The 58613-nt window shown below is 34.9% G+C and overlaps 4 protein-coding genes, 2 long non-coding RNA genes and 1 other non-coding gene across 8 annotated transcripts; 5 read left to right on the forward strand and 2 right to left on the reverse strand.

Annotated features, from left to right (window-relative positions):
• The first annotated feature begins 1493 nt into the window (after window positions 1-1493).
• LOC110429472 (pectin acetylesterase 9-like) lies at window positions 1494-8139 on the forward strand. 2 transcript variants are annotated; one of them, XM_021445541.2, is made up of 13 exons: window positions 1494-1759; window positions 1875-1957; window positions 3003-3132; window positions 4883-4962; window positions 5232-5318; window positions 5516-5640; window positions 5718-5778; window positions 6325-6381; window positions 6465-6542; window positions 6657-6762; window positions 6939-7087; window positions 7380-7490; window positions 7578-8139. In XM_021445541.2, exons 1-13 carry the CDS (start codon window positions 1618-1620, stop codon window positions 7587-7589), a joined length of 1221 nt encoding a protein of 406 aa, XP_021301216.1. In that variant the 5' UTR covers window positions 1494-1617; the 3' UTR covers window positions 7590-8139. The 2 variants fall into 2 exon arrangements, with proteins under 2 accessions (XP_021301216.1, XP_021301207.1); XM_021445532.2 differs by having other exon boundaries at window positions 7650-8139.
• Window positions 8140-9505: 1366 nt separating this feature from the next.
• On the forward strand, window positions 9506-23508 carry TPP2 (tripeptidyl peptidase ii). Its single transcript, XM_021445520.2, has 34 exons — window positions 9506-9995; window positions 10120-10198; window positions 10299-10372; window positions 10848-10957; window positions 11076-11156; window positions 11819-11905; window positions 11988-12130; window positions 12438-12588; window positions 12679-12801; window positions 13123-13206; window positions 13316-13503; window positions 13595-13769; window positions 13880-14001; window positions 14087-14166; window positions 14554-14612; window positions 14940-15094; window positions 15332-15510; window positions 15641-15753; window positions 15822-15992; window positions 16442-16570; window positions 16720-16820; window positions 16923-17040; window positions 17302-17381; window positions 17736-17808; window positions 18141-18226; window positions 18335-18386; window positions 18465-18599; window positions 18776-18847; window positions 19985-20077; window positions 20707-20802; window positions 21626-21724; window positions 22006-22098; window positions 22400-22600; window positions 23185-23508. Exons 1-34 carry the CDS (start codon window positions 9593-9595, stop codon window positions 23341-23343), a joined length of 4164 nt encoding a protein of 1387 aa, XP_021301195.1. The 5' UTR covers window positions 9506-9592; the 3' UTR covers window positions 23344-23508.
• A 2043-nt stretch (window positions 23509-25551) lies between these two features.
• Window positions 25552-28713, reverse strand: CYP715A1 (cytochrome P450, family 715, subfamily A, polypeptide 1). The gene is made up of 4 exons (XM_021445553.2): window positions 28375-28713; window positions 28007-28236; window positions 26738-27349; window positions 25552-26089 (listed from the first exon to the last, which is right to left on the reverse strand). Exons 2-4 carry the CDS (start codon window positions 28163-28165, stop codon window positions 25661-25663), a joined length of 1200 nt encoding a protein of 399 aa, XP_021301228.1. The 5' UTR covers window positions 28166-28236; window positions 28375-28713; the 3' UTR covers window positions 25552-25660.
• Window positions 28714-38806: 10093 nt separating this feature from the next.
• LOC110423772 (uncharacterized) lies at window positions 38807-41404 on the forward strand. Its single transcript, XR_002445854.1, has 3 exons — window positions 38807-38918; window positions 40220-40265; window positions 40685-41404. It is a non-coding gene; the product is annotated as an uncharacterized LOC110423772 (long non-coding RNA).
• Window positions 41405-41624: 220 nt separating this feature from the next.
• On the reverse strand, window positions 41625-47331 carry LOC110414303 (RNA polymerase III subunit RPC82 family protein). Its single transcript, XM_021425416.2, has 14 exons — window positions 47128-47331; window positions 46855-47002; window positions 46484-46602; window positions 46299-46386; window positions 45988-46139; window positions 45319-45471; window positions 45138-45245; window positions 44151-44262; window positions 43496-43639; window positions 43369-43406; window positions 43183-43275; window positions 42961-43044; window positions 42172-42321; window positions 41625-41973 (listed from the first exon to the last, which is right to left on the reverse strand). The coding sequence occupies exons 1-14, from the start codon at window positions 47194-47196 to the stop codon at window positions 41860-41862; spliced, it is 1572 nt and encodes a 523-aa protein (XP_021281091.1). The 5' UTR covers window positions 47197-47331; the 3' UTR covers window positions 41625-41859.
• A 7-nt stretch (window positions 47332-47338) lies between these two features.
• TRNAC-GCA (transfer RNA cysteine (anticodon GCA)) lies at window positions 47339-47410 on the forward strand. The gene has a single exon. It is a non-coding gene; the product is annotated as a tRNA-Cys (tRNA).
• A 4779-nt stretch (window positions 47411-52189) lies between these two features.
• LOC110418807 (uncharacterized) lies at window positions 52190-53954 on the forward strand. The gene is made up of 2 exons (XR_002445427.2): window positions 52190-52578; window positions 53670-53954. It is a non-coding gene; the product is annotated as an uncharacterized LOC110418807 (long non-coding RNA).
• The last annotated feature ends 4659 nt before the right edge of the window (window positions 53955-58613 follow it).

Here is a 58613-nt window from a genome sequence, read left to right on the forward strand (position 1 = left end):
ATCTTCAACAGCTCCAACTCAATCAAAATTAATGCATGTGGGAGAGGAAACTAGTTATATTTTGCTCCTCCAGAAAACTGATGCATGTGAAGTTCATGCGCCTAAAATGAACCAGATCTGGCAATTAAAACTTGCCCTAATGCTGATCTGTGAGCCTCTCCCTCTAACAATGCATAGAAGGAAAGTGATGCTTCCGTACTGCCGTTTATTGCCTTGTGAACACCATTTTGAACAATATGCACTGAATCGTCAATAAATGAATTTAGATGCCCTTTTGTGACCAATAACAACTACTCTTCCAACCCGGTATCTTAAAATTTCTTTCTCTTAAAGCAAAGTTGACAACTTCAATTTCCTGGCTTCTTACGTTTCTACTCTGCTCATTTATTGAACTGCTTTCATGCATTTATTTTATTTTTTGTTACTATTCTTGTTTTACTCTTTTAATGTCAATAAATCTTGACACGTATCCGAGTTCCAAGTTATTTGTTCGTATTTTCTGCTTGATTCGAATAAGGGCAATTTATAAAGAGCAAAACACTTGCGGATTTGACGTAAAATGTAAATCATGATTGCATGGAGATGCTGAAACTTTAACTCGTTGGTTTCCTGTCAAATAAAAATTTCTAAATTACTAGAAAAGGAGAACTCAAATACTCTGATCTCAATCTTGAAATACCAAATCGTCACGGAAATTGAAGCCATGGTCGTCGTACTATCATCTCAACTACATTGAATGTTCCACAAAACATTTTTAGAGAGTAGAAAGCGCTGGTCGCGGGCGAATTGCTCGAGGATTTTCAATGGAAAGATTAACCATAAGGGAACCCCTGGAATATTAGTAGCCAAGAACCTAACTAACTAAAAGGCAAAAGCTTAGCTTGGACTTTTAACGTTCAAAGAGGAAGAGGATCAATCCATAGCTCAGCAGTGGATCAGGATTGCTCACTAACCAATCCTCATAAGTCAGCAAAGTAGGTCCCATCAACAAACCAAAGCAAACCAAATGTAAGCCCATCAACATTCGCGTATCGACCCTCCTCTCCTCTCTTTCTCTCTCCAAATTCGGCAAGCAACAAAACGAAATTCATTGCCAAATCTACTCTCACTTTTCTCCTTCACTTTTCCCTCTTCTCTTCCTTTCTTTTGTTTTTTTCAGGCCAAGGAAAAAAGAGAATATTGATTGCTTTTTTGTCAATGGAGGGAAAAATAGAAAAAGTATTCGTTTTATGAAAAGAAACGTGATTATGCTGGAGTTTCCTTCCTCCTTACATTTCCGGGCGTATTGCCGCTATTGGTTTGTTTTTTATTTTTTGTCTGATGGAGACATCGGTGTTCTTTTTCTCTGATTTGGCCCAAAAGAATACAGAGCACATTTAATGAACGTGACAATAATTGTAAATACATTTATCTCTACGTACGTGAACGGCCTCTTTTGCTGTCTCGCTATTTATATAATCTCTCCTCTTATCTTACCCCTGCAGGCTCTAGTAACAGATTCCGTTTCTTCGCTTGGGAATTTTTTTTTCTCTCCGTTACCAACAATAAAGTGCGAGAACGAGAATTTTCAGTTTTTTGTCTCTTTATTAGTTCGATGAGAACCACAGCTCTTCGAAAATGAACGTGAAGATGATGATGAATATAGAGACAATACTGGGTTTACTGCTTTTTCTTGCTTTCTCGCCATGGTGCACTTTCTCGCTGGACCAACTCCTGGTTGGTATGACTCTGGTTCGAGACGCCACTGCTTACGGCGCCGGTAAGCTTTTCAATTCTCATTTAAGCTTGCACTTGGAGGGGTTTTTTTTTTTTTTTGAAGTTTTTTTGTTTTGTAATAGTAAATGTTTTGGTTTTTGAATTTTCAATTTTGGCAGTTTGTCTGGATGGAAGTTTGCCCGCGTATCATCTGCACAGAGGATTCGGCGCTGGAGCAAACAACTGGATTTTACAGTTTGAGGTAATTACTGATTTTATTAGAATTTATTTTTTGTTTTTTAAAATAAGATCATAGGACTAATAATATGATTTACCCGTGGTTAACTTAAAATCCAAAAACCAAAATGTTTTGGTGGGAAATGGTGTGATGATTGGATGCATTGGAAATCAAAACGACATCGGTTGACGCTTTTTCTGAAATCTGGGGTATCGTGCATTGCACTTCTTTTTTTTTGAACGTAGACCATGGACCACCTGCGTGAACTGGTGACGTGGTAGTCAATTATAGGTCAAATTTGTCAGTTAAATCATTCCATTGGTCACTTTCGAAACAAGCTAAAAAAGGGCTGCAGCCGGGCTACTACTAGTAATATTTTCACTGCGCTTACGATCTGCATGGTGTAATTCAGAAAGTGTATTAATTGCATGCAATGGGTAAAGTTTTACAAATAAAAAAATGATTACTACTTTGCATGTCAGACTACTCGGCAGTCATATATTATAACTAAAAAAAATGCTGGTCAAATGTTATTATCTTAATTTTAAGTTCTTGATTCTTTACTGCTTAAATTTCATGAACAGCATAATATTCATGTCATAATGGTCATAATTATGAAATTATAACGATAAGATGGGATCTTGTCATTTCACATGCTAACGTGATCGAACCTTTTATGTTCATGATGATTTGAATATTTCATATTTGAAATACTGGAGTAAGTGAAGTCTGCATCTAACAGTAAAATCAAGTCTTTCATGTTGTAATTTCAAGCAATTTCTAGATAAACCAGTGAAAAAAATAAAAGGAAAAGAAAGAAGCATGGTAAAATAGCTGTTTTATGAGTCCCATAAACGAATTAAAGTTACATACAAAAGAACAAAGAGTCTATTCAAACGGCCCAAACGTCGAAACCAAGGAAGATCCTCATTGGCCTTTGTAAATGATCACAAGATGAATGGGATGGTCACTCGGTCAGTGTCGTTATATCAGTGGGGTCCAATATTCTTGAGGTTGTTAATTATGATTCTTAAATTTTCATTCCATTTATATGATCATCTTTTAACAGGGTGGTGGGTGGTGTAATGATATACCATCATGCCTGGAGAGAGCAAATACGCGCCGTGGATCAACTCGTTACATGAACAAGTTCGAAGTCTTCTCTGGCATCTTAAGCAACAACGCCTCCCTCAATCCAGGTTCATTTCACATCTTACTCCATTTTACTGCCCAGATTGGTTAAATCTGGGTCTATTTAAGCTCCAAACATTACATTGCACAGTTACTGTATCGGGGGAAAAATTTTAAACTCTGCTAGATTTAAATTTACAAGAGTTCGGTCAGAGTCCGAAATAAATGTGAAATGGATGGTTTTGGAATATCACCACCCCTAAGCTCGATGGAAATTAACGAGAAAATTATGATTGATTAATGGGATTTTAACTTTATGTTCTTGGTATTCTGTCCTACTCGTGTAGATGTATCAAAGAAAAACAGACAAAAAGTAAAGGCACATTATTAGTTGGTTCTGTTGGTATTCCACGGGTCAATATCCAGGCAGCAAACAACTTCATCATTAATGTCGCCGGACATTATTTTACTCGACCAACCACTATTGTTTAGTACCGGAAATCTAGTAAGTATAAATCCTTTTGTTTGAAAAGGGGCAATCCTGTAGACATGTCCATGTTCCTCGCTATCGTTGTGGTCGCCTTCACGTGGTTAATAGGTCAGGGCTAAGCAGCAGCTGATGCTTCCTGCCTTTTCTAAGTTCTGGATCCCGGCACCATTAGCTTCTCTGCCAGGCTTTATTTCATTCGTTTCTAAGCTTGTTGTCCTGGGGCGTTGCAAATTACATATATAACCTTGCTTGTTTGCCCCATTCGAGGACTATTTCTTGTCCTAACTTGTGACCAAGTATCAATTCGATGGATACAAAGAAGGCAGACTGATTTCTCTTGGTTTGGTTACGTTTTGGAATCTTGCTTCTTTTTCATGATCTTTTTGACATCATACTATCACCTCATATGTTTGTAAAATGTCATTCCAACTGTTAGATTATTGTGAAAAATGGGAAAAGCAGCGGCTGTTCCTTACCTGAAGTAGACATGTCCTTAGCTGGAGTTGGTAAGCAAAGGAGGCAAGTCACATGCATCCCCTTGCTCTTTGTCGCCAGAAAGAATAACTTTCCTAGTTGACTAGTTCCCTTGAAAAGGAATGTAGGGGTTCTACAAGAATAAGCTGCATCAACATAAAACATGATTTGAAGCCAAACCGAATTTCTAAATAGTATTATGAGGTTATAAATTTGTGCACATGTTCACAGGAGGCAAAAATTTATGTGGATTAAATGGTTACTCTCTTTGATAATTTAGAGTCGTGTTTGTGTATCTTTAAAGAACATAATAATGGGGTAAAACCTCTACTATTTAAAGATAGGATTGGAGTAACTATTAAGGGAAGGTGAGATCTTAAGAACTTTCGACTGAACCAAATCTTCCTATTTATGCTTTTGACACCCCGAGAATAAACTTGTAATTAATTAGGGGAATTGCTTTCTACTTTCTTTCTCTAATTTGGACAGTCGAGTTTAGTTTCCTTGATTGATGAAGGGTTAGAGAATTCAATGATGGTCTGAATAAGGAGGTGGAATTGTTACTTGACCACAAAAATTTGTTTTGCAAATTAAGCAATTGTCAACGCCCTGTTCTTTTTCTTATCATAAATATGGTCTGCTCTCTTTTGGGTGAGCATTTTATTTCGAGGATTTTCAAAAATCATGGATTGAAGAATGCTTTTGGTGGGTTGATCGAATGAATCGTTGAAGAAAGAATTTATTTCGTATCACTATGATGAGGAAATATGTATTTAGAGATTCCTTCTCCTTACAAGATAATGTCATTTCTTTTCTTTATCATTGAGTAATCATGAAATTCTCATTACAATCAGATTTTTACAACTGGAACCGTGTGAAGCTGAGATATTGTGATGGAGCCTCATTTTCAGGGGATAGCAAGTTTGACAATGGGGTAACTTCTTATCTTTGCCTTTTGCCATGCAGTGTACTTTCTCTTTTTAATTCATATTTTTCACTATATGCTCTGAAACTCAAAATGCCATTTAAGATGCACTAATGGTGAAGTACTTGTATCAACTATGGCACTGAAAGTTACAATCTGGAAGGACGACTCCTTCACATTAAGGGGGTTGTTATAACTTATAAGTTGTATACTGGGAAAGCCCTTGAACTGGCTCTTTTACTGATTTCTTTCCATGTGTATGCTTCTGAAATGAACAGACGTCGTTGCTTTATTTCAGAGGGCAGAAAATTTGGGAAGCGATTATCCGTGACCTTTTACCTAAAGGGTTGGCAAGTGCACACAAGGTATGTTCACATTTAGTAGAAATTTGCATGTTTCACTTCCTATGATAAGTTGTGTATTTTGTCATCGTCATATACACGTGTGTATTACTTGTAAGAAGACGATCTTCTCATTGAGATGTGATCTGCATTCGTCAGTTGTAATATTTTTTTGTGAACTTGAGCAATACTTCATATCATTGGCTCTTTCTTTGCTCTAGGCATTGCTTTCAGGTTGCTCCGCCGGGGGTCTAGCAACCTTTCTGCACTGTGACAACTTCACAAAGATTTTACCAAGCAATGCCAGTGTGAAATGTTTAAGTGATGCTGGATTTTTTCTGGATGAGTAAGTTTCATTGTCCTCTGCAGTCACAATCTTCTATTTTCTAATGTTGCATCCTTAATTTCATGTTCATTTTGCAGACAAGACATAAGTTTGAATTACACTATGAGGTCCTTCTACCATGATCTAGTTGCTCTACAGGTACTTATTTTATCCATGACTTAAATTGTGATTGTCCAATGTACTAAAATGATTTAAACTTTTCGTTATTTCCTTGTATCTTAATCTCTGGCGATTTGTAAACTAGGAAACTGTACATGTAATGCTGTATATTCTGCATTGGACAAACAAGAGAATTTATAAGTACACCTTAAAATTGACATTATTCATTGTATTAAGGTTAATGTATTGCAATAATATCAATTCAATAATCTTCAAATCAAATTGATTAAAAAGGGAGAACGGAAAAAGGGTAACATGCAAGTTGGCAAGAACTATCCCACTCTGCAGCCCCAAATTTCAAATTGTCAATTTGAATTCAATTGCCTCAGCATTGAATGGCTCCACATTTTCTGCATATATAACATTAATTATAAACTTACTGATGCATGATCTAGCTGTAACTTAAGAGAAGTACTTCAGAAATTGTGAATGATTAAAGTGAATATTTATCTAAGAATGTAAAAAGTAGTCATAGTGTTGTTTGAATATAAAGCTTTATTGACATAATGGAAATATAAATGACAGGGGATAGAGGAAAATCTAAATCCAAATTGCACAAGGTCGATCAACAACCCAAAGCTGGTATGATCTCTGCCATGCTCCTATCGACACAAGAATGACTTCCTTTTGCTTACAGCTATGGTATGTAACTTCTTTTTCTGCAGTGTTTCTTTCCCCAGTATGCTTTGAAATATATCACAACGCCGTATTTTATCTTGAACTCAGCTTATGATGTATTCCAGGTAGATTTCCTTGCTTTAATTGTTTATAAATTCAATATTATTCACTCTGTAGTTCAAGTGAATGTTCTGGCATAGTATGACCATAATTTTAATTATTTTGTTTCTCCCCAACAGTTTCATCATAGTCTGGTTCCACCTTCTTCTGATTTGCATGGACGATGGAATCGTTGCAAGCTTAATCCAGCAGCATGCAATGCAAGTCAGATCAATGTATTGCAAGGTTGGTCTTTGGTGTCCTCATATCTGTTGATTAATTGGTTCTTTTTTAGATTATTTTCGTGTGGTCAGTTCCCATATATGCTAAAGATTTTTTTGTAACGAATGCGTTTTGGGTGGAGGAATGTGAGCTATGATTTCTCATAATCAATTGATGTTAGAATCCAAATCTTTTTCCAGGTTTGAGACAGGATATGCTTACAGCTCTTTACTCATTCTACAAAAGTTCAAGTAGAGGGGGGATGTTTATAAATTCATGCTTTGCTCATTGCCAAAGTGAGTCACAGGACACATGGTTTGCTGTTGATTCTCCAAGAATACACAATAAGGTAACTACCTAAGCCAGTCCTCTCAGCCACTCTAAAATCCAGGTTTTTGAGCTGGCTTTCATTCCTATGCTGCTTTAGTAACAAGAACCCTTTTCTGGGTGAACACCAGAACTAACTATTGAACTTGCTAGTAAATCATACTTTATTCTAATTACAGTCTGAGCATTGCATAAGTTCTGAGGTGTAAAATATGAACTAGTTTTGGTAAAAGAGATGTTTAGAAACTTGAAACTTGATTATATATATATTTACCTCTTTTCGTTCATGAGAAAACTTGAAAATGTTATTGCAGACTATTGCAGAAGCAGTTGGTGATTGGTACTTCAGCAGAAGAGTAACCAAAGAGATTGACTGCCCGTATCCTTGTGATACCACTTGCCACAACCTGATACCGTCACCTCAGGTAACGTCCTTAATTATGGCTGCCAGTATTTCTGCCAGAGCCATTTGATTTAAAAACATTCTTGTTGCTATTGAAATGTGTTTGCAGGGTTTAAGATAGATGATTCTTTTGTTATGACAAATTCTTCTTGTTCGCCAACACGTTGAAGCTGGTCTGCAGGTAACCTTTTATCAAGAGAGGGGATGCTGAAAGGAAGTATAGATGGTCATAGGTTAAAGATATTTTAAAACGCCATTACACCAGAATCAATTATAGATGATTTTTCCCGATTCATCAAAGGAATCAATAAGAAGTCCAATTGATTTCCATTCATTTTTTAACAAATTTATAGAGAAAATATTAGCCTTTTGATCAGGATGCTGAGAAGAAGTAGCAGGATAGCAGAACCGTTGAAAGCTCCACGTTTTTTGGAAAGTTTTGAATAGAGGTCGTAATTTGTAAATCAAATACTGTATTCACAATAAATATATATATATATATATATATTTGCATTATCCTTTGTCTAAAACTAAATAGATGTTACAGCAGGACACATTTCATTTATTACAATTTTAGTTTTTTTTTTTAAATTTTAAAATATAAATAGTTTTGTATATTTTAGGACAATTTTATTTTTAGAATAAAATCAATTTTCTATCTTTTTTTTTTACTCCTCTCTTCTTCACCCTGTTATTCCAGTGTCAACCAAGGGCATGGGGCAACGGGATAGGACCTAATCTAGCGCTCCCAACTTCGCGGTGGAGTTTGGAGCTAGGTTAGCTCCGGCCTCCGCCAGTCTAGTGAGGGGGCCAGATCGGGTCCTACGATCTCTTTGTCTTTCTCTCCACCGCATCCTCGGCTTTCCCTACCTTATCTCCTTGCCAGGTCAGTTCCGACCAAAGGACTGGTCCAACGCCGTCGGCCTGAAACCCCCCTCTCTCCCCGGTTCTCTCTATATCCTTAAAAAAATTTGAAACACCACAAATGTCCGCCAAAATGGACAGGAGAAAACCTCAACGTACGACGCCCTTTAATTTTAAAAAATCCATTAGGATCAATCCAGGAAATGATCATAATGTTCTTGATAAATTTAAAAACACACTCCGTATTTTTTTTGACGTGTCAGAGCCAGCATGTAGCTCATTTTATATTCTTAATATATATATATATATATATACATGAAACAAGACAGGAGGACATATTCGTTGTATTACATATCGGTAAGATTTCTGAACTGTCTTGGTCAGTTAAAAACTTAAAATAATTGGGAATATTAAGCTTTTAAACAACTCCTAAATGGAGATTCCACGCAATAGCAAAGCTAACACAGGTAATGCCGTATTGGAAACTCACACCTTCACCTTAACAAAGGTGGCGAAATTTTCCTTCAAGCCCAGAATCCAAATGGGCCCATGCGCCATCTTCTCTGCCCGGAATAGATTCAATTTTATGATGTTTCTGATGGAAGATTTGCTGTGTTCAAACTGGTTTCAATCTGGTAGTTATTTATCCTGTTTTTTTTTTTTTTTCAATAATATGGAAGGGAGAAGCATTGAGTTTGGAACATTTTCTTTCAACGACAGGAAGTTTAAGTCAAAAACAGCCAGCTGAATATGACTGGATGCCTCACCCTGTCTCGGTTCTTTATGGTCTTTTTTCCTTAATAAATTTCACTGTCTTTTTCTTCAAATTAATTTCTCATTTACGCGTGAAATGACTGCTAAAAATTTTTAAATTTATGCAAATGATCTACCTGTAATCATTTCGATTGATACCGAACAATGATTACTCCAAAAGGTACGGAAAAAATTGCTTTAACAAGATGAAATTTAACGCTCACTTGAAAAAGGAACTCATAAGGAACCATAAAAATATCCATTTCGATATGCACTGGAGTTAGATGTCATTCCGTTACAACATAAGGATAAAACCGGAAATTTAAATACGGCCGAGGCCCCGCGCCACCCAAACCACATCCAATCAAAACCCACCCACAAACTACGCTCTCCGCATAAACAGGTGGCGCTGTTCCATGTAATGGATTTCCTTCACCGCCTCAGCTAATAGAATTCCCAAAACACCCCTGAATTAACCCCCATCCCCAGTAAAAATTGAAAAGGAGCATGCAAAACCCGTTATTTAAAGGGCTGACCTGGGCAGATCCCTCACTGACAGTAGTATCTCCGCCACTTTACACTCTACCTTCTCTGCTAATCATTGGACCCAAAAGAAAGCTCAAGAAGAATAATTTTAGGAAAAGAAGCAAAAAGGAGTGGAGTCATCATCGAAGCGGAAGAGGAACTCGCAGTGGTACATATAGGGCGATGCCTTGCTCTTTAATAGAGACTAGCAATATTTCTTGTGGTGGTGGTGGCGGAGGTGAACAGAATGACCGTCTTCGTAATTTCAAACTGAACGAGTCCACCTTCCTAGCATCTTTGATGCCGAAGAAGGAGATTGCTGCCGATCGCTTCGTTGAAGCTCATCCTCACTACGACGGCCGTGGCGCCCTCATCGCAATCTTTGGTACCACTTTTGACTTTTTATTGATTAAAAAAGAAAAAACTCTCTGGAAATGAAAAGAAAAGGAGACAAGATTTTGATTCTTGATTTTTTTTTGGTCATTCGATTAAAATTCCTGTTTTTTCAGATTCTGGTGTTGACCCGGCTGCTGCTGGCTTGCAGCTGACTTCAGATGGAAAGCCAAAGATCTTAGATGTTATTGACTGGTACTGACTACTTCGCTTGTTGTACTATCTGCCTGCTATATCGGTTCTTTTCTTTTTTATTATTATTTTTAACTTACTTGAGAGTTTATTTATCTTTTAGCACTGGGAGTGGAGATGTTGATACCTCAAAGGTGGTGAAGGCTGATGGAGAAGGTCGAATTCGTGGAGCCTCAGGTTGTATTACTGTGAAATATTTGATTGACCTATGATCATGGAAGTGTGCATGGCATTTCTTGTTTTAAATGGTAGAAACAGTTAAGGTTTTTTCGTGTTCCTTAAGGCTCCTTCAAATTCTAGATTGTAGTCATAGCTAAAACTTTACCTGTAGTGAATGTTGAGTAATAAGTTATTCCTGCATTCTGTCTTTCAACTGATTAACTGAGACCATTTTAATGTAGTTCTTGGACGTTTCCATTCTCTCTATAACTTTTGTTCTGTTTAGAAAATGTGTGAATCTTTAAATGCATAGAGCATTGTAGATTAGCCGCTAGCAGTTATGTGGGAGTATCTAGCTTCTTGATAGTGTTCTGTGTTGTTCTCTTTTTGTATATACCCCATGTAGCTGGATCATCATCATCTATTTTAATTCCGAGTTGACTTCTATTTTTCTAATCCCATGTTCTGAATTTTGTTAAAAAACGGAATGTAGGGGCTTCATTGGTTGTCAATTCTTCATGGAAAAATCCTTCTGGCGAGTGGCATGTGGGCTATAAATTGATTTATGAGCTCTTTACAGACACATTGACTTCACGTCTAAAGGTAAGAATTGTTTTTCTGTTTAATTCATCAGGATTTTTTACTCTTGATATATTAACCCATGATAAGTTAATTGATGACCACTATTTTCTCATCATTGCCTTCATTATTCATGCTGCAGAAAGAAAGAAAGAAAATATGGGATGAAAAAAATCAGGAGGAGATTGCAAAGGCTGTAATGCATCTTGATGAATTTGATCAGGTTGTTGAAAATTGTACTTGGTAACCTCTTGTTATCTGCTTGCTGATTATAGACATAGATTTTCATATGTCAAATCCATTTTTCTTTGAAGTTTTAATGAATATAATAAAATTGCATGCAGATTGTCAAATTATATTTTGTACATATTTTTGCATCCATTGTGTGAAAGTTCAACTAGTTCTTCAATTTTTTTTATGCATCTCTTGTGGTGCAACAGTGCTGTGTAGCTAATGCCTAAATGATATCTTACTCATTTGGCAAGATTAATCTTCTTTCTAATTTTCACATGCTAAGAAGGGTATTATTTGATTGAAATATATTCGGCATGTTGAGATGCATAGACTCTTTCTTTAGCTAGCAACAAAAAGATTACGTAGTTGCTTCATATACTCTTATCATTCTTTTTGGTGATAAGTGGCATTTATTATATGTTTCTTTAATATCCTTTGTTCATCAATTATGCATATGCTTCAAAATATAATGTTGTTTCCTTCCGTGATAAAAATGATTCTCTATGATAAATGGAAAAGTCTGTGCATCTGATGGTTTCTGTGTTGCTGATAGTGTTTTACTGGTTGGCTATCTCATATCCTCATACTTGTGCAGCATGCATTTTTATTACTATTACTCTGTATAATATGTTATTATATCCATGAATATAGAAACATATGAAGGCGGAGGATCCAAAATTGAAAAGGGCTCGTGAAGACCTCCAGAACAGAATTGACATATTACGAAAGCAGGCTGAAGTAAGTGCCAAGGACTTTATTAAATTAATTTTCTTTACCTAAATTTATATTGCTCTGAGCATTTCTTGTATTCATGTGTCAGAGCTATGAGGACAAAGGACCTGTTATAGATGCTGTTGTATGGCTTGATGGAGAAGCATGGAGGGTTGCTCTGGACACTCAGAGTCTTGAGGATGATCCTAATTGTGGGAAACTGGCTGACTTTGTGCCCTTAACTAATTACAGGTTTGCATCTTTGTGATTTATCTTATCACCTGGTTGGATAAATCTTTCTTTGGTCGACGTTTATACAGAGGGAACGAAATAACTTTTCATTGACGGAAGAATGTTAATACTAGTGTAGCACCAAGTAAAACTTGGATTTGAGTGCTTGGCTTGTGGCACTATATTTGTATATTCTGTCATATTGTTATGCATTTTTTTAAAAAATTTAAGTGTCCCTCTTTGATTTTCTGCTCTGGAACATGCTCTGGAGTTTCTAAAATGAACTTAATATAATTGCTAGCAAACTCTGTTGAAACCATCCTTGCAGGATTGAACGGAAATATGGCGTGTTTAGCGAATTAGATGCTTGTACATTTGTTGTTAACGTGTATGATGAGGGAAATATCTTAAGTATTGTTACAGATAGCTCTCCTCATGGTACCCATGTTGCTGGTATTGCTACTGCTTTTCATCCACAGGTACTGCTGTTTAAGCTTAATTAATCTTTTTGCGGCATTTTTCTCTTCACATTTGAATAAAAATCTTCTCACTTGCGTGATGGATAACAGGAGCCCTTGTTAAATGGTGTTGCACCTGGAGCACAGTTAATTTCATGTAAAATTGGAGACTCACGCTTAGGTTCAATGGAGACAGGAACAGGATTGACACGGGCACTGATAGCTGCCGTGGAGGTGGTGAAATTGCATTTTTTTTCTGATGATTTATTTACTTCTGTGTGTTTATGGTCCTTAGGCATTTTCTGTCATATGTAACTGCTTGTTTACTTATAACCTTGTGGGATATATCCAGTCTTTGTTCAATATGAACACATATTCATATATCTTTTTGATGTGTTTATGCATTTAGTGTAGATGGTTACTCATCATAGCATGTTGTCTCAGGTACTGCAAATGATATAGGGGTGTCTCCTTGTGTGACAGTTTGTCATATCATCGATTATAATATGTTGCTTTAAAACCATCTGGCTTTTTGACCTCCTCTTCCTTTGACAGCATAAATGTGATTTAATCAACATGAGCTATGGAGAACCTACATTATTACCAGACTATGGGCGCTTTGTTGATCTTGTTAATGAAGTAACAACTCTGAACCTTCCCTTATAGGCATAATTGTATAGTGTATTTTACCTCTGTAATTTTTCATCTCTCTAATATGCTTTGACTGTCATCTTTGGATTTATTTTAGGTGGTGAATAAACATCGTTTGATATTTGTGAGTAGTGCTGGCAATAGTGGGCCGGCATTGAGCACGGTTGGTGCTCCAGGTGGTACCTCTTCAAGCATCATAGGAGTTGGTGCATATGTGTCTCCTGCAATGGCTGCAGGTGCTCATTCTGTGGTTGAACCTCCAGCTGAAGGGCTTGAGTACACTTGGTTAGTTAACTTCTATTCTTCTGTGTTTGGTCTTGAAACATGAAGTCCATTCTTGTCCCTATTTGCATCTAACTTGTTGGAATGGATGCAGGTCCAGCCGAGGACCGACAGCTGATGGAGATCTTGGAGTCTGTATAAGTGCTCCTGGAGGGGCTGTTGCCCCCGTTCCTACTTGGACCCTCCAAGGGCGTATGCTCATGAATGGAACATCAATGGCATCTCCATCTGCTTGTGGGGGAATTGCATTGCTTATTAGTGCCATGAAGGTCTTTCTAAGAGTTATTTGAGTTTTTTAGTTTTTGATTGTTTCTTTTCCCTCCTGATGTGGTGCTTTTCAGTGTACATCTAAAGGAAGAGTATTTAATGTTGCTTGCAGGCTGAGGGAATCCCTGTTAGCCCATATAGTGTAAGGAAAGCTCTTGAGAATACATCTGTTCCTGTAGGTGTGCTGCCAGAAGATAAGCTAACCACTGGACAAGGGCTTATGCAAGTTGACAAGTTAGAAATTTTGCCTTTAGCTTTGCTTCTTTATATGTTGACTTTTCATAGTTTTGAAATTCATCTTGACCTTTACGTTTGGCAGAGCATATGAATATATACGGAACTGTCGAGATTTTTCATGTGTTTGGTATCAAATAAAGATCAATCAATCTGGAAAATCAAGTAAGTTTAGGTTGATATGCAGACAAATACTCTCCAGTGTTCCATGTGTTTGGTACAATTATGCTTGTGCGCTCAGCAAATTTGTGAATGTCATCAAATATTAGTGGCAAGCTCCAACCTATGAAAAAAGAATACCCAAGTGCCAAGAGAAACTAATGATATAATGTTTATATGTTTTATCTAACTTTGTGAGGATTTACATTGATATTGGAGTCAGATTTTTGCTCATTTTTACCTAATATTTGGTTTTTCATGAGCATTCATTCTGTCAATACTTAAGCAATTAATTCATGATTGAGGCTGCTTGGAGACTTAAGTATTCTCAGTGGAGTCTGGTTTATTTTGCTATGGAGCGTAACTGTAGCTCATGATGTATTTCGCTTACAGCTCCTGTATCACGAGGTATCTACCTAAGAGAGGCCACTGCTAGCCAACAATCTACTGAGGTGGGCTTATTGAAAGACTTGATAAATTTTTAATTTGATGGGTATTTTTCTGAAAATTCTTAAAATCAGTTTATCATCTGTTCTTAGCTTTTCATTTGTGTTATATGTTATCCTGATCAACTGGCATGCAAAGTATTTTATGTTGTACTCCCTCCATCAAGTGTTCAATTTCCAAAAGTCAAGAATTTAATTATTTACTTTCTCATCTCGCTGTTCATTTCAGATTCAAAATAAAGAAATAGTTGTGAAGATATTTTTTCCCCTTCAACTACATGTTTTTCAGCTTATCCTTGAGTTTTACAGCTGCTAAAGTTACATGTTAAATAGTGGGCAGTGCAAGTTGAACCAAAATTTCATGAAGATGCAAGTAAATTAGAAGAATTGGTTCCTTTTGAGGAGTGTATTGAGCTACATTCTAGTGATAGTGCAGTTGTGAGAGCTCCTGAGTATCTTCTCCTCACTCATAATGGGCGTAGCTTCAAGTTAGTTGACACTACTTCACTGTTTATATAATGTGCTTAATCTAATCATTATTTGTGGTCTGCTCATCAATTCTTTTCTTTTTTCTTAACTTCTAGTATGGACTTAAAATTTAATTATTTTTTATCCTCTTTTCTCTTGTAAAGTAGACTAATCCATTATTATATTTTCCAAATTAAGTTTGTGATACTGGAAGATTGATTGTGTGATAATGGTGAATTCTTTTCTCTTCTTCTCAGCATAGTTGTTGATCCTACCAATCTTAATGATGGTCTGCACTATTATGAAGTCTATGGAATTGATTGCAAAGCCCCATCACGTGGTCCTCTTTTCAGAATCCCAATTACTATAACAAAGCCCAAGGTTGTAATGAATCGGCCACCACTAATTTCATTCTCAAGGATGTCATTCCTTCCAGGTATTTTTGGCACATAATTGGATGCCAATTTATTTCTTCTGCATCTTTTATACATTAAAGAATCTTATTATAGTATGATTTTTCCATGAGTTGAATGATTTTTTTCTTTGTGATTGTCCTGTTTAAATAGGCCATATAGAACGAAGGTATATAGAGGTACCACTTGGTGCTAGTTGGGTTGAGGCAACCATGCGGACATCAGGGTTTGATACTACTAGACGATTTTTTGTTGACACTGTCCAGGTATTGCATGCAGTGAGAATTCATACCAGATTGACCTAAGCCTTGCTTGACATGCTTGCAACATGCAGATTTGTCCATTGCGAAGGCCAATCAAGTGGGAGAGTGTTGTAACATTTTCTTCTCCCACTGCCAAAGGCTTCGCCTTTCCTGTTGTAGGTGGTCAAACAATGGAACTAGCAATAGCTCAGTTTTGGTCAAGCGGCATGGGAAGTCATGAGGCAACTATTGTAGATTTTGAGGTAAATTTCTGTCAAAAAATCTGGAAAGTTCAATTTTCAATTTTCCAGCCATTGTACAATCTCTGATTGATTTTCTTTTTCGTCAATTATTGCTATAATTTCTTGATTAGGGATTATCTGTTGCTCTAGAATACTTTGTTGAATTGGCATTTGGATGATCTATTTTTCATTTTCTGAGTTTTTGGATTTTCTGCTTTCTTCTTCTGATGTGTCTCCCCTCCCTGAGGGTGTGCTCAAGGAGACTTCATCCTGAATAAGTTTTGTTTTTAATTTTGGCATGTGGTAACCTTACCAGGTAGGTATTTGTTATATATTTACTGTTTCATGTTCTGTGAGTTGTAATATCTCAATGAATTGAAGGTGGGGATACTCTTTTAAGTGTTAATAAAATTGTGTCATGATTTCTCGCATTAAAAAGCCTTACATGTGGATTTTTATAAATTATTTAGATCGTCTTTCATGGAATTGGGGTCAACAAAACAGAAGTAGTCCTTGATGGAAGTGAAGCACCCATCAGAATTGAGGCTGAAGCACTATTGGCTTCAGAAAAACTTGCTCCTACTGCTGTTTTAAACAAGGTAAAGTGGGCTATCCTATACAGTGTGATTTGGGTCTTTTATGCTTTCTCTTTCTTTAGTTTACTTGTTACTTTCCTTCTGGTGTGCTTGTTCAGACTTTAATAAAGCATCTTTCTTAAAATCTTCTGAATCGTTATGTTAATAAGCAGATAAGAGTTCCATATCGACCTACTGAGGCAAAACTTTGTACTCTTCCAACCAATCGTGACAAATTACCATCAGGGAAACAAATACTAGCACTGACATTAACGTATGTTTTGTCTTCCGTTGCTTATACAAAATTGCCCTTGGTATATGCAATCATTCATTTAAATGCATCTGTATGTGATTTTTTTCTTCTTTGCTTCTACAGCTACAAGTTTAAATTGGAAGATGGAGCAGAAGTAAAACCTCATATTCCTTTGCTCAACAATCGCATATATGACACTAAATTTGAGTCCCAATTTTACATGATTTCTGACACAAACAAGGTACATTTTTATTCCTACTGCAATTACTTTTGAAAGAACAATAGATACAAATTTGTGGTTTTGGTGAATTGGATTTGAACTGAGACAATTATGCTTTATTTCATATGAAGTAGAATCTACATTTTATATGTAGAGTGCCTTAGACATAGGTGAAAGTTTATAATTTACCATGCACAACAGGATTTTTAATGAGCATCTACTTTCTTCTTGTGCTACAATTATGCTGACCAGCCAAAATCCCTTTTCTCTCATCAATTGTAGCGTGTATATGCAATGGGTGATTGTTATCCTAACTCTTCAAAACTTCCAAAGGGCGAATACATTCTGCAACTGTATTTAAGGTACATTCCATTTTACTAAACTTTCCACGTATTGCAGACTTAATTTTGCTTTCTGATTGAGGAATATTGGATGCTGGTGGGACTTTCTCCTCCACTGTCCCTAAATGACAACTCCTCCCTAGGCTCTCTGTTATGGTTTTATCTAATTGAAGAAATTCCTGAATATGGCATGACTTGTCTTGCAACTTGGGAATTGTCCTTTCTTAAATTCCATAACTCTTTTGTTTTTGGAGGCTAAGGAAATAAGTTTTAAGTAGGATAGCTGCCAAAGAGGAAAATTCATTCTATCAAGCTTTCCTAACAAGATGCTTAACCCTAGTTTGCTTGCACTTTCTGTGACTTATCATATTTCAGGCATGACAATGTGCAGTACTTGGAAAAAATGAAGCAATTAGTTCTATTTATAGAAAGGAATTTGGAGGAAAAGGTAAACATGATGTCCTTAATTTTCTTTTTTATTCATATTTTATAACTGGCTTTGGTACAGAAAGCACTTTGTAATGCTGCATCTAAATTATGAGGTATGTACGCAGAAAATGGTTTAGATATTGTCTTTCGTGTCTTGTCATTTTGATATTGGAGAAGGGTATACTAACAAATGTGTTGTCAAAAAATTGTTTTGAACTAGCGACAAATGTGTTGTCAAAAAACTGTTTTGAACTAGTGACGTTTTCTTTAGTTATTGTCATCTTCCATGGTTGTTTGGAAATGGTTTTTGTGGTATGCTAATCAATGTCCCCATGGTTATTTTGAAACCAGGACGTTGCTCGATTGAACTTTTTCTCTGAACCAGATGGCCCTGTGATGGGAAATGGTACCTTTAAATCCTCTGTTTTGGTTCCAGGGTATGTTTAATTTCAAAGATTTATAATTCATGCAGACCCACAGCAACTCTATCCACATGTTGTTTTGTTATTTGTAGTATGTAATTAACTTGAAGCATTATTTGCCAGGAAAAAGGAAGCATTTTATTTAAGTCCTCCAAACAAAGATAAGCTTCCAAAGGTATTACATTTATTGATGTCTCTTTTACTTTAGGAATAGCATGGAAGATATATAGTTACACTTCGATTCTTCCTGCAGAATTCTTCACAAGGATCTGTCTTGCTAGGAGCAATATCACATGGGAAGCTATCATATGCCGGCCAGGAAGAGGGAAAAAATCCAAAAAAGAATCCCGTATCTTATCAGATCTCTTATGTGATACCACCCAATAAGGTTGGGATATTTTTGCCTTTACTGTTTGAGTATTCATAAATTTCTATTGCATCTTGTATGGTACATTTCGGGAAGAGCCTAAAACAATTCTTCTGTTAAGTGATGCACCTCTGAGCTTTCCTTTCATGTTTTACTTTATTGGTTTTTTGTCATGGCAAATTGCATTTTGCTGACAGACTGATGAGGACAAGGGCAAAAGTTCTTCTCCAACTTGCACTAAAACTGTAGCTGAACGTTTAGAAGAAGAGGTACTTGAGCAACTGTATATGTTAAACTTGGCATCTGTTGATTGAATTGTTGCAAGTTGTTTCTCGTCATTGTTTTTGTTGTTAGCAAACTGTAGTAATTTCTTATAGAACCTTTTTAAACTTAAAGAATTTTTTGTCTGAAACCCATATTTTTTTATTACTTCTGGTGTTTATTGCTTTAAATAGTTTAATTTATTTATTTATCTATTTATTTGTTAATATTCAAGATTTTTACTATTTTATAGCATCAATTAAGATAACAGAAACAAATTTCTTCAATATTAATTAGCTTTTTCATAATTCAGTGCAAGACATTCTATAATCTAGAATGTGTTACCTAAGTCTGTTATCATACTTGCATCTTTATGGTCATAGAACTATTGTCATGTGAAAATGTCCATTTAAGGTTCCAAGGAGAAGCTCCAGGTATGTAAATTTTCAATTTTAATGGGAACTTACACCTGCCAATTAGTAGCAGGTTTTGTAATGTGAAGGAAGTACATCAATGATATTCTTTCTTACTACTACAGAAATGAGATTTATTCATTTGTTTGTTTGTGTCGATTGGAGAAGGCAATGATATTGATAAGGCTGTGTTCTTAATAGTTAAAAGTGTTAAGTCTGACCTGTATCCTGATGCTGTAGTGTGAAACTAGCAGTGTCACACTATCCATTAGAGTTACAATCGAGGTGTGTCATGTATATTGCTTAACAGCTTTTGGAATCTGGTCGCTATTTTTGTTTGACTCCTTCCATTTCTATGGGACCTTGTTCCTTCTTAGTGAATCCTCTGTTTCCAGCCTTGGATGCATTGGGTTTTTGCGTTGTTGCCTTTGGGGGTGCTTACCAAGGCAAGGCAACAATACGTTGCCTTGATTGGAACTTGTAACATACCGTCTTTGTAGCGTTATACTTCTTTTTGACCGCGGTGACAGTAGGCAAGGCCCACTGTAATGATCCCGTGTTTTATTTTTCCTTTTTCCCCCTGAATGATAAGTATATTTACATGTTCCATTGTGATGACTTCTCTCATATCTCTATCTTCCTTGGAATGGGGCCTTATTTATTAGCCCTTTAAAATATTTGTTTTCTCTGGTGTTAATATATGGAATAATGCTGGTTCCACTCTTCAATTAGGTTCGAGATGCAAAAATAAAGGTTTTTGGAAGCCTGAAGAAAGATACTGATGAAGATCGGTCAGAATGGAAAAATTTAGCTCAATCTCTCAAGGTTAGAACTCTCTCTCCACCTTTTTTTTGTTTGTATATCCTATCCAATGAGTTGAAGAAAGATGTAGCTGTTTGTGAGGAATCATCCTCTCTCTCCCTAACCATTACCTGAAGAGGTAGTTTTCTCAAACTTGGTGGGTAAGTGTGTACCTCAATCCAAGTCCAGCTAATCAGATTGAATGTTCTGTTTCTCTCTTTCAAAGCAGTGGTATGCTTGTAGCAATATATACAAGTTATTTGTAGAAAATGATTTGCAGCACCTAAGTTTACTAGCTCATTCAGTACAAACTGAATATTTCATATAACTGTCTAAACAGCTGTCAAACATGATGGAGAAAGTCTTGTGCCCTCCAGCGTTAGACACACTGATTCTTCAATGGAAGAAGTGTGCTATTGTAGCTAGTTGTGTTCAATTGTGTTTAACTAGGTGTATATTTCCTGAAACTAGATGAAAACCCTCCTATTTTTTCTGTTCAATATGACATCTAGGTCTAGAGGTGCATATTGCTATCCCACTATTCTTATTGTAAGAAACAGATAGTACTTATTTTTAGATTTTGTAACTTCTTGTTTTAGGCTGTCGTTAGTGCTTTGTATCAATTTGAATATGTCTTATGTGTTCTTTGGCAGTCTGAATACCCTAAATACACTCCATTGCTTGTGAAGATCTTGGAAAGTTTGCTTTCCCAGAGCAATATTGGGGACAAAATCCACCATTATGAAGAGGTGAGTCTTATGAAAAGCAGATTTTGGTATGAACCAACATTGATGGCTCCCTTGAGTCTGCTTGGGAAAGCGTCTTGTTGAGGTTTCTCCCTCTTTGTTTTGAGTTATGGTTTGCTGCCACGTAATTCCTCCTCAATTGCTTGGTTGTTGTGTCCTAAGGTGGCAATGAGATTTATGTGAATCTCAATTGCATGATTTATGCTTTCTGTTTCTAAAGTTTTATAGAAGATATAATTTTGGTTTTACTTTGTTCTGGAATAAATATGAAAGCAAATTTGAACTAGCTTTAGATACGTAATACAGTAAATCACATCAGTTGCTTCTAATTAGATTTTAACTTAATTTGCAATAGATGCTAAAAAATGATGTATTGCATACTTTAAAAATAGGTTCTTTTTTTGTCAGATTTATATTGCATGGAAAGAATTTCCCCTTTAAAGTTGTTAGCCTCCACATTCTTTAATTTATTTTTTTATTTAAGCATAGTAATGTTTAAGTTTATTCTTAGCCCGACAAAGTCCTAAAATTTTTTAACCCTCACTTGGTACTAGTGGGGGCTTGGTTGTTCTCAAAGACTTAGGCCTTTGCATGGACTTTTTCTGATGTTATAAGCTGTAGCTATGAAGAAGTTTGAAGTTTGTGTTTAGCAAAACATACCAGCCAGAGTATATTAATTCCAGCTAGAAGTTTAAGATTTAGAACATCAAACAACATAAGTAGCAGCTATGAGACTAATAATCTGGGTCGTGAGTTCAACTTAACAATTCTCCAACTGAAAGGGTCTAACACAGATAATCGTCACTAATATAATGGAACTTTGCAGGTTATAGATGCAGCAAATGAGGTGGTTGATAGTATAGACAGAGACGAACTGGCAAAATTCTTTTCTCTTAAAAGTGATCCAGAAGACGAGGAGGCAGAGGTGCGAATTCAAATTGCCAATTGTCCTCCCCCCTGTGCTTTCTGTCATTTTGCTCTATGCTGGCCAAAATCCTTGTAGGAATTGAGCAAAGAATATTGTCACAATTAAAGTTGCTAAACATGTCCTTTTGTTAATTTTTATTTTTCAAGAATTCTGATGGTCTCCAATGTGTTTCCATCTGCTATCTCATCTCTTTTTGTTTTATGCTTTTTTCTTGCTTAGTTTGTTGTTCCCTCAAATGCATAAGGTTTCCACCTTTCCATTTTTTATTCTTTCCTCAGAAAAATAAGAAGAAGATGGAGACAACTCGTGATCAATTAGCTGAGGCACTGTACCAAAAAGGACTGGCACTGGCTGAGATTGAATCTTTAAAGGTAGTGACTGGTACATGTATCACCTGCTTATGTTCTGCTTCCATAAATATCTTAAAAGTTATATGTAATCAAAGATTTACTACTGCCATAAATCCTCCCCCAATCATCCCATGTTAGTCTATAACAAATTCTTTTCTTGTAATTCATCTTTTTATAGCTTTTTCATTTTCTGAGATTATTAGATTCTTTTATTAAAAAATGGGTTAATATCTGCAAATATATGATAGTTATACCAACAAACTCAGTTATGGTAGTTTATAATCTTCATTAGAATTTAAATTTATTGCCATCACCATTATAGGGCGAGAAAGCTTCAGCCTTGGTTACTGAAGGCACCAAAGACGTTGATCAAGCTGGTGACGAAGGGATAGATATCCAGTCAGACTTATTTGAGGAAAACTTTAAAGAACTGAATAAATGGGTAGACCTGAAGTCCTCTAAATATGGCACTCTCTCTGTATTACGTGAGAGACGCTCTGGAAGGCTTGGAACTGCTCTAAAGGTATTTTATCTCATGATAATCCAAGCAGCACATTCTAGTTATTTATGATTTTTGAAAAAGAAAGTAGGACTGTCTAGTTACTGTTATCTGCTTTTATTTGGTTCTTGTTTGTGGATTTACTGTTTATTTCAAATTTTGGGAGGTCCATTTGAACATGGATATTGAAATACACCCCCTCCCCTCTCTTTCTTTTTTTTTTTCCCTCATCTCTTCTTTCAACAAAAGCCACTAAACCACCAGCAAGGGAAAGAAAATATGGAGGGGAAACGAATAAGGACTCTGAGAAACTTGAATTGTTGAAATTTTAAGTGACTGATGCTTTGACACTTGTCGGCCTGCATAAAAGTTTTATGAAGCATATTTGAGTTAAGAAAAGTATGGAATGATTTTCTAATCCCTTGATGTTTTCTTTGCACTTGCTCGTTAGTGTCTTGGGCCGTTGATAAGGTTTTATTTTCACTTTTGGTGCGTTAGTCGATTGTGAATGTGGTAATTTCCTTTATGTTGGATGGAGATAGTTCTTTAAATGAAAATGTAAACAAGTGCCAAGACCTTTTCTTGAATTTTAAAATCTGCTGTCGCAGGTTCTAAATGACATGATTCAGGATGATGGAGAGCCTCCAAAGAAGAAATTCTATGAATTGAAGCTCACTTTGCTAGATGATATTGGATGGAGCCATTTGTCAAGATACGAAAGACAATGGATGCATGTGCGCTTCCCTACAAGCTTGCCCCTCTTTTAAGGTTGCTCAAATTTTATGAGACCAGGTGTCTTCTGATAGTGGAACCAGGTTAGGTGCCAGTTCTAGTTTGATGAAAGATTGAACATTGTAAGGATGGTTTGTTTTTTTAGATAAATCATTGCAAGGATGGTTTCCATGATAATAAAATACAATTCTCTTGTCAAATTCTTGTTTGTGAGAGAGAAACTGACGTTATCTTGTGATATACTGGACTGCCCACTACACTGTAGAAAATATGTAGCTGCAACATGACGTCTGCTTCCAGAATAGTCGGCAACAGGATCAGAGTGAGATGCTTTTTCTTTTTTAACTTTTTCTTGTCGCCCAGGATGTTGTGGTTTTTGGCAGACCGGGAAATTACACAAAGAAGTTAAGCAGAAAATTAAAAGTGGCCTGACCCTGACGGGTCGCATCTTAAACAGTAAGCCCCTTTAAGGGTGGATTTGTATGAAGTCAGTGTCGTCGTCAATTATAGATGACAATTTGACATTTGATGGAGACGAAGGAGAGAATCAGGGCCTACCGATTGGGGATTTGGAACTTGGAAGTCCGTAGTTCAAGCCCGGCAAAACACCTTAAGAAAAAAGTAAAACTACTTGAAACATCCACTATCCAAGTAGATGGGAAGCTGTAAGCCCCAACATCGCCCACAGAATTCCCCAAATAAACTGCTTGGACACTGGACACAGTTGGAGAAATCCAGTCAAAAACTATCACAGAATTTAAATAAAAGCTTGATGTGAGTTCTGAACCAAATTGATAGGGACACTGCACCATCGTGACGCGATCTGTAATCTTTTGAACTTGATTATGTTGCTTGAACAATTACTGCCTCATTGATTATAAGCATGCTACTTGCTCACGATCAATTCACAAGAGGATTATGACTACGCGCGACTTAGTTGGATAAGAGTCACAAAAGACATAATGACCTTTCTGTGGTTTTGTTGACGGAGAGCTGGAAATAACGTGTTGCTGGTCTTTTCAGAGCTCCGGTCAAGACCGGCACTTGAACTTTGATCGATCATGAGATAGCTTTCGGCATTTCGTTTGAACTTGAATGGTGTAATTAGTCCGCAGAATCTTAGTTCTGTCCTAGACTTTTTTAACAAATGGAGAAGCTGTAAGTCCCCTTCCTCGTATTTCTTTAGTTGGCCCCCTAGCTCAGGAATGATTCACGACTTGGAAATTCTTTAGCTAGCGATCAGACTGGTCTTTCGTTGGTAGTTAAAAGATCATGATTATGATGTTATTTGTTTGTTTAACTGTAAGAATTGTTGTTAAAGACCCATTTTTGATGCGTGGGTCCTGAGTTTGAATTCATTCTCTCCGTTTTCAATTAGAAATGATACGATATGCAGTAAACCAATAAGATAATTTCTTGGATACACTATTAATGAAGATGGCAGAAAGTATTTTGAGTGATCATGAAGACCCAATTAGTGTTTATTCAAATTAAATACTGACATCCAATAATTTAAAAGAAAATAATATATGTGTATAATGATTTTTTTTTTTTTTGAATAGCTGCTTTTCTATTAATAAAGATATGCTCTGTACATATGGGAGCTTGAAGTGCACACAAAAATAACTTCACTCCCCTGTAGACATAAGTATTAGGAAGCCACAGACATCCAGCAATCCAGAAACACAAGAAGCAGATCCCCTCCATACAAAATGATAAGGTTACTAAACCTTTCCTTTACCCACTAAACAAATACCAACCCATCTGTGTCTCAGCTAGCTTTTCCAAACCCCAAATACAGTACCAGAAATTCGATGCAGCAAAATCATACAAAAAGAAACATCTAAAGTTCAGATAAACTGCATTTAATGTATTTGAAAGCAAAAAAATTGTTTTTGTGTGTGTGTGTATAAAATTTACAACATGTCAGGGTTGTATAAATATTCCTGGGTGACACTGATGGAAGAACACATACAGAGTATTAAATACTCCAAATCCTGTACAAAAAATCCTATATATATTTGTATATATGAGTATATGTTCAAGTTATAGACAAACTTGGATGATGTACTAGGTATAAACAGACAATGAATTTAGAGAAACTGAATTTTACTTTTATTTTCCATTTATTGTAATACATAAACATTAAAGAAAGTTTGAACGCCTTGTTTATACGTGGCGCAAACAATACGTACATATATGAAGAAATAAACAAATACAGAAGAAGAGAATGCAAGCTTGGTCTTCAATTTTTAAGTCATTCTAATAACTAATTGAGGTTTATGAACTTTACTCTTCTCCTAATCTAATCCGAATATACCACAGGAAACGAAAAAGAAGGGAAAAAGGAGCCTAAAGGGGTTGAACTATGAGAGGCAGTCCATGTCTAGGCCTTAGGGAAAGCAAAATAGAAGGTGAATGACGATAACTTGGAGAAGGGGAGAAGGAAAACCTAGTGAGTATAAGGGTCAAGACAGCTTTGTATTCCATCATTGTCAAATTCCTCCCAACACACATCCTCCCTCCAAACCCAAAGGGCAAGAACCCCATCTTATGCTTGCAACCCCCGTATAGATGATCGTCCTTAAATCTCTCCGGCCGGAACTCGTTAACGTCATCTCCCCATATTACCGGATCATGGTGCATGGCTACGACGTCGATCCACATGTTGGTTCCGTTAGGGATAACAAGATCATCCACCTTTATATCTTCTCTTGATTGCCTTTGTGCATTTGGTGCTGGAGAGTATAGCCTTAGCACCTCATTCATCACCCATCCCATCTGCAATCATAACCAAAAGTATATCTTCGTAAGAATTAATCCTTACCCGAATTAAACAAAAAGGGAAAAAGAACAAATCAAATAAGAAGAGAAATACATACATATATATATATATTTATTTGCACTTGAAATTCGTTTATTTAATACGTAAGAGGAATATATATTTTCTATATCAACCATGACATTTGTCCACGCAATATATAAAAACAAAATCAATGATATGGCTTGGACTCAAGAAGACTTCGAGTTGGCCGGCTGGGACTGGGGAGCCTAAATTAACCAAACTAGTTATGAAGTGTCACTAGCACCGTCAATTCAACTTCCTGGTTTTTTTGGGGACAAAATCCAAACTATTGGAAGTTGCCAAAGTGTCAAAAAGGAGTAGTTTGTTTCCGCATGTGATATGCTGCAGACACGTTAATTTTGACCTTTGACGTGGAATGTCAACTTTCCACTCGACAAGGATCAAGAATTTAGTTCATTCAGGATATAGGGAAATTCTCAGACTACAACTCGGGAAACATATGTGTAAATTGAGAGAAACGGATTGGATTGAACTTTTTTGTCATCATCAAATTAGAAAAGGAAAAAGAAGAATATTAATCAAAAGTGATAGATCACATGGTGCATGTATCTTATGTATATTACCTTCTTTAAGCCAGCAAGCTTGGTGAAATCGATCTCTTCATCATCTCCAATCACTTCTCTGATTTCCTCCCTCAACTGGTTTTGCCAATCTGGATGCATGGCCAAAAGCAGAAACGTCCACGTGAGTGCCAATGCGGTGGTTTCATGGCCACCAAAAAAGAAAGTCTTGCACTCATCAACAAGCTCCCTTGCCGTCAAGCTCTTCCCTACCCGTCCGTCGACATGGCTTCCTTCCATCAACAAACCGAGCAAGTCCTTCTGAGGAGATCCATCCGAAGACTTCTTACGAGCATCTATGATGGACGAAAGGAGCTGGTCTATTTCTTTGCCAAGTTTCTTGGCTTCTAGGTTTTTCTTAGGGCACATGAATTTGCTAAAAGGAACACCCACGTAGCGGTTGGAGTTAAAAAGTGTGATTTGCATGGCCCTCAATTTCTCGAGCACTTTGCTCCCGCTCTCGTAGCTCAAGCCAAAGCTTGTCCTCGCAATGATCTCCCCGGCCGTTTTTATGATTTCTCTTTCAACGTCGATTTCTGGTTTACCAGAATTTATAAGGGTAGCCCACCTGTCTAGCATCTTCTTGGCCGGTGCCACCATCAAGCTTGCCATAGCCTGCATTATCAAAAGAAATATAACTCAGCATGTTTAATTACTACTACCATTTTTAGTACTATGATGTGAGGAAAATTAGAGCCAATTCTCGACTTCATACCCTTGAAAAACTCAAGTAAAAGAAAAAGCATTTGAATTTACAAATAAGATCACTATTACAAAACTAAGCTGTTATTCATTTATCCAGAACAGAAGAAAAAATTAAAACCCAACAATGATACATAAGTGTACATTCAATTTGCAAAGATGTTTAATTTTTTTTTTATTTGAGTATGGAAAAAGACATTTGAATCTTTACTCTTTAAACAAAGAGATTATGTAATGATGTTTAATTTGTCCACTTTTATTTTTTTTATTATAAATCCTCTATAATGAATGTAGTCTTTCCCATTTAAAGTTAGTATATATAGTTTTCGTGACCATTGTGTAAAGACTTAACCCCATCTTCAGGTTGACGAATCGTGACTAAAGGTTTCCTACTTTACAATTTTAGACTTTTATTACACTTGGGAAACGCTGTCACTTGTTGAAAATGCATTTTATCAACAAAATTAACGCATACTTTGTCCACCACGGAAAGTGTATGTGATGGAGCCTTAGAATTTTTCTTTTTCATTTTAGTAAGGTGTGCGAGAAGGAGAGAAAATTAAGAGAGACCTTCAAGTTAGCTGGAGAGAATGCAGGAGTAATAACATGGCGATGGCGAACCCAGTCATCTCCTTCAACCATGACCAAACCACTTCCGAACATAGGCTCTCTGTCATGTTTAAAGACATTGGGTTTTCCCCAGCTCTTTCCCAGGACTCCCGACGACATTTTTTTGAGGAACTCTGGCTCGGCAATATATTAAAATGGCTCCGTCCCCAGCCAGTAGATGAACACTTTTCCTGCCAACAAAAGTCAAGTCAACCAAAGAAAACGAACCATGAAGAAGGAAAAAAAAAAAAAGAAGAAAAAAAGAGTAAACGTAGTTATTTAACTAATTAAGGGTTTTTATTATTATGTAGTATGAATCAAAGGCTGACCATGAGATTTTTGCCACCGAGCAAAGTAAGGGAACACAGTAGCATGTATATCATGGGAAATACCGGAGGATCCAAGTGAAGAATCATTAATATTCTTATTACTTTTCATCTCTCTAATATTTCCCAGAGGGAAACTAGGAGCTGGACCTCCAAACCCATTCTTCTTAATCTTACGATAAGCTCGCATGGGCAGGATCCAGCAAGAGAATAACAATCTCAAGAAGAAATAGAGAAGAAAAGTGAGCATGGCAAAGCTGAGAAAAGTTTGGGATAGTTTGAAAAACCCCATTATCTCTCTCTCTCTCTCTGTTGCTAGCTCTTTGTATAAGCACCTTAAGATATCAGCTTGTTTGGAGTAAATTTGATAAATGAGGAAGAGCATGAAGTGGGTATTTATAGATGATGACAGGGGCAGTTCAAGAATGTCGGAGTTTTGACTATTTGTCATTTGCCCCAACCATTTTTGGATTTCAACGTTTTTCGAGGCTTTCCTGTTGAATCTTTTAAAAAGATCTGCTTTTGTTTTTCCCTACTGTCTTTCTCTTCTTTTTTTTTTTTGTATAAAAATAAATAATACTAATACTAATTGCATAATAAATATTTCATATATAAATAAATTAATGTATGTTGCTGTTGCTTTTGGTTTTGTCGACCTCTTGCATTTGTCTTTTGTCAAATATTGGTTTCCCTTTGGTCCCCTTGCGGCTTAAACACACACGGTCGGATATAGCTCTGGTGTAGACGCCGCCCCGTACTTTCTTGAGCTCCAGCTCAATCGAATGCCTCCACGTCGGATCCTTTGACTGAAATTACAGCTGGCTTCCACACTGGACGTGGACTTTTTTCAATTCCGTGAATTTCTAGGAAGCTTAATCGCCCCGATTAAAGCAAATAAATTTCTTTTAACAGAATTTGTGACCATAAATCCTTGGGCTTTACTCTTTAGCCTCGACCATAGAAACGCATTCGAATTTCTAAGGTTTGGACTGTGGAAAGTGGAATTCGTTTGGGTTTTATTTTTATTTTTACGAAATGGTTTTATAAGTACAAGTGTTTGACTGGAGAGGGGGCTTTCCACCCTTTGGAATAGCAGATGAGAAAGGTCAAGCGCAGTCAAATTGAAGTATTTAACACTAAAAACGATCATGTGAAAACACGTTAAGCATACCCGCCACTGGATAATATTAATGTCCATGAAGCTCATTAATTAATTTGTATACTTTGTTAGTACAACTTTATTATCAAAGTTTATGAACGCACACTTTCTCATGTGTGAAACGTTATCGTACAAAGGCGGTTTTACCCTTTAGGCTTTAAAACAACTTTTAAGGTAACCTGATCTTTTTAAATTTAATTGTACTATTGTTTAAAGAGATGATGAAAGGCACAAAGTCCAATCCTTTGAATCACAGTATTCAGCAGATTTTAAGAACAGCCGGAAAATTTAATACTAATTAACAACCTATTAGCATTTAGAAGTCCAAAATACTGTTGTTTCCCTAGGAATTAATTATAATTTCATTACAATATATATGTATGAAATTTGGAATTTTATATACATGTTGATTCCTATATAAAATTATGACATTAAATTGATTATAAACTTATCTTTTAATTTAACATATGAGTCATTGACTCATGATACACCCCCCCCCCCCCACACCTTTTTTGTAAAAAAAAAATATAGAATGAAGTGAAATTGTCGCCACCTATTTAGAGTATTATTAATTAAAACAAATTAAATATGTATGAAAAGTCTCGAGTTAACTTATTTACTAAACTACATATAATTAATTGGGTCTTAGATTTGTGCGAGGTCTGGTTTGAAAGGAATTAAGATTTCTGCCAACAATCCCTCCCTCGAGCGTCATGCTTATAGAGAGATTCAATGGTCAAGTCTATAGTGAGTTTTTAAAAAATGCAAAAAGGCTTGAGAAGAAGAAAATAAAACATTACTACTTAATTCTCCTCACCAACTCACCATTAAAAGTTGGGTTGGTTAACATTTATACATGGGTAGTTCGGGAGCAGTCATACAGCATATAATTAAATTAATCTTTCTTATCTTCCTATTAATTACTTTCAAGACTATATATACAATTTTTAATTCCAAATTCATTCTCTTAAGCTTATACTAATACTGGAGAATGTCTTGGGTCCAAAGAGTATATTAATTTTCAATTACAAGTGGTGGTGATGGCTTTTTTGGCAAAGTTCTCCGCTTCATTTATAGCGATCAATTGTCGCACTATTCATGCATTTCTTATACTTTTATCCAATGGATTTGGTTATTTTATATACTTAATTTATACCTTCACGTCAGGGAATTCTATACCTTGTAAGGTTTTTTTTTTTTTGGCTGAATGGGTTTATTCTATGTAACTGTGATGCCAAGGTAATAATTCCAACCAGGACTGCATTTTCAGGCTTAAGAAAAAATGGGAAAACTGAAAATCATGCTTTGAGTCAAAGATCAAATATCGGAATTGGAAGTCAAAGATAAATGGTTCGTTTTCTTGGGGGAGAAAAATATTCGAAGGACGCTACGCTGCTTCCTAATCAGATGAGGGAAGGATTATTGGGCAGCCGTTGATATAATATAATGACGATGATCTCTCAAATCTGACCACGAGCTTCTCACCTTTTCCGTCAAGGGAACTTGTTTATCCAGTACAACTGTTTTCTGCGCCCAGTTTTCTCATTTGCTGCTGTCAACATGATATGAGGTTCGTGTTTGAAAAAAAGGGCCCAAGGGTCCGAAATGTCTAAGTCACGCATTAACGCAAACATAAATTCGTCCAGTCAGTACATGCTTATAATTCCCTCTGTCGTTAAATGAAAGTCGCAATAATCCGAAAAAGAAATACGCGATGATGGCAAAATCTGTACGAAATGCTCCAACAAAACATGCTATCAAAACTTGAATACTTAACCCAGCTTTCCAATACTCAAGTGAAAGTCAAAGCAGACAAATTCAATCCTCGAAGAATAATAACTCTATTTGTTTGAGTAAGAAAAGTCAATGTGTCACAACCTTTTGTCTAAATCCTTGCATATTTTTGATCTGGTTAATAAATACAGGTGGACACACTATTTTAAAAAATATATATATTTCTTAATAAATTATTTTCATTAAATTCAAATGCATTAAAAACAACTATTCACATATTTTTTTATCAATATTTAATTTTCTTTTTTCAATTTCAATGCTCTCGAAATAGCTAGATCTAATGGTCGGTGAAACAAAAGGTGGCATAACAGTGTGTAATGATTTGTATTGTCCGTCTTATTAACTGTGTACCTTGAGTTGCATTAAATGAGAGGAGAATTCAACCCAACAACAAGATTACAAAAGGAAAAACAAGGAAAACGCCTCTCCGTCCAAGCAATTAAATCTGAAAGCTACTTGTTGAATATTTTCTTTCATGGATCGATAACTTCAAGCCCACTTACGTGTGCTGTTTTTTGGGCTAATGCGTTCATTTTTTGCCAGATACACTAAGAAAGGTTCGTTGGACTCAATCAATATAGCACTAGCTAGTTCAGAAGTGATCAACAATTCAAAGGGTAGTTGACTAATTAAACCATGGAGTAACACGTGCTATACATATAGACCCTACGTGTTCCATGCAATTTAAATTTAACTAGTACTGTTTCACGGGGAGATTTAACTTGAAAATGACATTTGCATAACATAATATATAGTCTTTTCCCAATTGGCTAACACATTATTAATTACAAAGCTGATTCGGTTTCTCATACGAGTTGTTTGTGCCTTCATATTTTTTTTCTTTTTCTTTTAATTTGTCAAAGTTTTCAACATGTACTCTAAATCCGAGTCATTATATTGAAGTTACAAAATTGAACCATGATTAGTTTAGAACAAATGGCTAAAACCCTTTGAAAAGAAATTTCATTTAGACTAGCTAATTAACCTCCATGTTTGCGTTGTTTTTCCTTTTTTGTTTTGATTTTACATTCATACGGGTGTTGGATATTTTTAATAATAATAACGTGAAACACAATCTTACATTGACAAAAATTAAAAGAAGAAGAAAATCTTTTTAAACAACTATATTTATTCAAATAGTTAAGTCTATTTAAAAAAAATTTATTTGTTTTAAATAATTATATTTGTATGAAAAGATATTTTTATCTATAAATAAGATTTTTTTGATTTTTTTAAAAATATACCAACATTTCTCCAAATTATACTTCTCATATTACTTTCATATTATTTTGTTATAAAAAAATTTTATAAGAATTTGATAATTTTGTTATACATTGAATAGTATTCAATGAGTTGATTTATCAACACAACACGTAGTAAATCATTAAATTTCATATATTCTCGAAATTTATACCATATAATTAAATCCTAAATAAATAATTAAAAAAAATAATTAAAATCTTAAAAAAAAGTGTTATGGATACATACGCTGAAATCGTTTTTTTCTAAAATTTTCGATTTTCCAATCATGTGGTTTAACATGGTGATCATTCATGGCTCCCCATGGCTGAGTAGGATAAGAAGCGATGACCTATAAAATAAGTGAACGGTGGCGTATTATCGTGAAGCTCATCGTGAATTGAAAGGGGAGATGTTTTCAGATGCATCGATTGTGAGATCACTGCAAATGTCATATGTTAAGAGAAAATAATTCAATAAGGCAATTCAATTAATTATAAAAGGGTGATTATTGAAGTCATGACAACCTAACCATTTAACTATTTAAACTTTGGATTGAATATAATATGAAAGTTATAAACAAGAGCAGCTCAATAATTTCAAAAGTATAAAGCTAAATATTCAAATGAGATTTTTTTATTAAAATTAAGAAAATAAAAAAGAAATAGTTGAGAATTAATAATATTATGAGAATTGAGAAATGATAAAAAATTGAAATTTATTAATCACATAACTAGGAAAGTAAGAGAATATATAATTTTATTAATTACTTTAAGTTTTATATATTTTTAGTAAAAAATGAGATAAATAGTTGAGAATTAATGGAGATGTAGAAGTAAGTGAAAAAAATATTTATTAGATACGATAAAATATGTAAATATTTTATTAATTATCTTAAATTTTGTATATTTTTAATATAAATGATTATATTATTATTATAAAATTATGAAACCTATGAAAATTTGAGACTAGAGCCCTTGTTTTGGTGGCTTTTATCTAAGGCCGGCTATGACCATATATTAATTCACCTATATTTAATTTCAACAAGGAATGTCAATACTATAATTTGGTATAGTTCAAGTTTCGTGGCTGCCTGATCCTTAAGTAACCCTTAATCCTTCGTAAACTTTGATTAATTTTCAACTCGTTTAAGTTAGGAAAAATGTGATTGAAGTGCAAAGAAAATAACCTTTGGTTTGTCTTGAGCGAGGATATAAACGTGTTTCAGATAAACAGATAAACGTGCATGCATCTTACATATAATTATTCAGTTAATTATTCTATGGCCCAAGTGTTTATTGTTATTTTCGGTCACTCTCCCAAGCCAGCATAGAGTATCTATCATATAAAGAACTATACCTTGCATGTGTACTAAAAACAAGAAAAAGAAAAGTGAATGTTGGATCTGCTTGATCTTGTAGCACCACAAAATCAAGAGTTAGGAATTAGAATGCGAAAATGGTAAAAGAAACAAATCTTGGAGGCCAAAATAAGTGTCCGACCAAGACCAAAAAAAAAAAAAAAAACTAAATGTCTTTGAGTTCTAATTTGGGTATTAGTTTATTGCTCCTTTCAGTCACTCTAAGTGAACAAATCTTAAAAAAGTATCCTATAAAGTATATTTTGGCTGTACATATCGATTCCATATGAGTTTGCAAATCACAAAATCAAGAATTAAGTTAGGGTATCGAAATATCGGACCAATATCGAAATATTTAAAACTTAATTAAGAATAGTCAGACTGTCTTCAAACTAGATTTATACTTGAGTAACAGAATTAGAATTAAAATATAGATGAGATTTATGTACTATATGAGTTGGCAACTGTTTATGCCTAAAAAAACAAGATTAATTAACCCATGATCTCAATTGTCAGGCTGGTTACAACACATAGTACAAAAGAAACGTGTGATCATGAACAGTCCCAGGGGTCTAATCTCCACTCCACCACTAAAACGTGGGTTGAAACCTACGCATTGACAAACAAACAAAAAAAAAACTTATCAACCTCAATTTTAGGATAGTTTTGTTCTGGAAATCCAATACACAAAGCCAAATCCGGCGGCTATGGCTTTTGAATCAATGAAGAGACTATTAAGGCAGTGGCTAGGCACCCTTTTCCTCCCCATTTTATAATTGCAGCTAACTAACCTAGAAACGACTTGTTAGTGCACATAACAGTATTCCCAATCTCTCAAATAATTACCAAATTCAACATATTTTATGATGTGTGTATGTATGCAGTATAAAACCTTGTGGTGGTCGGTCTTGGGAGAGTACTGAAAACTCTGACTGATGATACTTAATTTAATTCTAACTGTTATCAGAGTCTTTGACCAACCAGACAAGAGATTTGGCATAACATTTTGGTATTGAGATTTAATAAAATCATTTTTTTTAAAAAAATTAATTGTTATTTTTTAACAAAAAAAAAAACTGTATTTTATTAAGATCTCACAAATTAATATGTCATCATAAATCTGTCTTGAATCATAATGGTGCAAGACTTCTAGTGACATACAAAGACTAACTTTAGATTATGAGAGTACTCTACAATTACAAAAAAAATTCAACTGCTGTTAACTGTCATCGAATTTCTAATTTCAGCAATTATCCTAAATAAAAAATGCGGTGGCCGTTGACTTCCAACTGCAGACGGGCATACCCAATTATCAAATTTTTTGTGGAAGAATGTCAACGAATTCAGTTATTGTTTTGTTCATTCATTGACTAACACTTGTAGCAATATTACAGGTAATGTTCTCCAAGCTAACTTCTCTCGATTGATTAATTTGTCTAAGTAATGTTTATATGAGCTTCATTTCTTTGTTCATATTAAACTCTAATGAATGTTGTTTTCCATCATATAAATTAGTTGTGATGGCTGTGGCCGGTAATAGGACATATATACATATAAGTAGAAATAGGGACACAAGTTTTTCTAATAAAAGATCCAATTGTTATTAGCACACGTTTTTCTTTTTCCTTTAAAAAGAAAGCTTTCGAACCAAAGTGGCTTTTAAGTTAGGATGAATGTGGAACTCCTGTAGCATATATCAAAAGGAAAAGGACTACCTAGAGCTATAAACCCATGTGTAGAGAATTAATGCCCAATACCTAACTCATGAAGATAATGATTCTCTCACTCGCTGCTCCTCGGCCTCATCCTGAAAAGAAGAAAATTTGATAATAACTTTCGCTTCTTTTAAGTAACCACGCTTTCTTCTTTAATTACCTAATATATATGAACTTGTCACATTTTAAATTTCAATTAATAAGTTTAAAATTAATGAAGCTTATCTCAATTTGTAACATAACGTTATGAAAAACAGTTGTCTATGTTCTTCAATTTAAGAGGCTGACAAGAGTAGTTAATTAAGGACTTAATATAAGCATTTGATAATATTCAAGTTGAACACAGATTAATAATCAAGGAATGACTCTATACTTTGTCAAATTGTTGTAAATGTACACCATGACATTACCAATTTGCACGATAGTTCAATGAACATTTACACTAGAAGCTCAGTAAAATATGTACGAAATTATTAAATTCTTTAAAAGGGTTGAGGCTGCCTGAGGGTAGGAGTAGGATCAAATGCTATAAGAGATTAATTAAGGGTTATGATAATACTATTTAGTTGAGGTGAAGTAAGGTTAGTGTATTAGGGGCTTCCACTGGGTTACCACATGCAAAAGATAGTTCAGTGGAGGGCCACTATTTGAAAAATAAAGGTAACAACAGATAGAGACCGATCATGGGAACTTTTATTAAGGAACACATGGAATTAAATCATTTGGGAGGTCAAACATTTTTTGTCTTTTTTTGCAATAGGATATATGGTTACTAAATTAAGATAAGGTGTAACGGCATTGCAACGCCGGGGGGATGACGGTCCAATATCCAATGGCAACACGGCAGTCCTTTAAGGCTGCCGGCAACCATAATATGCACATACAAATCACATTTTTTACCCCAAAATCCAACGTGCGATTGGACCAAAGCAAGGCGTGTTGAGCTCCGGCCGCAATATTTTACCCGGCCATGAATCAACTATGAAGAATTCGTTACTACGTACCCGCTAACGCCCTGGCAACATCAAATTTTCAACTAAATCAGTAAAGCATGACTTTTGTTATGTTATTAGCAGGTTAAAGAGAAAAACAAGTACTTAAACAAATGTTAAGAACCTTCTGTTTGATTAACAATGAATGTGTTGGTTAAAACAACTCAAGCCATTTTGATTACTATTTTCTAAATTGATGATCTAAACAAAATTTTAACTACATTTATACAAAATTAAGGAAATGGGAGGGGGCACTGCTTTAATTAATCCTTATTAATTGTGGACTGAAGGATAATATGAGTTAAGTGGTGCATATAAGTAGATCCAATTCAATGCTAATTATTAGTCTAAAAAGCTCAAAATATATCAAGAATTAGTATTAGTTATAGGTAGTGATCAGCTTTTCTTTATTTTTCAGAATTTGGATAATAAACTATTGATTAAACCAGCTAACACTTATTTATAAGACGGTCACGACTGCTTATCTAAGACTTATGGACCTAGAACAAAATTAAGGTGATAGTGTTTGTTACTTTACTAGGAATATAGTAGTCCTATAATTAGACATGATTAAGTAGGTAATGAGTATCTCCTAAGTAAGTTTATATCGGTTTCAACTATCTATTTAGGATTTTTTAAGTAGTGATAAAACTGTCGGAGTTTGTTTTATATAAACTATTCCAGTAAAATCAGTGAATAACCACTAAATTTATACTCTTTTTTCATTTTTTTTCATTGAGTTTTAAATTGTTTCTCTTTGATCACTAAATTTTTAGATTGTATCTATTATGATTTCTTTAATAGATTATGTCTAAATAAATGATTAAATGATGACAATATAACCATTTAAGTAGTTAAGTCATTATTTGAATGTTAGTTTTTCATTTTCTTTCATTTTATTAAATATTTTTGTAAATTTTCTATTCTAATAAAACTGGGAAACGAAAATGATAAGAAAAATATGAATTACAAAAGCTAACATGAATTTTTCAAAACTTGATCATTTAATTAGTTATATATATATATATCACGTCATTATTTTTATTTTATTTGGCTGGGTTTTGAAGAAAGCAAAAGAAGAAAAAGGAGTGGGATTATATATATATATATATATATATATATATACGCACACTTTCCTATGTCGTCTTGGAATAGTCATAGTCTCCTAAATGCAACCTATTGGCATTTGAATGGAAAGGTCTCCTGAATTAAGCATCAGATTTTAGGTGGGATGCTGGATCCAGCGTTTGATCAGATGAGTGATCAATTCATTATTTTCTCTTGTTTGGAACGGTAAACGCTTTTACTAAAATATCCTTGACGATTATACACTGTGACTACCTCCCCATTTGGAAATCAACTTGTTAAATCCAGAGAAAAAGTATTCTAGTCCAGTCAAAGATCAAACTGGGCTTCGACACCAGCATTAAGGCCCCATCTGTTATGGGCTGTAACTTAAAACTTCTTATAGTTTATTATACCCATGTGTTCTTTGGATTTATGATATATAATATTAGACTGTGATCCGGTGCGTTGCACACGGACCTCTTTGACTTCCCTTTTTACGTCTTCGATATGTTTTTTTTTTTTTTTATAACTTTTACGTTATAAAAGAAAAAGCCCTTTTGAGCCTTTTTTTTACTTATATAATAAATAAACTTCAGAAAATTTGAACAAAATAAATTTCACTAGTAATTGACAAAGCATGTGAACTTTTTTTTTCTTTAACTGATGATGTCTATTTTAAGCCATCTATCCTATATATTTTCCTTCTTTATTTTTATTTTTTTCTACAAACATTTTCTTTACAAAATTAATGTTTTGAAATATATTTTGAAAAATTAGTAAAAAAATTTATACTTTGGCAAAAAAAAATCAAATAATTTATAACATTTAAAAATTAAAATACTAGATTATGAATCTGCAAACGAAAATGCGAGAGCAATGCACTGATTTAATTGAAAAAATTTTACATGTAAATTTGATTTTTGATGATCATTAAAAAGAAAATATCGAAATATCAAATTAAAAAAACCCATTTTCACTCTCCTATTTGCGACCTTAACCAATTAATTGTTGATTAGATTAGAGTTATAACTTATACTTAGTTAAGAAGAAATCCACTGCATCCATAGACAATGGAAGAAGCGAGCACAACCCACTAATCGAAACTCACGTAAAAGGGCCTAACAACAGGAGAAAGGTTGAGCCTCTGACAATGAGGATTTCCAGAACTCCCACTTCAAAATCCGGGCTTTTGTCGATCAGCTTCGAGCCCTTTTATGCAGGTATAATACGTACATCATCTTTTGCTGTTCAACGGACTTTCTTTCCTTTTTTTTTAATGGCCAATAACCGACTTTCTTGTTGAATTTGGTTTTTTCTTTCTTATATTTTGAGTTTTTGTGCAAGCGTTTGTTGGTTTCTTGTTGAACTTCTATGATAGTTTTAAGTGCTATCAGTGGATTTTCAAAGTGGTTTTGTTTTCTTTTATGGGTGTAATTGTTTAGATTCCTCTTGTAGAGCAAGCTATTTTTCCATGGAGAAAATCAGTGATTTTTAGGAGCTTTGTTTGATTGTTAGCAAATGTTACAGATAAGACGAAACCATGCAGTCCAGGGTGCCTCTTGAAGAGTCAATTCATGCTTGTTTTAGATAGAAAATACTACAGGACCATGAATGATAATGTGGTCCAGGCTTCAGGCATATTCCTAATAAGTCATAATCATGAGAGCTTTTTAAGTTGAGCTAAGTGGGACACATAGTTTCATTTTTCCCAGAGTTGGTCTTATGCAAAATGTTTTGGTGGTCCCTGATAGCCAGGGAGTAATTGTAGATGAAATGGGGTTAATAAGCATTGCTGTTTGTCCATATTTATGACTTGTTCGTAGGAACATACTTTGAAATCCAAACACTTCCATTCCAGGACTCAATTTGGAGAGGCCACCTATCAATTCTTAGTTTAGTTTCAATCCTCACATGATGAGTTTTGATTCATATTTTGATGGAACTCATAAATTTGTTGGAGCATAATGAAGTTTTTTCAAACGCTGAATATTGCCTTAATTGAAACTGATAAGCAGCAGGCACGGTAGAGGCAATCTGCAATGGCAGGCATAATTAAATACATTTTCACCCTTCTCGTGATCCCTTCAATTCAAAGATCCTAATAGGATATACTAATTAGAACAATTTAAAAAAATAATTATAATAAGGTGAAGACAAAGGTTGAATTGTTTATCTCCGTAGTCCAGCCCAAGGATAACTAAGACAGATTATTAGTATTAGTATTGACTGCATTGGATGAGTTGATATCCCTTGCTTTAGTTTTCCAATGTCTTCTTCATTTGAAGCAGACTTCACTGGAGGTTCAACTATCTACATCCACATCTCCTCTTTGTTTTCTCTTAGTTATTGCACCTCTTAATACCTACTTACCTATTACTTGTAGCAGTCTACTCTTTTCTTAGCGGTTATAAGAGCTTGTCATATATTTTCTGTGAAGTGATGATTAAATTGAATATGATTTATTCAAGAGATAAGCACTGATTTGTTTATTCAATTTTCATTTTATGCATACGTTCTTCAGACACCTGACTTCAGGAATTGCAAAGCAGCTCATGAAATTCGAAAAGGTGAGTTCTTTAAGTTATGTTAAATTCAGTATTCTAGTATGGAACTTAAAACGTCATTTTATTTTTCTGTGCAACTTTCTTTAAGGTGTATATTCTTGCATGTGTTTAGTTTTGTAGCCCACATTCCATGAGCTGAACATGAGCTAATTTTGTCAAAAATTTCTGGTAAATTACCTTCCAAGGGTTCTGCTATAGACATTATTTTTTGGCAAGCTAGTTATAATCTAAGGATCTTCACGGCAACTGAAAGCTGACCGGAAAACCTCATTGATATAATCTAAGGATCATGAATTCAAAATTGGAGATCAGTAAGATCACTGATATATTTAGGTTCAACCCTCTCTGATAGTAAGACATGAAAAGCTTAGTGAACTGTTTCCAATGTATTTATTGTAATACATTAAAAATGTCCTTTGCAGACTTGAAGCTTGTTTTGGATTTATACAAAACAGATGGCAGTGGAGACAGACCCACCTGTGAATCTTGTGAAAGAACAGCAAACTTTATCTGGTGAAACTGTTTTTGGAGAGCAAGCTCCTGACAAATTCCTAGAGGGAAAAGAAGCAGAGCTACTTAAAACTGAACATTGTGTAGAAAAATCAACAGATATAAAGCATCCAATGCCTTCTTCTGGCTCAGGGTGGAAGCTCAATGTTAGCCTATTTCGTGGTAGCTATGTTGTGGTTGGAATTTCATCACTTATGGGGGCTGTAAGCCAGTTTACTATGGCCTAACAAAGGAGTCCTGTCGAGTAAGCAGACAAAGTCTCAATTATAGTCTGTGCACCGACACCATTCCTTCCTGACAATAACAAGTCACCTTTGGTGATGTACTGAAAAAATTTTGCAATGAGATGGTAATGTTGGAGTAGCCATGGAAAACAGAGTATGGTTCTATGCCTTGCACATCTTTTGAAATTTTGATTACAACTAGAAGAGGCTACCTATAGTAGTGTCCTGTAGAATCTAAACAGATTGGTTCATTCTGGTTAACTGAGATGAATGTAATTTAATTACTATAGATTTTATTTCAATCAAATGCTTCTGTCTGTCATTTGCCTATCAACTGGTTCCTTTGCAGTTACTCCATTTTCATTACCCATTGTTGCAGCAACGTATGGGTTAACTCTCTTTTATGAACCTTCGAACCTGGTTAGTTACAAGGTTTTGATTTGCCCCTAAATTGCCTTTTTCATTTCACTAGGCTGCCTAGAATTCACATATTTTATAGTTTCTTTTTATTTCAGTGCTCGTTACTCATGTCTCTTCTCACGATAAAATTCCACCAGAATCAGATCTCATTATGGTTAATAGCCAAGGTTTCTTGTCAGACAATGTGATCTTAGGGGGATGACATGGATTAATGAAACTATGAAAAAACAGTGATATTATTTTTCCAGTTGATTCAATCGAAGGCACACACGAACTCATTCTTTGACAATTAAGGCAAAAGTATCATTGTAAGAACCCTAGTGCTATTATAAACACTTGGAATCCCTATGCCATCAAACGGAACTACAAAATTGATAAGACTGGTAAATATGGTCTAAAAGCACATCCCTCCGATACTCAAGAAAATGGCACCAGCACTTGCTTCAGAAGTCATGGAAAAGCATGATAGCATCGTCAAGTTTCATCTGTGATGACTCCAAGAGTAACCTAACTTTTCTTAGTCGGTTAACACGCTTATCTTGAGGGAGATTCAAAAGCTGAAAAATTCACCACAGTACACTTTTAGTATAAGAACACAGAAATTTTTTGGTGGTAATTACACCCCCAACAATGTGAAAGACTGCAAGGCAATTGTGAGACACTTCCAACAGTAAGAATATGTTAAAGAAAGAAGGTATAATGATATGTTTTCTGCAAAGCATGACACCCAAGAAGATTAGTTGTGCATAACAAACCTCCTTTTCTTGTTCCAACTCATGAGCCACTCGTAGGCTCAAATTTAAGGCAGCATGGAACATCTCATCTAGTACATGCTCCCAGAGAGTGTTCTTATTCACTTTCCACAGCAGGAACTGTGATTGTCTAGCTCCTGTTAGTTGTAATTTCTGCAGTGAGAAATAAGCATTGTCATGAAAATGAATTTGGACTGTATAAACCATTCATCCACTCAATATGGCAAAAGCACATGGCAAACTGCTTTTTCTTTTATTCTTTTTTTCTTTTTCCAGGCTGAATAGCACGTACCAAACTGCCTAACCAATTGATAATGTAAAAGCCACTTCACTTCCACAATGAGCCATGTAATTTCTTCATCACTGAAACATAATACATATACCATACACATAGCCCTAGGTAAACACCAAATCTGTTAAAACCATAGCATCAATCCTATTAGTATTTAGATATCTGACTACCTTGCAAATAAAGGCTGTTTTCCAATTGAACTTTAGGAGATGAGTTCTAATTCATTTAGTTTTGAAGTTTAGGAATTTTAAGCCAGTTTTAAATTCTGATCAAAGCCTGTCACACTTGAAATTGATTTCAATAAATTGACCTTTTCGATTAGTTTTAGATTTCAGAAAAAGAACTTTATATCATATTTATTTATTCCAGACAACAACTTAATTTAAACGAATCCAATATAATAGCTTTAAAGCATTGTGGTAACAATTAAGAGGTGTCAGACAACATACATATTATTACATTATGGTCAGTCATGGGACACACAAAGAAGTGGTTTGTACCTCCATATGCAAATAATCATCTTTCCACAGCTTATAAAGAATTTTTGGTGTGTCCTTCTTTTCAACAAATGCAGTATCTGCAATCTACAGAAAATATAAGAAAACAAATTCCAGTACAGTAATAAGATTCCAAAAACATTCTTAAAACCACCTAATATATATCTCAAATAGCAATAGCAGAAGTCTAAATTGTTCTCTTCATGAGTGTTAGAGAATTCTTACCTTATCAGTCTCAAGTAAGCGACCAGTGTTTGATAGTAACCGAAACATTCTATATGCATCCCTTCCATATCTTTTCAACACAATAGATTCCACCTGCAATATATGATAAGTTACCGGCCATATATCTAGCTTAATGGAGCATGGGCAACTCAAAATATTTTACAACAACACTTAAACAAGAAAGACCTCATCATTCTGAGCTAGTTCAATTATTTTCTTGAAATCTGTACAAGAAACAACAATGTGTAACCAGGTATACAAAACAAATTAATCAGCCAAAACAAAGATTGAGTGAGAAAAAAGGCATACGAACCAATACTGTACAACTCATTGACTGCTTTTACAAAGGGTGGACAACTCAACTGAACAAGGGAGGCTCTCACACGATCAAAAGTTATATTACGACCTTCTTCACTCTTTATCACCTCTTCATAAATGGAATTGAGTGACAAGGGACCTGTAAAACAGAGTTTTATCAACAACACAAGCAATAATCAACAAAGTTGCAAGAGCCAAAGGCATAAACCCTTTTTCTCTCTTTGCTAAAACTTTGTAGCTTCTTTTGCCAAAACAGAACTCCCTGGCTTCTTAAATTTGCAAGGCCAGCATAATTAAGGGAAAGTTTCCCGAAGTGGCTTCACTGTAGCCTGCATTGTTAAGTCAATATAGTTGAAGCATCTCACACCTCCTCTTTCTTAAAAGTTTTTCACATATTAAGGAAGAAAAATTCAAAAACACTAAGCTAGCATATTACTTTTTTAGAGGAAAAAAACCTAGGGGTGTAATCGCAAGTTATAATTTCTATAAATGGCAGAAAAAGTCCAATTATTTGCATTGATACTGTACAAGTCTATAAGATCCATGCATTACAGAAATTGAAAAATATATCAAAATATGATTTGGGCAGTAAATAAATACATAATTGTAGGTGTTCACAGATAATTAGCAACAGTCAAAAATTAGCCAACCTGAATTCTCTGTTTTAACTTTCTTCTCTGCAGTTCTAGTTGCTTCCAGCATCGCACTTATGACGATAACAGCTCCATCATCCAGACATGCCCTCACATTCTCGATGAAAGCCTAGAAATTTACGGAAGTTCACATTCATTCAGTAACAATGGATAGGAGCATATTCAAAAGCTACAGAGCAATGAAGTATGAGCAAGGTTTCATCTTGCATCTAAACACATTAGCTAATCACTGTAATTGGTAGAGAAATACTTAATGCCTATAGAATAATTAAAGAAATAGAGAGGGAAACAGAATAATTGAAGGGACGGTTCCATGAACCCTTTAAGTTTAGATAGTTTCTTCTTCAGCAACTTGAGCTCTCTATGGAGCCCATAAAAAGATAAAAAAAAATAATAATAAAAAGAAGAAGAAGAAGAAGAAAGAAAGAAAGAAAGAAAAAAATAAAAGAAAAAAGAAATGGCATGCTAATTTAATGATTTAGAGAGATTAATGAGATATAAAAAAATCAGGTGATCTATATGTGAGAGTTCAGTGAAATTTTGTGACCATGTTGTCAGTGGTTTTTATAAGGGGACACAAGCATGCTACATCTATAAAAGATTTTCCCCGAAAGAGTTTTAACTTGTAAGGCTGTAAGAGATTAGAAAGGGAAAAAGTATGCTAAATGAAGCAAGGTAACATGAAAAATTACTGCAATCAAATGAAATTCATGTAAGGCTAAAATGCCACAGCTTCCCAACAGCATAATTCTCCGGAGAAAGGCAATACAGCCAGAATATCTTTCATGAACATGCATGAAATGCATTACATAGCAAACTTTGGCTAATTCCTAACATCACCACTTCACAAGTCATGTTACGATTACACATGATTAGCATGGAGCATATTATTCCTCAACTGATTAATAAAATGCTTTTGTTTCTACTTTCTTTATGATGTATTCAAACTATAATTCAGATGATAAATCATAAGGCAAAACCAACCTTATGCCTAAGACGACGTATATATTCCTCAAAGTTAGCACGCCAAAGAACTACTTGTTCATCTGTAGCCCCACCTTCTGTGTCTGACTCTAAAGCATCAAGCTTGCGCTATAAAGATGAGAAAATGCAAATTAGCATATGAATGAACCTAGTCACTTCAAATAACATGTCTTATGCCAACCTTCTCGCCAACTGTCATGCTAGAGGAATTGTTCTCATCCTTCCCTCCATCAGCACCAGGTTCAGTTTGTGTTACAAGCAAAAATCTTAATGCTTCAGAAGGTGCGGCAGCTTCCAAAACACGTTGCTCTAACGTTTCTTTTTCTTCAAGTATCTGAAAGAATACATTGAAGAAAGTTCTAATGGAATCATATTTAGTCAGAATAAAATTTAGATGGTGCAACTTGATATCAAGAGGTAATATAAAGTGATTAGTCATCAATGACTATGGTAGTCTACTTTAATTAAAAGACTCCATTTAGACTAATTTATGCCTGCCTAGTTAATGTGACAACAGCTCTCTACAGACAATTGTGGACACAACAGACAATTTACTCAGAAATCAGCAGAACCATACTCATTGAAAATTCAATTAAGGATGCGTTACATCAGCATATAGGAACCAAAACACTTTAGGAAGACAGAAACAAGACAATGAATTATTATGAATTACTACTGTTAGTTAAGTATGTTTCAATGGCAGTCCTCAAGGATAGAACGGTGCTGCAATAAACTTTGGCTCCAATATTAATCCTTGTAGTGATATTTCTACAACCAGATAAAACCACATGCTAATCTAGGTTTTGCACAAAAGAAATCACCAACTAATCTGACATGAATCAACAAATACCTTGGCAGACTTAGGACCTCGCTTCCTTGTGGAAGTTTCTGCTTCAGTTGGTTTTGTCAGAACAGGCTCAGCAGCAGGGCATCGTTCAACAAAATGAGCATTCAGTAACTTAATAAAGGCTTCTCGTACAGCATCTAAAATTGCATCATCTCCTGGAATATGTTTAGTATTTATTAAATGGACATGAATTATTTCACTTATGGGTATATCACTTTTCTCAGATGCACAATCTAATCATATTCCTAGTTTCTTTCAACATTTGCCTCTATTCAAGAAAGAAAAAGACCAAAAGCGAATTATGAAAGACTTGCCTTCATTTTGAGCTGATTTTGCTCGATCAGACATTTGCTTGAGGGTAAGCCTTCCATGCAAAAGCAAAGCCTCGATAAGTGCAACACACTACAAAAACCACAATACCCAAAATAAAAATTTTAAAAACAATAAATCTAAATTTGCTCAGTTTTTTCTCAGCAGAAATAAAGGGAAGCAAGTTTACTTGTTTATCAAGTTTCTGGGAGACAATAGTCAAGAATTTGGGAAACCTCCAACGATGGATTATGTTATCGAACAATGCTATGTAATGAGTGTTAAGTTTTGCTCCATCTCCATGACTGCCTACATGTACCATTGCAAATTATTTCAAACAATCAAATTCTAACAAAGGCAGAAGATTATAGAATTCAATTCAATTTTGAGATTTTAAATTATCCTGCAACCCTACTTTCTTTTACAGTTTCAGTGGAGCATCCAAACAAAGGGAACTAAAGCTAAACCCTCTTTTTCAAATCTTCTTAGCAGCCAAACAGAGATTAAATAATTAAAAATAATAATAAAATTGAAATGCGAAAAAAAAAAAGAAGGGAGAACCAGGCTGTTCGAGAATAAAAGCTTGAACGCAATTGTGTTGAATCAAGACAAGCAAACTGTTCTTGACTTGAGAAGAAGTAAGCTCCGTGAACCGGACTATGGCTTGGAGAGTTGACGGTCCTTTCCGAAGGAGACACTCACAAACTTTCTGTACAAAAGAAAGCAACAAAATCAAACTTCATATTATTATTATTATCAGCACAAGATATATAAATGCGTAAATAAATAAAAATTCATAATCAATAGGTTGAGTAGAGCAATAGATTTATTTACGGCGACGAGATCGCCGAAGTGAGTGGTGATAAGATGGACGGCGTATTTGATGCCGTGCTGAGTCACCATTTTTTGCCCTTTTTGATGGTTTCTTTGGGTTTGCTCCGATGGAAACCGAGAGAGAGAAAAAAAGAATCGGAGGCGGGAAGGGGCGAAGGGTTATCAGCCAAACTACAGCCAAATATTTTCTATAGGACGGGAACCATAACAAGGGTCCATAGCTCAGTGGTAGAGCATTTGACTGCAGATCAAGAGGTCACCGGTTCGAACCCGGTTGGGCCCTCATTCCTATGGCGTTCCCTTTTTTCTCTCTAAAGTCTAACCACGCTGATTTGTTTCGGGCCCAATAATTGTGGTAACCGACATCGTTATACTAATTCAAGCCTTCGGGGCCTTTGATACACCCCACTAAATGCTGAATCTCTATGGGCTAAATAGCTGCCACAGCCCAAATGCCTGCTTAAAGATAAATAAAAAAAATTTCTTTACCATCCCTTAATAAGTCAAAGAAAAGTTAGACGATGTAACCTTTTGATTTTACTAGCTTTTAATTGACATGTAATTTGCATACAGACTAATTGTCATATTAATTAATCTTATTTACTTGTAATAAAAATAATACTACGTTAGGAGTTTTTTTTCCTATTAATTAATTAATTAATATGCTAAAGTTCAAATCTTTCTTTTTCTCTTGTTTTTCTTTTAGCTTTTTTGAGTACCGAATGAAGAAAAATGAGATTCCTAAAAGTCATATCTGACTAACTACTCTCCCTTGTTTCTTCTTAGGATGCGTAAATAGCTTTCATTAACTAGAAATCAGAATCACACCAGGAATCATTTTTTATAAAGTTCAGTAGATTATTGAAGACATTATCATTCGGAGACCGGAGACGGCGGGAGGGGGCTAGTAGGCGCCCCGCTCCCTCCTAAAACTTTAAAACTTTTTTTATTTTATTTTATTTTAAGATTTTATATTTTTATTTTTATTTTTAAAAATTTTGTAATTTAAGTTTTTTAAGTATTAAATTTTTCATTTTTTCAAATTTAAAATTTTGATTCTATCACTGTCGAAGACCCAGTCCAAAATGGACTCTCTCCCATGTGTAGAGTAGAGTAGAGAATGACTTTGAAGACCGCACATTGAATGTTAGTAAATTAAACTTCAAATGCACATTCCAATATTTTAAAATCATTAAGACTAATACTATTTAAGGCACAAGTATTTCAAAGTTGTTCCTGCTTCAAATTCATCAACTGGAAAAATGTGGGTCAGCAATCCTTCCGAATACTTTCAACTAATTCACATGGTCTCTCCCGCCCGTTTAGACTGCTGGCTAATGTTTTCGTCACCCCTGGGCACTGCACTGCCGACCTAAACCAAAATGTTGGTCACGTTAGTTTTCTTAATAAAGACAAGCGTCGATTAATTTTGTGGATGATTTTGACTTTCGATTTTTATCAACTTGAGTCCTTAGATTATAAATTTCTCTGTAAATGGTTTAAGACAAATTTATGGTGTTCATCAAAAGATAAGATGGGCTTAGGAGGTCTAATATTTCGAGTTTTCAAACCTTTGCAGGCACCTAAGTATTGCTTCAAGTTTCCATACGGAAAACTGTACAGGGAACGGCGGTCCAATATTTCAGCTTGACTCGGAGAAGAGACTTAATTATAGTTCTTTCTCTCCTCTCAGTTGTTAGAAATGCGAACCGGTCATCACCTTTGATACTTAATTATAGTTCTTTCTCACAGAAAAGAAGCGGTGGAACCAGATCCTGATTACAAATGTGAAATTAAAGGTAGAAGGGAATCAGAAAGTTTGGTGAAAGTGGACAACCTGGTAAAGTCGGGGGAAAGAAAAGAAATAGGAAAGAGGGTTTAGGAACTTTTGCCATATCTCAGTTGTAAAAGAGGGAGAACAGAGAGACCCCACAGGTAACGAATCCAGGGGACACATCGATGTAAGATGCATGAGAGGGAGATCATGCGGGGCATATGCAAGTGGTGTGGGGCTTGTGATGTGCCTCTCAAATATGGCGTTGGTAGGTTTGAACCATGCTAGCACCTCACATGATCAGAAATGCTGATGGAATGCTTCTCTTTTGTTTTTACCCTTCTCTGAAATCTGTTCACTGAATTGGGCGGACATGGAGGAGCGGTTCATGAGCTTCTGCACTGATGCCCAATTTTCTTTCAAATCATTCGACCACAAAAATTTCTTTCTCTTTCGTGCTTATGATGGGAAATGGGAGTCTGCTTTTCTCAGTGGCCGCACCTTCCATTTACTAGTGGTTATAATTTTTTTCTGTGGGACAAAATCGTACACAGCCACCAATTTAATTGTCAAGTTTACTTATCTTATTGTAGCTTTTCATCGATTATGAAATCTATATAATGGATAGCTCTGATACGACGAGCTAGCTGGCTAGTACATATGATGTTCTTTCCTTCTTGATGTTATGGTGTATACCTAGCAAGTACTAGTGTGATTTGTATGCATCCGAGGCTCCAACTGTTAAAACCATTCCCGTGACTCTTAACGAGAAATCTTGGGTAAATTTTACAATCGCCCTGCCATTTAATTTTCTTTCTGGTTAGAACATAGCAAGTATACAGTTTTTTTAGAATTTTCAAAGAGAAGTCATGAGTCATGTCAATCCATTCTTCCAGAATAGTTTCTTAATTAATCGCTTAATGGAAACTTTCCAACGACATGATTGAAAATGAAAGCCTATATCCACTCAGATATGTTTCTAAAAGTTGATGTGAAAACTCTTCAAGCAATTGCACCCTCTCTCATCTGCACTGCACTCTTTGTATATCAGTGACTCGGTGTATATCTTTTTGTTAGAGAGCTCTTAATTGAAAGCCATTAGTTGATTCCAAAAACAGCTCTCAAAAGTTACTAATCCGAAGAATGGAAAGGGATCCCATCATGGTTCCTTCGCATGAAAAAGAGAGAGGGGTCGGACAATAAATAAGAAATTAATCAGAAGCATATTTTCCCGAGACAAAGTTTCTATCATGTTATTGATGGACCCAATTGACCAACTGAGGCCAAGGTAATGAAATCTGAAGAGCTGAGATTTCCCAAGAGCAGTCTGGCAATTGTGTACGGCCATGGATGCATGTCGTCTCCGTGCGAAATAGCAGCTGATATATATAATATAAAAAGAAAGATAACAATAATAAAGAAGAGAAAGGAAAGGGGATGCAGTCATTTTCTCAAATGGACTAGGTGTTCAGTTTCTTCCTAACAACATTAGCTGTTTGATTGTTACTCTTACCTGCCTTAAAACCCATATGAATATCATTATATTGTCTGTCCTCTATATTTACTGGCATTGCCCCCTCTTATTAGCATGAGCGTGTGTCGTAGTCTAATTGTCTCGATGATAAATTAATGTGAAAAAGATGTAAAGGTGTACGTGTGCTTCCCGCATCTTCTTTGTTGGCCAGCCTGTCACTTTAGGATGAATTAGTCAATTAATAATATTTGGCCAAAAGGCCAATCAATTAATTAATAATAAAAAGTTTGTCCAACGGTATTTGAGAATAATGGTTAATGATACGTCTCCTCATCGTATTCTGAACACTAACAATTTTATTCTTTTCTTTCCATTGAAAAGTAATTTTTTTTCTATTTTTATGAGGTTGTATATTATAAAATAAAAATTATAATTACAATCAAATAATTTTTTTATATATATATCAAATTATACATCCACGAAAGAAATTAATAAACAAACCAATGTAAAATTGAACTAAGTGCATGTATATGTTGCTGACCAACGCACGTGTATTGGTAAAATAGAACGTAACGTTTTAACTTACAAAGTTGTGGAAATTTTAATTAATAACTGAGATATATGCTTTTAAAAACGAAAAATAAGTATTTATATCTAAAAATATTCCAAAGCCAGATATTCTGTTTTTCGGGAAAGGTCCAAACGCCAGAATTATGAGCACGTACAATACCATTTCTAGACAAACAATACCATGGCAAGGCCATTTGATTATCAAGACAGAACCTTTTGCCAAGATTGGGCAGGAAACGCCTCGTGGGTTAGAAAGCGACCGCATCACCCGCCCTCCAGCCCTGGTTTCGCACTCACACGTGCTTGGCCTTAAATGTAAACGTACCTCCAAACCGCTTGCAAAAATACTACAAAGTCAAAACTCTATTTATTTTTCTTGCAAATGGTTGTAGGTTTGTAATAAGGAAAAATAAATTCCTATCCTTGAACCTTATCTCTATAGTCATGCACATGCGATATAAACAACGGGCAGTTGGTTGCCTATCAATATGATAACAAATTAGGTACTAGAGTACTATGGGATTAAAAATAAAGATTGGTTTATATTATATGATATTGTATAATGCATATGTATATATATATTCACTGTTTTCATTCCATAGATTAGTCTGCAAGTCAAGATAAAAGTAAGATTATATGTTGAGCGAGTGTCTATTTGATTTTAGTTACAAAAATAAAATTGAATTATAATATTAATTGACGTGTTCAATTAAAAATAAATGTATGTATAAGTGTGACAAATTAATATACAAGCTTATTTGAAATTTGAAATGTTTTTAAATTTATTACTAGTTAATTGGCAAGATTATAATCTTTAGAATAATTCGTAATTATTAATTATTTTATGTGCCATTGTTTCTCTCTAACGCTTGTAGAATTAAAAGCCTACGACAATTTGCATATATGTAAGTTGAATTAAAGTGTTTTTTAATTAATTAAATTTCAAGTCATAGACTTCTTCAAGTATAAGCAAAGTTACATTGAACTAAATCTTTTTTTTTTTTTATTGAGAGCCGGAAAAAAGCTTGAGTTTCATATTTGAATAATAGATACGTACGTACACTCATTATTTAATCAAATTAGCAGTCAAAGGGAAATTTTCCTGGTTGAAAATAGGTAAGATCTTGCATTTTGGGGAGGGGACTAATAATTCTGTGGGGCTACTTTAGTAATTTCATCAACCTAAGAAAGATGATATTGCGAGCCGCCTAACTTCCCATCACACGAAATGCGTGAACATAAGATAACGGGCGTAACAGTAGTCGAACAGCTACGGCCAATCTTTTTCTTCCTCTATAAATCAAGAAACAATCAAAACCCAGCTTTGGGTTTTACCCAAACGCTTCACAAAGAAAAGCCGGTTACAGTTCCCAGTCTCCCGACCTACTACAAGAGAAAAATAAAAAAAGAAAGGACAAAGTCTATTAATTTTGCCACTTTCATGTTCTGATGTTCTTAGGCAGGTGGAGAGCTCCAAAGGGATCGCATTGATCTAATAGTGTTCCTGGATTACTGAATGAATTCATGGAAACTGGTATAAGCTTTTGTTGATTCAGTTCACTCATTGGATCATGCAATCCCTTCGGAATTTTCCATCGGTAGCTCTAAATTTATGTCAAGCCTCCTGCTCCTGGTAAGCCCCTGCCATGTTTCTACATGTTTTTTTCCTTTCTCTCTCATTTGTGGAAAGCATGGATTTTTATGAGTAAAGATTTTCTTTCCCCTGTATTTTTATGTGTTTTCTAGTGTACATATGAAACTCCCATATTGTATGGGCCAGTATGAGCTCCTCCAGGATAGTATATATGGAGTTTGCTAAGTGTGCTACCGATTGTGTTGAAAGTGGTTTTTGATTTGTCGATACCAGGGTTCAAGACAGTGCTTCAATTTCGTTTACAGAAAAACTACTGCTCTATTTCACGACATGAAACTGCTGAAAAAAGTTTCTGGGTCTGGTTCAAATAGGGATAGATTCTCTAGCTAACACTTTTCATAGCCTTTTTGCAGGAAAAGCAGGAGACTGATTCCTGAGTACTCAACTTACACACTTCAAAATCTATACTGTTATGCATGTGTTTTGTGTACCAGATCAATAGATTCATACATATTAGCTTTGCTTTGAATTAGTGGATCTCTATGATTTATCAGTTTGAATCATAACACAGAATCTAACCTGATTGGTATCCACTAACTTGTTAAAATCTTAATTTTTACAAAAAAATCAAAGATCATTTAAACTAAGTCAAAATCTCTTAAACAGTTAAGCAAACTAACTTAATTACTAAGAATCTCATCCATTCACATTCAAACAAATAATCTAATTAACATCATACAGAATTGTACTAGAAAATACATAGTTGCTGGTACACATATGAACTTGTAATACTAAACTTTAATTGCTGTGGAAACTTTTGTACCTTCATCATAGAATAAATAGGTCCATAAAGTAGATGCTGTAGCTGTAAAGGTTTTAGCTGTAGATTTATATGTGTAATCCCTGCGTCATTAATTAACTCCGAAAGAAAAGCTATGTAGATATGCTGTTATTAAAGAGTCCAGCCACCTTCTCTGATACATTAATTCTTAGTACCATTCAGCTTAGATAAATAATTAACTTAGGTAATTCAGAGCTCAACATCATTCGGGTTTATATATAATGCATATTATTGTATAATACCGTAGTGTAAATTCATGCCTTAAGCCTAAATAAGATTTTGGTTTTAGTTTTTCCATGGCAGAAATGTATCAGCTCACAGCCGGCCAGACATATCCTGCAGAACCACAGGTCAGATTCGAGATTTTTATCCGACAACATTTGGCAAAAAACCAATATGAATTCTCATTGACAAGCCTATCAATCATCATTGTTGGATTTTTCAGTTTCCATTTTCCATATGATATTTGTCTAATTGTTTTGTTATTGGATTTTTTTTTATAATTTAAAACAGAGATTTGAACCTTACTTTTTAAGTAAGAGAATAATGCATCAACCAATGAATTAAATGTTCTGGCGCTTGTTTTGTTACTAAGTTTGTCTTTATTAATATATTAAATGGACATGGCAACTGTGGAACACGAGTGAATGATAATTCATCTATCATTACAGTGATTAATTAGTCTATACCATATCAATATTTTGTCTTCATTAATTATGTATAAAATGTTACCATCATCTAGTATTTTACGCCACTATTTGTTTATACATTTATTAAACGAGTTAATGTATACGTTCTTTACAAAAATTAATAAAACTCAAAGTTGATATCATTGCTTGGGGGGCTAAGTTCAATGACATAGCTCATTCAGTAATTAGTACTTTGATATTCTAATTAATTGACCTTTCAATTGTTCTGATCAATTGCTTCTTGTTGATAGATATTGTACCTCACCAAATCAAAGTATTACCACTGAAACCATCAATATACTTGTTTCGTTTTAACGTTTTCCCTTTTGGAAATCAAATTTACATGTTCATTTTTTAAAAAAGTTTATCATGCAAAACTTAAAAGTGACTTTGAATCCCCAGCTAGGTTCTAGTACTTCTTTCCGAGCACATTTGCTGCTGGACTATATATATTTCTTTTCCTCTAGGATTAATTTTTATTGAAATTCTTGAATCCGGTGATGATAAAAGGATTAAAAACCTATAAAAATCATAAAGATTAGATTAGATTTCAATTTTGCTACATACACGGCTGTTTGAACCCAACAGCCCCACAAGTTCTAGCTAAAGCTATTAATGAAAATGTTTTTCAAATACAAAATTAAAGCTTCTATTGTATATTGATTAGAATTTTCACCAACCCAGATCAGGAAACCAGAAACTATATTCTCGTGATTTTATTTTCTTATTTTAGCAAATCTCAAGTTCAAACTTTTGCATGTATCAGTAACAATCCAAAGGGTGATTCATCATGATAAAAAATAAAAAAATATTAAAAAAAAAAAAGCACGTAAAAGTTGCATCTCACCTTAAAACCCTATGAGCCACTTGACTCTCACACCAAGTTACGCAAAAGTTGTAGGCAAAACTGGCTGATCAACTCTTTCTCGCGGGTCCACAAGTTTTGGTGTGTCATCAAACGATTGGCCATTTGGCCTAAAACTGAGGTGGATTACTGCCTTTTGAGCTGCAAATATCTCTATATTTTAGTGGTCTTATCATGTCGATTCTTGTCCGATTCCTCCATGAATTTTGAAATGGCATTGTTAGGTTCTGTACTATATACTGTTCTGCCACACAAACATAAAGTCGTTTCCCGTGCCTTTTTTTCAACAATCCACCCGTCCATCCTTCGATATTTCTTTCATTGCAATATTGACTTGAGAATCGGCTGAAAACAACGTGTTTAACTTTCACTTGGAAAAAACACAAAAGACAAGACAAAAGCCAGACTTGATAAAGAACTCTTTACAACTTAAAATGAAACCATGAATGTGAGAAACCAAAATTGTAATTATCATGCACGGTATAGACTGTAGAGAACCTAAAGGCCAACCTTCCCCATGCGAAATGGAAAAAGCTCTGCCCTGACAACAAGCCCAAGCCCAAAGCCATAGAAGGATGCAGATATTTTTTTTTTTGAAAGATAGTAGGATGCAAATATATCTTCAATGTTATTTTTAATAAAGTTTTTGAAATTAACAAAAAGAAAAGAGAATAAATTGCTTTACAAAGTAAGTATTTATTTTCTTTGAGGATCAATATATGAAAGTTTTCCATTTTTTTCTTTCCACTATTTCCTTTTCCTTTTTCAGCAAAATAATTTTTTATAATTTGATAATTTTCAAATTATATCTTTTACTTTCAACTTTTTTGATGTGCTTGAATTAAATACTTTTGATAATTTAAGTATTAAAATTAATACTTATGATTTCTGTAATTTTAATTATCAATTATTTTATTTTTGAATTACATTATTATAGTTTAAAAATTTTATTACACAAGCATTAACACACGCAATTGAACTTACAATGAAATACAAAATATTTAAAAACTTAATTGAAAATATTTCTTTTAATAACACACATATCTGCAATAACACCCTGTGAACAACAAACATAGTAACGGTAGAGAAAAGTGACAACAAGAAAATTGACATCATATAATTAAATTATCTGAACTATTAGTGCATTGGATTCAAGTAAATTTTTATACTATGGACAACTAAAATTCAATATTTGTTTTTTGAAGAAAAAATTCAATTATTAAAAGTTGATAATATTCGTAGATATAATCCGTAACTCTTCTCTTATAATGCAAACTAGCATATATGGATTAAATTTCAACGTTTCATTTTATAGAGATTAAATGCTAACGTTAATGGAACAGCAGGCATTAACAGGCTAACCAATTCTCTACCGCTAATTCAAAATAAAGTTGTGACAGACACCTTCGCGCCATTCATCTTATAAATGTTTATCGAAATTATGGAAATAAGTCAATAACCGACCTCGGGTACAAGTCCAACATCAAGTCGTAATATTTCAATGGATTATAAATTCCACACTTACATCATTTCTTTCTTTCTTTTTTTGATATAATAATGGGAATTTTTCTATCGTTTCAAATAAACGTGCCACATGACATTCATTGAAATCTCATCGGAAATTATTGAACATAAAAGAGGCGAACCCGGGGCACTAGTCAAATGAATGATGTTTGAGTATTTCAATGAAATGAACTTGAACCTAAAAGAAGAAATATTGTTTCCAAAAGTTTGGGACCCAACTTTATTTTTTATTCAAAATGTAAGTAAAATTAAAAGCCTAAACCCATTATTTACTCCCTGATAATGGGAAATTAGTGGGTAGTGCCAAAGTCCAAAAGGAGGTGTAATCGGAAGATAACAGACTCTACGCCAGTCTAAGCGCTAACGAGAAATATATGTACAAGTTTCTCCTTTAAGATTTGAATCTGGCCCCGTAATTGACGCTGTGGTGGAAAAGTCTAGATCTTGGGAGTTAATTAGCAGCCTTTGGAAGAAGAATTGTCTTCTGCGACATGATTAATTTCTCTTCTTTTCGACGATTAATTCTCAACTAATCAACCACTTCTTACACGTTGCATACGAAAGGACTTAACGAAGAGTTCCCACCAATAAATTTCTATATAATTCCCCTTCTTTGACCTTTACTAGAGTTGGGTTTTGAAAGTGGTCTCCACCGCCGCTTTCTGCCCTATCAAACCGGCGGGATATGCTAACTTAATGTTAATCTTTTAAAAAGGAAAAACCTTTTGTGCCATGTTTGTCATGTTGGGGAAGCTGACTTTTGTGCAGATGGGATGGCTAACGATGTTTTGGGAACTACATGATGTCATGATTAGAGTTTTCGTGTTTCTTTCCCAACATGTGAAGCCTGAGTTTCCAAGCTAGCTAATTCCCCGATGGAATACACCAATTCTCTATTTCTTAGAACATTAACTCTCGCAAGACTTTATGACTTGAAATGCTGCAATTAATGACAGAATACCCTTAATGACTAGCACAAATTAAAAGGCTGTAATGTGAATGAAGCCTTGATGAGGCGTACACCACCTATAAGCACAAACGGAAAATAGCCTTGAAAAAAAAAAGCACAAACGGAAAATATTTGCCTCTACATTTTGGTTTAACCTACCGAGTATCATCATACCACTCTCCCATGGGCTTATGAATAGATGAAGTATGTAACATTTTACTCTCAAAACTGTTTTCAACAAGGATGAGAAAAGGGCCAGTGTTATCTTTAAAGTTTGTTGGTTCAAGATCAGCCCCCATTAAATTGCAATACGTCCGTAAACTGATTCATAATGGCAAAAGAACATTTCTTCTAGTAATATTGCCTGGCTCAAAGAGAAAAGCAAAGGAGTACAACAAATGCTAACAAAAATGAAGTTCCCGGCAATTACATAAAAATTGGAAAGGAAAAAAAGAGAGAAGCATTTTCCTAGTAAACGGTCGTGTACCAAACCTATGCGACTGACCAAAACAGTTAATTTTAACTAAATAGCTCTTAGTCTTAGGCAAAATAGTTATAGCAATAGTTCTAATTCTCACTGAAATGCACCCAATCAAGTATTAACGGTTTAACTTGGAATGACGACCCGTCCAACTCTGACTATGAAAAATTAATTTCTGTTTTTGGAAGCAGCGTACCATAATGTGGCATTCGCGCGCCATTGATAGCGGCGGTAGTTGACTCGATAGACCAATTGTTTCGTAGGACATATAGAAACCTATCGAGCACGGCCACTTTGGGGTCCAATAACGACCATTTCGGTCACTAACATCTAAAGTAAGGTTTGTGTCGATTTCTGAGTTTGAAAAATCTTGATGTCGTGGCTGATTTTCCTGGCTGAACTGGCAAATCCAAACCAACTATAAAGGACCCCTTTCTACCCCCATAACACTTCACAGCGCATTCCTCTCATCGAAGCACACCAGTGCTACAAAATAAAAGCCTTAGATACCCAACAAATCTCGTCTTTTATCTCCATTAGAATCCATGGCTTCCAACTTTAGCTTGATGAGGACCTTGGCCATCCTAGCTCTTGCAGTTGCCCTGTGCTTGCAAGCCACCCTAGGTGCTCAAATCTAATACGTAGCATATACTTTTGCCTTAAGATTTAAAACACACAGCTTAAGCTTTAACGTAACTATTTTGGTGCGCGGTTAATTGCAGGGG

The sequence above is a fragment of the Theobroma umbraticum genome, unplaced genomic scaffold, assembly GCF_002168275.2.
Source record: "Theobroma umbraticum cultivar Fairchild unplaced genomic scaffold, ASM216827v3 scaffold_30.0, whole genome shotgun sequence".
Taxonomy (NCBI): Eukaryota; Viridiplantae; Streptophyta; class Magnoliopsida; order Malvales; family Malvaceae; genus Theobroma; species Theobroma umbraticum.

What these genes read in the sequence shown, in the direction of transcription:
- LOC110429472 (XM_021445532.2), top strand. Translation starts at nt 1,618, where the DNA reads ATGAACGTGAAGATGATGATGAATATAGAGACAATACTGGGTTTACTG. An exon ending in GCTGGATTTTTTCTGGATGA is followed by an intron (nt 5,641 to 5,717) that starts GTAAGTTTCATT and finishes TTCATTTTGCAG; the next exon opens with ACAAGACATAAGTTTGAATT. An exon ending in TCAGATCAATGTATTGCAAG is followed by an intron (nt 6,763 to 6,938) that starts GTTGGTCTTTGG and finishes ATCTTTTTCCAG; the next exon opens with GTTTGAGACAGGATATGCTT.
- TPP2 (XM_021445520.2), top strand. Translation starts at nt 9,593, where the DNA reads ATGCAAAACCCGTTATTTAAAGGGCTGACCTGGGCAGATCCCTCACTG. An exon ending in CGCCCTCATCGCAATCTTTG is followed by an intron (nt 9,996 to 10,119) that starts GTACCACTTTTG and finishes CTGTTTTTTCAG; the next exon opens with ATTCTGGTGTTGACCCGGCT. An exon ending in CATAATGGGCGTAGCTTCAA is followed by an intron (nt 15,095 to 15,331) that starts GTTAGTTGACAC and finishes TCTTCTTCTCAG; the next exon opens with CATAGTTGTTGATCCTACCA.
- CYP715A1 (XM_021445553.2), bottom strand. Translation starts at nt 28,165, where the DNA reads ATGTCGTCGGGAGTCCTGGGAAAGAGCTGGGGAAAACCCAATGTCTTT. An exon ending in TCTCTCCAGCTAACTTGAAG is followed by an intron (nt 27,350 to 28,006) that starts GTCTCTCTTAAT and finishes TTGATAATGCAG; the next exon opens with GCTATGGCAAGCTTGATGGT. An exon ending in AGCTTGCTGGCTTAAAGAAG is followed by an intron (nt 26,090 to 26,737) that starts GTAATATACATA and finishes TTATGATTGCAG; the next exon opens with ATGGGATGGGTGATGAATGA.
- LOC110414303 (XM_021425416.2), bottom strand. Translation starts at nt 47,196, where the DNA reads ATGGTGACTCAGCACGGCATCAAATACGCCGTCCATCTTATCACCACT. An exon ending in AAAATCAGCTCAAAATGAAG is followed by an intron (nt 46,140 to 46,298) that starts GCAAGTCTTTCA and finishes AACATATTCCAG; the next exon opens with GAGATGATGCAATTTTAGAT. An exon ending in ATGATTATTTGCATATGGAG is followed by an intron (nt 42,322 to 42,960) that starts GTACAAACCACT and finishes TTCTCACTGCAG; the next exon opens with AAATTACAACTAACAGGAGC.